Below are 60,948 nucleotides of genomic sequence, written 5' to 3'. Positions count from 1 at the left end.
AATCTATTTTTCTACACTTTGCCAGTATAGCGCAATTTAAATTATTATCAATTAAATAAAGTTTCTGGCGATTCAAAAATATCCCAGACAACACGCATGTCGAAATGACATCTTAAAGACGACATAATGTTGTCTGGGTATAGATATATAAACGTATAATAAACGTATAATAATCGTATAATAAACGTTTAAACGTTTACCCACAAGTAAACGTTTTTCTAGAAATAAGTGTAAACGGATAAACGTTTAACGTTTACACGTATATTCGATAAACAAAATAAAATCAGAGCCCTAGTCCTCATTCAGCTCATATTCTGACAACAGATCTATATAACATACTCAGACAACAGATTGGTGATAGAAGTCGAACAGAGTACGCGCAACAGATTCTGTTAGCAGGTCCTGCGCGGTTTCTGCCGTCTATCTACGCTCAGGTGTTGTGCGCGTCTGTTCGACTTCTATCACCAATCTGTTGTCTGAGTATGTTATATAGATTTTGTTATACTTTTGTTGGCTTTCTGTTAACATTATATGATATATCAAATCCGGCATGCAATCTGTACTACTTCTGCCGACAAACTTTGTAGCAAATACTTGCAGGATCTGCTCTCGACAGATTTGGCTGTTGGGTATGTATATATATACATATACATACATCTTGATTGTTATACATATCATAAAAGTTTAACGATATAAAAGATGACAGTTTACAGATTTTAATATATACAAAGAGCGACAAGTATAACACTTCAACGTTTATTATATATATCTATAGCCGTTAAGAATATAATCGCACTTGTCTTCGTAAACGCAAAGCGTTTTGTGTTCTCGAAAATCATATATCGTGATTGTCAGACACAAAATACTACCATATAGTATTTCGACATACTCATCTTCTAATCACTCTTGCTCAATCCGCGCAAAATTTTATGAACAAACGCGGAAAAGAACACATTTCGAAAAGTACATTTTTTCCGTCCATGCTTCTGTTAAAAGACAGTTACGAACGTGTTTCTATAACACATACATACGTCTAAAAAGTGATCGATCACTGGAAGTAGTACCACCATGAACTTAAAATCAGCTCGAAATTGGTTATGGAAAACCAGTTATATAAGACATTTTGCAGACTTTTTATTCCATTGCAATTATTTTTCTGACCGATTCTGGCTTCCTGAAAACGTAAAAAATCCCAAGAACGTACGACTTGGTAAAAAAGTAATTTGCAAAAATAAAAACTTCCACTAATTAACGCGCTATAAAATATACCGCCGAGCGTGCGGCTCATCGCACACTCATCGAACGCATTATTATGGCTATTAATGCATTGTTAGTACACATCCTCGATTCTCTCACGTCTCTCGAAAAAAACTTTATTCGTCTCTGCTTTTATTAATATTTTTACAAATGTTATTTACGTAAGAAAAGAATTACTTGTAGTATCGTTTCGGCGATAGTATTGTCCGTCACTTAGTTTACGCTTAGTAAGCTACTTATATGCGAATACTAAGCCTACCAAGATATTATGAATTAATGCTTGTGGAAGCACCCTGAATCACTGAATGACAGCCACAGATCTGGATCCTCGATCAGCATTTTTAGCCTTGAACACGATCATATAAATTGACATCTAGTCTACTTACACAAAACAACTCAAATCAACGTAGATGAAAGTTGTACGAACGCATTCAGCGCTAAGAGACGAGGATGCGGATCAGAATTTATTGTCGATTAAGCGTCAACAGACAGCGAATCCCACTGCCCACTGTCATCTCAGGCATACGCTCTGTCTCGTTACCACTAACAATAAGTTTGATCAATGAAAGACGACAAGTGTTCGTCGTTTTTTTTAAGAAAGAATCGCAATGACGCGCTTTAAGACGCTAACAAAATCTTCAATCTTTCTATCATTCGCGATACTACAGCGTTTCGATTTGGACTAGGTTCAGTCGTCGTAGAAAACCCACGACGCGGATATCATAACACGCCGGAATCAATGATAATATGGGGGGGGGGGTCTCTTGACAATCACGAGGCGACCTGGGTCGACTGTTCAGACGTAGCTCTCGTCGTCGATGACAGATCTGTCGAAGCCTAAATGCCTCGTGGTAATGGGGGCGCGGGGTTGCGGTGGCGGTCGGTAGGGCGGCGGCGGCGGCAGAGATCTAGATCTACCCGCGACCTTGTGCCTGTCCTCGAGATTCATGTGCACGCGGTAGATGCCTGAACCTCGGCGGCAGCGGTGGTGGTGTGTCCGGCCACGAGGTCTTCTCCCCCTCGTGCTCGTCCTCGTTGAGATCGACTACCGTGCCCTTGTACGAATCGCTCATGTCCGATCATTCGTATTCGCCCCGCGGCTCTTCGTTCTTGCAGAACTTGAACACTTCCATGTATATGTGCTTGATGCTCTCGTACTCCTCGCACAGCTTCTGATGACGCACTAGACAACGAGCGGCTTTCTGCTCCGGCGTTTCCCGAGTCACGGGATACTGGCGACCGGCACACGAAACCTTGTATTCATTATAAGCCTCTTTCTCTTTCTGGTACTCGCTGTAACCGTCCTTCTTCTTGAACTCGTAGCAATCGCTATCACTGGATCGACACGCGCTGGATCGCCGCCTCGAATATCCTGCTGCGAACTCTTGCTGTCGTAATCCTCCGACAATGCGTCGTAGCTCACGTTCAACTGCCTGCTCCGATAAGTCTTGCAGTTCTCCACGTTCTCCTTCATGTCCTGCCTGAGATATTCCGTCTCGTAGATATCTTTGTCACCGAATCTCTCCTTCCTGTGCTCGTGTTCGTCCAGCTTGTTCGTCCTGGACGTTCTCTTGAGCTGCGCCCGCAGCCAGTCCTGCCGCTGGAAGTTCGGATTGGGGTAACCCGCGTTGCTCTTCTCCTCCCTGAAGCTGTGCTCCGCGCCGTTCGCGTGGGTGTGATTGCCCGACGTGTAGCCGTTCAATCTCTCTTCCCAGCCACATCTGTAAACCGACACGTAGGATTTGCTGCTGATCTTGTCCTCCTTCGCGAGGGGCTTGTCCTCGCGGTAGTTACTGGACGACGAGGCGTTCGGGGCCGAATCCTCGGAGCCTACGGGCGACTCCGGGATGAATAACTGACAGTCCGACAAGGTCAAGCCCGAGTTCCTCGACAAGGACATCGGATCCCTACGTGGCGCCTCCGTCAGATCCAGGCTATCCAAGGATATCCCACACCTGCACCATTAGGAACTTATCAGTGAAAAATAAATGTAATTATTTTAGTTAAATATATATATATATAAATAAACAATACAGGCAAATGTTAAGCGTGGGTGTACAATTAAACGTGTTATAACACGTTGTGATATACTCACAGTGAAGACTGTCGGTGCTCTCTTCGGCTCCGCTGTCGCTACGTGTATCTTCCCCGAGGAGCTGCGTGACGCCGGCTCCGAACAGATCCTCGCAGTGGCGGATCAACATTTCCGTAATTATTGGAATCGCCCTGCTCTGATTCACCGTCGGATTCGAGGACCAAAGTAAACTCGGGCCGCAGCAGACGCCCAGGTTACTGGCGCACATGAGATTACGCTTCGACCGTCTTGCCACGTGATGCAACACGCAGATCACATGCGAGAGTAACGTGTAATTCGCCTTTGGCAGTTTATCTAGAATGCTGAAATTGTTTTCTTTCAGTCATTGTATCATTTTCCGATTAAAGATAATTCGTTCGAAATATATTACGATGAATACCTTTTAATAGTTTGAACGAGATTTGGCGTGTCCAGGCTCTCCATCCAGAGAGGAAACAGGTGAGAGGTCAAGAGGGGATCCGGTAGTGACCTCAAAAAGTCCTTCAGCAGAGACGCCACCGTTACAACCGGCGCGTCCTCCAGACAGCTGAGATCTCCCGTGGACTCGATTTGATCCCGCAACTCGCGGACGTTTCGGAGGTTCGCGGACTTGCGAAAAATTCCCTGCGTGAACGGGCCCTTGGCGAATAGTTGCTGCAGCATCACCAAAACGGGTTTCGGTAAACCATTCTCATCCAGCCGGGACAGATTCACGCCGAAAAGGCTGGGATTCAGCGACAGCGAGCGGTGCAACAGATCGGTTATCTTCGATCGATTATTCTTTTTCACGGGCGACTTCATAACAGGTCGAAGGATAAAGTGGCATGGATCGTGACCGCTCTTGTTGCAGTGCTCCAGATCGAAGCCTTCCTCCGCCGACAGAATGTGTCGCAGGCTCGACATCTTCACGACGAACGGCCGCTCGTGACCTATCAGCGGGTACGGCGCCTCGTCCGGGAACGTTCGGGCCCACAGCTGGAAGGGTCCCTGCAGATCCCACAGCGGCATCGCCATGCTCAGGCAGGTATGCGCCGTCATCTCGGAGCCGACCATGATCGTCTTGCACTGCAAAGTGTAAAATGGCACGTATGTATTCTCCCTTCGCAGCCACGACGTTACAAAGAGTCGAATAATAATGCGCGACGCTATTCGTCGAGGCTTGTTTACCGACGATAGACAGCATTTACCTAACGGAAATTCATTTGCAATCTCGGCGGCTTATATCTATGCGACGTCGATGAATTATCAACGGTGATTTAAGTAATGCCAGCACAATGAGCGCGGCTCGATAGTCGACGCGACGCAGCGATTCTAACTCGACATTGACGTTCGTGACGTATAAAAGACGCCTCTCTCTAGAGGAAGAATATCTCCGGGAAGGCCGAGGAGCTCGATTGAGCTCCGCGGATTCGTGGATACACGAAGAATGAACCGCAGAGGTGTGACCGCAAATGTGTCTGCACGCGTGAAAAGGCAGGTGCACTTACGTATTCGTTGTTCGTGTCGCTGTCGTGATACACGATTTGAATGTTCGTATGCGGCGGCTTCTTCATGCTTTCTTCTCGCACGAGCTCGTTCAGACGTCCCCACCAGAGATCCCGCGCCGCGGCAGTCCTGGGAAAAGTTCATTAAATCGTGACAACGATAAAGTTTTCATTTCATACTTTGCGACGTACATAATTGTCAAGCGCGAAATAGAAAATTCTACTTACATGAAAGTGGCTACGACATTCGTAGTGGGCCAACCGAGGACGAAGCTAGTGTCCGCGAACTTGCTGGTCTCCGCCACATCCTCTATGTGACCCGCCGTGAGCCAGAGCTCGCTCATTCTCACCGACTGCTTTAGCTTGAAGTTCCCGCCGCTACGAGCTTTCGCGATGAGCAGGAGATCAGTAAAGGGAAAGAGGTGCCTCTCCTGAGATTGCATGCCCTACAATTTACAAGTAATTTTACAATTAATAAGTAAAATCGTGATAAAAACAAATTTTAAATAAATGTAATTTTATGTAATCTCTTTATTAATAAAAATTTTAAAAATCGCTTGAACTCGCTCGAGCTTTATTCAAGTAATATAAATTAATTTTATTTTACAAAGTTCAAAGAGATTTAATATTTTTTGATAAATATAATGATGAAAGGAGATTCTTCATACCGTAGTGAACTGAACTGGTGTCTCTAAAAGAAAGGTTCTAGCTGGTGATTTCAAAGATGGAGGGCTATTCGGACTATTCGTAATCCTCTGAGAGATCCCTCTCGTCAGCTTGGCTGTATTACCACTATTTCTTTTGCCTAATAAATTCTTCATCTTCTGGAAACAACGAGCAATCGATTATCTTCGCGACCATAAAATTTTTCTTCCAACAATTTAAACGATCGAAGAATTTCACGAGGTTTCGAAAGCGCTAAATTTAGCTGCCACATCTGATTACGTGTCGCGCACGCCAAACACGGTACGCGCGCAAAGAATTAACGGTTACACTCGAAAAATATCACTACCAAATTTGTCGGTAAGCGATAAGTCTCCAAGGCGTTACAGTACAAGACCCGAATGTGCTCTCACGGCGAATAGAACGGAGCGATTAACATACGTCGGCTTATTAGATTCTTTAACGTGTCCCAACATCACATCTTCTATTCTTCTCTATATTCTCTTTCCCGTTACGAAATCACTTCTGGTGATCCCTCACCGGCGATCATTATATACATATATAAGGTTTTAATTTGGATTTGGGGGGGGGGAGGTATTACATTGTGAGATGGGTTTATTTTATTGTATACGAAAAAAAAATTATATATGTATGAAAAAATTTAATTTTTGTTTGGTAAAGTCTAGTTTATAATTATGATGTGTGGATAAAGTTACCCCAGATAGCAGAGAGAGTTCAAAAAGAATTCATTTGTCATGTCACCAATTTTGAGTTCATTTTCAGTTGCAAAAAGAGTTCTTAGAATTCTTTTGAATTCTTTTTGCATCTGAAAATGAACTCAGAATTGGTGACATACAAGTGAATTCTTTTTGAACTCTCTCTGCTATCTGGGACATTAATTAAAAACATTAAATAAATATTATTGAAGAGTTTAAATAATTTAAAAATAAAATAAGTGGCAATTAGATTAGGCAAACTTATGGGAGTAAGTAACAGTACATTATATTTATATAAATTTAGTGCCAGCAATTGTGGTTAAACTAAATTAAAGAAAACAATATATTGAATTAATTGATAAGATTCGCAGAAAAAATTAGTAAGGAAAAATTATTGGTAATTTTTATATTAAAAATTTTATGGTGAAATATTAAATTTAGTAATTAAATAATTATTATTAGAAGGAATATGAATTTAGCAAATTTGTATGTTAAATTAGGATTTGATACTCTATTATAGTATTTAAAATTGGGTTTGAATATAGTAGTAGGATTTAATATTTGAAATTGAAAGAATTTGGCGGTATTTTATAAGTTCAGGAGGGCTTGTTTATTAATTAATAATCCACAATTAGAGTAACCTAAATTTTTATTTAATGTATTGTTGTATGTGAATTTATTTTTAGAAGATATATGAATATAATATTTATTAAGGAAATAGCAGTTCAAAGCAAAGTGTAGAATGTTAAGGTTTAAATAAATTACATTTTACTTCTTAGATTTTAAAAAATTAAAAATTTAATATTTAAAATTTTCCGATTTGAAAGTAAATTAACTTATAGTAGTTAGTTGAAATTTTTCTAAACGTACATATTGCCCGTTATTCTTATGAAAAGGTTATAGAATTGTAGTAGTGTATACACTATTATATTTATTTTTATTTGTTTTTATTTGGTTATTTTACTAGATTTGTTATTTTGCATTAGTAATATTAAGTTCTTTTTTTTTTAATAAAAAGGGAATATAAACAAGAGAAATCGTAAAAGAGTAAATATATTGGAAACTATATTTAGAAGAAAAAAATTTTAATTAAAAAGTTTAAATTTTAATTAAAATATTTCATTTACAAGATTAATACAAGAAGAGATAATTACTTATATTTATAAGTAAGATTTTAATTTTATATTTATTGTAAGTTATAAATAATATAATTTTTAGAAGAAATGTTATTTTAACTATAAGTTGGTTAAAATTTTTAAACGAAGTTGTGTAAAAATTTAAGTAAGTTTTAGTAATGAAAGTAAAACAATTATGTATAATAAAATATAGTAATGTTAATGATAGATAATAAATTTGAAAAAGAAAAATGTATTTATTGTACTTTGTATCACACAGAATTTTTTAAACTTAAGTTTTTTAAGGAAATTATCTCGAAATTAAAAGAGTTAAAATAAAATAGTAATATGCTAAATATGATAGGTAATGTGTCATTATTATTATGAATATTATTTTAGTAGAGATATTTTAAATCAGTTTAGTGATATCCAATCTTTTTAGTTAAAATGTAATTTTTATATAAAAATTATTAATTAGTAAGTATATTGATAAATATATTAATAGATATATTAATAAATTTTTATATTTTGAATTTAAGGGCTTATCTTTAAATTATTTTTAAAAATTTTGTTTCTATCAATTTTAATATTTATTTATTACTTATTTATTTATTATAGTCCTTGCCTTTTGGCTTAGGACAGACTTTTGGTTCCAATATATACCATATATACATATATAGGGTGGGCCCGAACTTTCCAGCCAAACTTTGAGATCTTATAGGAAATTTAATTCTGTAGAAAAAGAATCCTTGATATTTATAAAAATGTATAAAATAACCATGATTTCAGAAGTGTTTGGGCTTCCTTAACTTTTTAAGGAAGCATTTTTTGGCCCATGTTTATAAGAATCTTTTTGTTTAGAAGTAAATTTCCTATAAGATCTCAAAGTTTGGCCAGAACGTTTGGGCCCACCCTGTATACTTATAAATTCCCTCTATATGTTACTGATGTACAACAAATTGTATAATAAATATGATAAATATAATTGTAATAAATACATGCTTACCTATGAAATTAACTTTGTATTCTCGTTTTTGAAATGATCTAATTGTAAATGTAAAGCATCAGCTTCCAGTTGAGGTTTACTGTTTCTCAATTTTCTCACAACACTTGTTATCATTGTCCAATTCTTTCGTCTCGTTAACGTTCTGTTGAGGAAACTTGTACTCTTCGTTCGTGACAGCTTCATAATAACCATCCACATCATTCATTACTCTTCGTACACTCTCACCCTTTGTTGCCATGATTTTCTCGATATTTATTCCCTTATGTATCTCCGTGAACCATCCTAGATTGTCGGCGATAAGGTGATTGTTCTTGCAGCCATCGCATCTCACTATTATCACTCCTTTGTCATATGCTAACTTCGATATCAGTTTGCTGTTCCTTGTGCTGCATTTTTTGCACGTAAATATCAGTCTCATTTTTCCTTCCAATTTACCTAATTCCTTGCTCTCACTACTACTGTCGTGAAGGAGACGGTTGTGACAGAGTGCCGTGGAACCATTTGGTTTGCAAACGACAGCGTAACGATGGTATGCAGAGTACTGGTTGTATACTGCTCGCCCAGCAAAACGCAACGCTTGTCGAATGGAGAACATATCAAACCTATGTTTCTGATTTTGCTAAATTCAGTTAAACTGTCCTATTATTGCCTGACACAATTTTCAAAATGCAACGCAGTACGAGAATAGTAATAACACTAATAACAGAGAGAAACCTGAGAGCGGCCACCAGCCTCCTAGTATCCCTATAATAAGAGTCTGGACACCGCCTAAGTGATTTCTGATTGGTTCCGCCAATTTATATACAGTAGCTGGCAATAAATTAATATTTGGATACCGTAATACTTGAAAAATAATTAATCTATTTTAATATATAAAAATTGAGAAACTCAAAGAAACTGAGCAGTATCCATGCTATTTATAAAGCAACCCGAATAAGCGTTTCTGGTATATGGCCGCCATAGGGTATGGTCCAGGTCTCGCTACAAATGCTTGGAAGCGTAGTCTATCTTTGTTCTACATTGAATGAGTAATAAAGATAGACTACGCTTCCAAAGCATTTGTAGCGAGACCTGGACCGTACCCATATTCAGTCAAAAATCCTGCCGGTGTCCAGACTCTTATTATAGGGACACTACAGCCTCCTGACGTTTGGCGCCGCCTGACAAAGTGGACGTGAACTAGTTCGTTACACTAGGTGGCCAAAGCACAAACATGGCGTAGCAATGACCAGAGGGTCAATTCTGTATCATTTCACTTGATAAAAAGTACAAAAGTGAGTAAATTTACTACAATATTTAAAATTTTATTGGTTAACACCTAGTGAATTTGCTCACTTTTGTACTTTTCACCAAGTTAAGTAATTACAGAATTGACCCCCAGGCCTAGTTTACACCCAGCCGTTCAATCTCGATTCACTTCGGAGTGAAGTGACATTTTCTGGGTGTAAACACTGTTAATTCAGTTTCATTTCACAAATTAACAGTGTTTACACCCAGAAAATGTTACTTCACTCCGAAGTGAATCGAGATTGGACGGCTGGGTGTAAACTAGGTCTGTGACAGTTTCCACCGAAGCCTTCAATCCGCTCCTGCTTCGGTGCGGATCGCATTTAATGTACTGTTTCCACTGGAAGCGAAGTAGAAGTTTGTTCTTTTCAGCTGCACTGTACTGCACTAGTTCTGAACTAGAACTGGCGAGGATAGCGAAAGTTTTCATAGGTGCAGAATAGTGCAGGAATACAAATAGGAAGGGAAAGAACGCCACAGTGCAGAAATCAACATGGCGCAGTACATAAATATCAAATCAAATCTGATTATCTAACTTATTTATAATATTATTTATTATTTATTTATTTATTTATTTATTTATTTATTAAGGCGATGCTGGAGTGACCAGGGAATTTCTTCGCGATGGTGCTGCCATTTGCACAATAAAATGCTTTTTACAAAAATTTGGCAAGTTGTACGCACAAAATTGCACCCAAGCAGTCTCGGAATAAAATAAACGAATATAATGAAGCTTTTAAAAGTGCCTTTAGAAGCGTAATAAAAGCTTCATTATATTCCTTTATTTTATTCCGAGACTGCATGGGTGCAATTTTGTGCGTACAACTTGCCAAATTTTTATAAAAAGCATTTTAAGTTTAAATTTTATGCAAATGGCAACACTGTTTCACTAGCAACTCCAGCATCCCCTTAATATCAAATCAAATCAAATCTGATATCTAACTTATTTTTGTATACTTGTACCAGAGGATTCTCACTCCGGTTCAATAAATAAATAAATAAATAAATAAATAAAAGATATTCATAGTCGAATCTTATATTTAAGACCGTCTTAAGTCTTATCTGAAGATGCTGTATGGATCATTTCATTGGCTATGGAGTATCTGAAGATACACTTAAGACGGTCTTAAATATAAGATTCGACTATGAATACCGGCCATAGAGTCCAAGAAAAAGTTGCGTATTATCCCGTTAAGAGGCTACGGCGATCACCGGTTTCTCGCTAGAGAAAAATATTTCCCGATCTATATAAGTAGCGACGCCGAGCCGTGGATTAATTGTTGTAATAATAACATGACAGATTCATCACATGCTTGAATCCTGGCCAATATGAATAAAATGTTTATTCGTATGAGTTCACATTCTCTTTAAGAGAAAACTGTTAAATACAGGAACGATTTTGACAAATTCCGCTTGTTCCGCTGCAGTATAAAATATGTAATATGTTTGAAAAATATTCGTTCTAGTTTTCACATTGAACTATAACCTAACTGGAATGAGCGCCAAGCCGCCATTGCCGTTTAGTGAGAAAGAAGGACAGTAATACCCATTCTCGTGTCGTCTTTGTCTAAACGGCAATGGCGGCTACAGGTTGGGAAAGGACAGCTATACCCTGCTTTCACCCTCTCTTTCTAAACGGGTCACGTGACCCGAGAACAATAGCAGTGCTCATTCTAGTTAGGATATAGTTCAATGAGTTTTCACAAATTGTATTTTCGAAATGCGTTTCTTAGCACAATTTGGTATAAGAATTAGTTTTGAAAAGATCTTTCAACGTGTTCAACACGTACGCGGCTCTCACTTGTGTGTGTTACCCCCTCCACTACTCGAACCGCGGACCGCGTCTGCATTAGTCTACATTTTGGCATCTCTGGCCCGAAGCTGCCCGAAGCGCGGTGCGCACACGTACACGGTTGCTCGCTTGTGTACGTATCCCCTCCCTGCTGCCAGCATGTTGCCAGCGTCTCAAAGCTGGCATCTCTGATTGGGGGTGACAAGAGTAGACAAGAATCCTTGATTGCGATCTACTTCAACTGGGAATAACTAGTGTCCCTAGAATAGGAGTTGGACATCTCATAGGGACACAGCCTAGGGATCGGGAACCGTAGAAGGAGAAGAAGAAGGGTGCGTTCCGTTTCACGCAATGCGCGCATAATGTTACATATAATATATATAATGCGCGCATATGCGTGAAACGGAACGCACCCCAAGAAGACAAGTAAACAAGCATCTACCTGGGCAAGGAAGAATCACGTTTACGTGACGCGTTTTACGATTTCATAAAGAACGATGGGAAAAAAAGATAAGAATAAAAATAAGAATAAGATTAGTGGCAGTATAAAAACAGCACTAAAAACCGAGAAGAAGCTTAATGTCAAGCAGAAAAAAGAATTAGCGGCACTTGGTGAGGTTAGTTTGTTTTTTTATCTCCTATTGTTTCTGAAAATATATGTGCGAAATTTCAATTAAAAGTTTATACAGTTTATGCATAAACGTAGATTATTATAGTTTATGGATAAATAAAAAGAACAATAAAAAGTGTTTTGAATTATTTGTAATGCTAAGTAAACAACATCAAACACTGTTTTTGCATGCAGGATGATATAGAAAAGGTTGTTGCCGAAATTGAGAGGGAGGAAGCCCACCGACAACGCGTTAAGGAGGCAGTAATAGATGCGCCGTCCCGACGAGTTAATTTTTCTCTAACGGCGCATCCCTTCAAAAATGAGCTCGTTATGTTCGGCGGCGAGTTTCATGATGGTCGACAGGTAAATGTTGTACTAGTAATGGTTGATGAAATAGTTTTTAAGCTTTTTAAGCAATAAGAATTTGACGATGGGAAGATGAGAGACAAAGTCTCTTTGAATCTATCTTTCTACTAATAATTTGATTTAATTGGATTTATATATTTCTTTCTCCCTTTAGACCTTGGTATATGGTGATTTGTTTTTTTACAATACAAATAAACAAGAATGGACGATAGTGAAGGCACCAGGAGCACCTCCGCCACGGTGCGGTCATCAAGCAGCAGCCACTACGAACCACAGTGGCGAGTTATGGATATTTGGTGGAGAATTTACTAGTCCGAGTGAATCACAGTACTATCATTATCGTGACTTATGGGTGTTTCGTTTTACTGATAAAAAATGGGAGAAGATCACGTAAGTAAAAAAAGAGGAAATGAAAAGAAATATCAGATAATATTCTGTATTTTGAAAACTTATTGACGTTTTTAATATAAACGTTTATATAAAATATTGAGACATTTTTATAATTTATTATAAGAGATTATAATTTATATATATTTATATATAAAAATATAAATAAAATCAGGAATAAATGTTTTCATATTTAATATTGTTTTCTGAAAGAATATTGAATATAAGTCGAAAAAAACTATAAGAAAATATAATTATGCTAAATTATTGCATTATAATATGTTATTGAGACATCAAATAACTAATTTTAATACTACTCTTAATTATAATATAATACCATTGTAATATTATGTTATTCTCAAATTTAAATTAAAAGTTAATGATATAATTTTGACATTTTTGAAATCAGTGATCACAAAGTATCAGACACAATTCAGAAACAAATCTTTGATGCTATTCTTCAATTTTTAATTAAATATATTTTAATAGATATTTGTTTATATTATACATCATTAACGTTATTGTAGTAATTGAAACTTTTTATTATAATTGATTTAACTTCCGGGTTGACGGTGTTTTTTGTCATTCTAGTTCCAACTTTTCAACACACTTTATTAGATAGAAGTAATCTGATTTAATATTTTTATGTTGCTACATATGTACGTAATAATTACAGAGCTCCAAACGGTCCATCGGCTAGGAGTGGACACAGAATGATACACGTAAAGAAGCAGTTGATTGTATTCGGTGGATTCCACGACAATCTACGGAATGACTACAAATACTTCAACGACGTACACATATTTGATCTGGAAACTTACACGTGGCAAAAAATTGAGACTGTCGGTAAGTGGATAAACAAATAATTTTTATTGAGTCCTTTATTGAAAAATATATTTCTATCTCTAAAGTCAAACGAAATGTGTCGAAGTAAACCTTTTTTCTTTTCAAAGGCGTTCCACCCGCTCCTCGATCTGGTTGTATATTATTGCCGACCGCTGATGGTAGCAAGCTCATCGTGTATGGTGGCTACAGCAAGGAGAAAGCGAAAAAGGATGTAGATCGAGGCCAGGTTCACACCGATATGTTTCTCTTAACGCAGGACAAAAATAACGCAGCCAAGTACAAGTGGAGTTGCGCAAAGCAGACCGGAGTCCGGGTATCGCCAAGATGTGGCGCTTCCGCTACATCAGTCCAGTCCGCGGCCAATCAGGCCTTCGTGTTCGGCGGTGTGCACGACGAAGACGATGAGAACGAGGAGAATCTACGAGGAACATTCTATAACGACTTGTTCGCGTTGGATTTAGGGAAATTGCACTGGCGTGTCGTAACGTTATCCGAGAAAACAGAAACAAGCGGCAACGCGGAAGAACGCAGACGAAGAAGAAGAAAAAAACACAAGGAAGAAAATGACGAATTAGAAGAGAGTGGTACTGATTCCGATGAAGAAATATTGGAGAAATGTTCCGAGCAATCCGCAGTTAGCATAGACGACGACGGAATATTCACGGTAAGTGTTTTCATTTTACTTATTACTTTTGTATATATGTATAATCACGTGAGCATGCACATATACACACGTCCAAATATTGGACTCTGTGTGTATCTTTATCCTAGTTAATTGGACATCTATCTATAAATTTTGTCTTAAAATATTCCATAGAATTTGCTCTTAAAATTATTATCGGTGGAAAAAATACCTGTATACTATTTTTTTTTATTCATAAATAAAATGAATACTAATTCTCTAAAATATTTTTCTATAAAAACAAAATAGATGACAGTAGGTCCAGCAGTACCACTTGGAATTTCTTCATTGTCTCTTGATTCTTCTTCGGCGATGAAATGCAGCAAACAAACTAAATTTTTTCCGTCACCACGAATAAATGCCGGAATGGCGATAAAGAATAATATTTTGTACATATATGGCGGCATAGTGGAAGAAGGTAATCGACAATATACCCTTCGTGACTTTTATAGTCTAGGTACGTGTTTTCAAATATTAATCAAGAAATCCTGCAATCATTTGATGTTGTGCTTCCTTCTCTTTTTCCCTTTCTTTCTACTCTTTATTTTCCCATCTTTCTTCAATATCTTGTCGTCTTTTGATCGCTGCCTTAATACGCGCACGCATGCAAATAATGCGCATCATACATGCATACACACTACGCGCGCGCGAATATAATATGTATTTATGTATGTATATCTTTCGATAATCCAGATTATCGAAAATTGGACGAGTGGAAAACCCTGATGGCGGATGATCTATCGTCGCAAACATGGTTCGATTCCTCAGAAGATTCGGAAGATTCGGAAGAAGACAGCGAAGAAGAATGTGATAACGAATTGGTAGATGATAATGGAGAGCTGAGAGAGAAAGAATGAATTAAGGACAAAAGAATAAAAATAATTAATTAAGGACAAATTGTTTGTGTCTCAAATCCTTGAATTGCAGCAACATTTTTGCATGGTATATTTCGATATAGCTTTTCAAAGAACGATGCCTTTACCCACAAGTAAACGTTTTTCTGGAAATAAGTGTAAACAGATAAACGTTTAACGTTTACACGTATATGCGATAAACAAAATAAAATCAGAACCCTAATGTAAATGCACAAAAAATCTGAAAACAATTTATATATATTTTTCAAGATCTAGGTCATTCGTAAAAGGGAATAAAAAACGCAGAAGTTGGAGAAATCCAATAAATAACACACTTAAAATTACTTATATAAATATATATTCATAAATATAACAATTAATGCTTGATTTCTGATTTGTGAATTTTTACAATCGAATGCAACAATAATCTATTAGTTTTAATTTTAGCTTTAATATCACACTTGCACTGTCAAAGCAAAACCTGCGATCAAGAACATGCTGTACATCAAGCATGCTTGATATATATATATATATATATATATATAAATTTATGTGGTAACAACAATAAAGATGTATTAATTTTATGACTAGACCTTTGGAACTTCAAGATGAAAAAGTAGGCGGCAGAGTTTTTCATAACTAGTTCTTCTTGGCCTCCGATGAGCTGTATTTGCGATCCTTCAAATTAATCACGACGACTGTAATGTTATCGGCAGATCCTCTACAAAACATGGGAAGTAATATGAATAAATTGTGCATTACAGGACTACCGTACTTAATATCTAATAAAAAAAATTAAACACAAAAATTATAATAAATCAGAGGTGATAAAGGAAATATTAAAATAATAATTTTCTTCTTTTAATAACTTAGAGTTATGTAAGTTTTCCATTTAACTATTCCATTTAAAATAAAATGTAATAAAAATGTTGTATATATGTATATAATAAAAATCCGTTACTAAATTTGCTAAAGAATATGGTAAGATAATTCTTATATTTATCGCATATGTGATAAATATGTGATAAATATAAATATAAATTTAGTAACTTGTATTACTAAAATTAATTGTAATTATAATAAGATCAATTTCTCAGTGTACATTCACTTTTATATTTATTAATATATTCCTATCCGGCTATTTTTTGTCTAAATAAAAATGAACTTTTAAATCAGTATTTAACTCAGTAAAAGACGTAATTTAATACGAATTATTCTAAAATATTCTGTTTTCAGAATAAAATAAGAGCAGAATACGAAATAATAATCAATGGGTGTGTTTAGTCATAATGTTCAATCAATGTTCAGAAGATACCGACCTGTAAAAACTTTGTAATGTGATACTTTTTGCACCAAAATGTGGCTCGTCCATACGCTCTTTGATGAAAGCTACAGCCTCCTCGTTTGAGAACGTGTCCCACAAACCATCGGATGCCAATATTATAAACATAGGGTTATGATCATTTAGATCAAACGTTAGAATGTCTGGATCGGCGATCACTAGCTTTTTATCCTTCAGAGGATAATCTCCCAGAGCACGAGAAGTAGCCAATATGCCAGCAACTCTCCATACACCATTAAAAGTCACTAAACCACCAGCTTTATTTATTCTCTTTCTTTCTCTTTCCTGAAGATATATCGGACGGTTTAATGCAATTATTTTAATATAATAAATTATTATCAGTTAATGACACAATGAAATGCACGAATAGATTTTTGCACAAAATTTTTCTCACAAACGTGGTCGTTGAAGATTTATAACACTATTGCAGATTATATATATTCGTTATATAATATTTACTGAGTAATGATATCGATTCATGTAATTTTAGATCTATATAATTCATAAACATGCAAAATTAATAAAGTGTCATGTACAATCATTAATCAGAGATTTACTAGATTATTAGATTATATCTGTCAGGCGGACATAACGCAGGTTTTAAACTCAAAATCAATTTGTAACGAATTAATATTATAATGATATAATAATAATATTATATAATCGCATTTATATTTGTGTCAAAATAACATAATTTATGTTAAACTAAAACAGGAATAAATACCTGTTGAGGTTTGTGGTCAAAAGACAAGGGAATCGCATTGCCCTTTCCATCACACATTACTCCTCTAGAATCTCCAACATTTGCCACGATTAACTTATTGTCTTCCAAAAGAGCAATCAAAGCAGTCGTACCTAAAATTGGAAAATCACAGATATAACAACCTTAAACTATATATACATAAATTAAATAATAAAATAACATTCTTTCTCTCAAAATATTTTTTATCTATAAAAATTAAGATTCTTTTCATTTTATAATTAAATGATTAACTGACAAGAATTGTTTGTTCACTTCTAATTTTAGGAGAAATATTCTACTACATTTTGCATCCTTCTTCATGATAAAATGAAGATATAACAGTATTTTTAGACAGATAAGATAAATACCTGCAACATCCATATTTTTTTTAGCTGCTTCCACTAATAATCTATCCACTGCTAAAACTTCATCAGTTAGGAGTCGGCTGTAATTGATTTTGTCTCCTTCTAAGTAGTTTATCATATCTACTTTGGGCGCTTGTTTCTCACCTGGTCTGCATGGCCTAATCTGTAAATAAAGAAGCAATTGTCGTGGCAAATTATAATTCATGAATGGAAAATTGTGAAAAACAAGTTAACACATTTTATTTTATTTTATATTTGGAGAATTTGGAGAAATAATGCGTCATATAATATTCAAGTATCCAAAAACTATCCAGAGATATATCGTAGTTAAAAGAATATTTTGTATATTTTGCATTTATTCCTCAGAAATATTCAGCATTGAAAAACTGTTGAAAAGGTGATCAGAAAGAGTGATCTTAATCATACTAAGAAAGTCATTGAGAAAAACTTCATTTTTGTCCTATGTCGAAGCACACAAAGTTTAGATAATCTAAATAGTCAGCTTTAAACATTTCCCATTAAAAACGATTAGCTCTAACATTTTGGATTTTTATGTCCAAATGAAATTAAGAATTTGCTATTAACTGGTGGCACACAAGATTCGAGATACCCTGTATACATTCCAGCGATACAAAATAGAATGTGAGATATTTTTTAGAAGGATAATTATATTGAAAAGCACGCAACACAATTCTAGTGGAATTTTCTTTAACTGTATAAAAGAAGAGAATAGATCAACGGAGAGATAATTTTTCTAACTTTGAGAAAGAATCCAGGTATCTCACGCGAAGAATAAGTAGTTGTTGAAATGACAATTTGCATTCCAATGTCTTACTGTTCTATCTCTCTTATCTTCTTCTTCTTCTTCTTACAATAGGTTTAAGGCCTATTGTTTTTCGATACCTGAAACTAGTGTTTCCGGTGACCGGGACTTTGAGCCAATTCCATCTGAAAAATAATGGTGAACAAGTGGCTAGCCTAATCTATACCTCTCTTGTAATAGGGGATATGCTGTCCAGCTTATCGAGTAATTCTGGATCAGTTACTTCGACGGCTTTCTTCATGCAATCATCCGTCAGAGAAGCGCTTACGACTTTCCGAAAGGATTTTCTTCTCTCCACAGTTTTTTCATCTGCCTTATTATCACCTTTTTTTCTCACTTCATTTGTGGTTAGCTCGTTCTCATGTGTAGGTGTTTTACCAGCCAGTATATTCTTCAGTTCAATAACTTTTTTGTTGATATTAGAAATAAGTTTGTCTCGAGCGTAGTTGGCTGCAAACTGGAAAGATAAGACATTATTTGAGAAAAAATGCGTTAAACTGTGCTAAAATAATTTATTTCTTTATTTACTAAATTAATACCTCTCCACCATGTCCATCGAATATTGCAAACAAGGAAACTCCCGTATTATTCGTATCTTCATTCACTACGAAGCGGTCTTCCATTCGAGCTCTATGCCCTTGTACAGCATACGCTGCAACATGATCGTGTTTTAACTCCCAGCTAAGTTTTATTCCATTATTCGATGAATCATTGACTAAAAATTGTAACTTAGTCACCTGCACAAACAAATATGATATAGCATAGAAAAATATGTATTGTGTATATAAACATTATTTTCATAGAAATAACTTGACACAAATTGCAAGTATTTTTCGTACTGAACAATTAAACTAGTTTGTAAAAAGAACTAAGTTCTCAATACTCTGTATAAATAAAAAACATGTATAAAGAAGTATTTATAACAATGAAAAAACTAAGATATTGAAGATAAATAGTAACAATATAGTAAAAAGATCAAATTTGACTATTTAAACTAGATAAAAAAATTATAATAAAGCATTTAAGAAATGTTTAATTCATATGAATTTGCATGGTTATTTCTATTAAACTTCATTTGAATTCTTAATGTGTTTTTTTTGTACCTTAGAAGTAGTGCGTCCCAGAGTATATTGAATTCTTCCCAGAAGTGCTCTGCTCCAAACATCTAAGGCTTGTATGTAGAACAAAATAATTGCCAGCATCATACCGCAGATCAACACTTCTGGCTTTAAAGCATAGAGTCGCATAATTTTATAAAGATAGCCTAACGGAGTATTAATCCCAATGTTTAATCCAGTGGAAATTCCCACAGTAAATCTGGACACGAGCTTCATGTGTGACAAATAAGTCTGTAGAAAGAAAGAAATCGAAAGATCTAGCATATAATTTGCTTTGTTCACTTTGTTCTTTAGTTTTCTTTAATTCTACAGTTATTTCAAATTTACATATGATGCTAAAATTGCATTCATTATTTATCATAGATCGAAAATTATATGTATATATAAATATAAGCATAATAAAGCCTAAAGAAGGATTGTGTTTCATTATTATTGCTAGTATACTGACAATACACACTTTTGCTTAATATTTATTTCATTTATTATTATTTAATTATTAGACAGTACATTAATAATTTTGCCAGCTCTGATGATAAATAATTTACTATTTACTATTTACCGTTAAATATGAGACATTAAATCTATTTCTTGACGTTCTCAAAATTTATTATTAAAACAAGATGCAGGAGCGTGCATATAATGCATAATTAGAATGATTACTTTTGTTGGGAAAATTGTATTCAAAACTTCAACAAAAGAAGTTAATATTAAAGCAATAGTGCTCGTATAATATTCTTATAGTATATATAGTATATAATTTGTATAGTATATAATATAAAAAATAAATATACAAAAATATAAGGTTGTAACATTCGTCCCGTTTGTTTAGTGTTTTTAATATTAATAAAAGAAATATTAATATTTGAAGTTTTTAAAGAAGTACTAAAGTATTAGTACATATCACTTTAACATCGAAATTAATTTTTTTAATTTTAATCTAACATTAACTTTTTGACAAAACGTTTTGGAAACATGTTTTATGGGAACTTTCCATTTGACCGAATAAGAAGAACATGACTACATATAAACAGCCTAAACTTTTTGAAACCCTGCAAATATATATTTATTAGGTATGCAAATTAATTCGGTGTAAGACTTTTTTAAGAAATTCAGATTTTATTTACTTTTTTTTCGAGAGGATTCATCAGCTGCTCGATAGATGAAAAAAAGCATTAAAAAATGGCCAATATATGCATAGAATGTCTCAAACATATAATATACTATACTTGCTGACAGCATATTTCTGACACCATTAAAAATTCTAATAACAAATTTCCTCTTGAAGCCATAATAGTTTTTAAATGGAAAGCATTTAAAATTGACCAGTTGCAATAGTGCATTGCATGATAATGAAAGCATCTTTAGATTCAAAAGTTTTTAACAAAGCTTTATTTATATTGGCTCATCTTCATTGATTCATAATCGTGCAATAATATTTTTAATGTACTAACAGATTATATGTGTTAGGCCCTTAGCAGAATGGCTGACTTGATGTTTCAGGACAATGTTTTATGCCCTAAGTCTTTGTCTTTGTCTAACGCACAATACTGTCTTCGTGTCTTGAGACATCAAGTCAGCCATTCTGCTAAGGGCCTTAAGACTTACTAATTGTAAGACTGAGACACTTTACATAACACGTAATCTTGTATTTTATAAATATTATAATAGGAATTAATTTTTTTAAAATTTATATCTCAAATTATCTTGATAATATATTAATAATTATCTTTGTCTTTTTTCTTTACATAATCAACAAATGTTTGTATTGAAACTTTATTTTGTACTTATTTCTATTTCCATACTTAATTTATTCCGTTTATCATATCGACTGATAAAATCAGTAAAAATGCAAGACTGTCAAATTTGGTGCTTGCAAAAGTTACAAATTGAAAGTTCAACAAACACTCGTCCCAAATATTAAAAAAGCTTACATGGCAGTTTGGAGTTAACGAATCAACAGTATCCTGCCATGTGAAAGCAATGGGAAAAATCCAGAAAGAAGATGGCTTTAATATCGTATGAAACTTTTACAAACACCTTATAAACCGAAGATTGAACAAAACTCTAGATGGATCACTAAAGTAGTTACTCTAAATATAAAGAGATATTTCTTAACCTAAAACAATTTGCACATTTATTTTCGTATTACTTTGAGGAACTAAAATTGCAATTTCGATTAAACATTGGATCTTTAATTGTTAAAGTATATCTTTGCACATTTCAATCAAACTAATAAAATACGCTGCAATCTTAAAATGCGAAGTGCTGTATTTACAAAAATGTTTTTCAAGTTCACAGAATTAAACACATTTCTTCACCTGATACAGGACTCGGTCTTCGAGCTCGTCATCCATAATATTTTGGAGAATCTTCAGTATCGTTCTCGTTAGCGGTTACCCGCGTCGAATCGGTTAAAGTCAGCTATCTCAGATTTCTTTTCTACTTGAGACAAATACTCTCACCTTAGATTATAACAATTCGCATTTATTCGCGTACGATTTATTCCTCCTTCGATAATAAGCACAGATAACGTTGTAAGCATAGAACCATGATATAAAAAGAAAGGTGTATCATTTGCGCATAGCAGCGGCCGCAAGATGAGCGCAACCAATGAAATTTGGGTCCAAATGCACCCGCGAAATTTGAACACGAAATAATCACATATATTTAAAATTTTAGTCGTATGTACTTAAAATGCAGTCATTTTTATTGTTATACTTTATTAGATGTTTTTCTATTACATATTTTATAAGTTTTCTTACATTTTTTTAAAATAATTGTTTTCGACAATTTCTTTGTTGAGTTTAAATAAAGTTTACCTAAAGTTTATATTACATTAACGATTTTACGTTAAGGGGATGCTAGAGTGACTAGGGAACTGCTTCGTGATGGTAATCGCAGTTTCGAAAATTCTCTTTATTGCTTGTGCAGAATAAAAAATCCTTTTCCACAAATGAAGTATAGATAGAAAGAAAGTCCTGTAGAGCGGACTCTCTTTCTATCTATACTTCATTTGTGGAAAAGGATTTTTTATTCTGCACAAGCAATAAAGAGAATTTTCGAAACTGCGATTACCATCACGAAGCAGTTCCCTAATCATTCCAGCATCCCCTAGGTGCTGCCATTTGCACAAAAAATGCTTTTTATAAAAATTTCGCAATTTGTACGCACAAAATTGCGGTTGTTTACAATCGGGATAAAATAAAGGAATGTAATGAAGCTTTTCGAAGTGACTTTAGAAGTGTAATAAAAAAGAATAGTATGAATGAAAATCTTGTATATACTTAACATACATGCAAGATTTTCATTCATACTATTCTTTTTTATTACACTTCTAAAGTCACTTCGAAAAGCTTCATTACATTCCTTTATTTTATCCCGATTGTAAACAACCGCAATTTTGTGCGTACAAATTGCGAAATTTTTATAAAAAGCATTTTTTGTGCAAATGGCAGCACCTAGGGGATGCTGGAGTGATTAGGGAACTGCTTCGTGATGGTAATCGCAGTTTCGAAAATTCTCTTTATTGCTTGTGCAGAATAAAAAATCCTTTTCCACAAATGAAGTATAGATAGCAAGAAAGTCCTGTAGAGCGGACCCTCTTTCTATCTATACTTCATTTGTGGAAAAGGATTTTTTATTCTGCACAAGCAATAAAGAGAATTTTCGAAACTGCAATTACCATCGCTATAGTGAAAAAATAGTTCACTAGCAACTCCAGCTTCCCCTTAAAGCTTACTACACCTATTGTAGATCTGGCCTTATGGCTCAAAGCTTACTACACCTAGTCTGCGTTCGAAAACTCTACCCGGGTGCTCTCACTCTCTCTTAATCTCACTCTTCTATCTTTCTCACTCCAACGCGATAAAGGTAACCCCGCTATTCAGAGTAAAGTTTCGAACGCAGCCCTATTGTAGATCCGGCCTTATGTATCTGTTTATGCTAGAGCTCTAGATATTACAAGAGTAGCGCAAGCCCTGCCATGTTGGACCTAACTGCAGGTGCAGTTTTAGGGCCCAGACACAATGAGAGGAATAAGGAACACAGAATAGAACATAAGGAATAAACAAAATTTCGATCAATGAAAAGCCATGCATGCGTGAACTGGTGATGCATGCATGGTTTTCTATTGGTCGAAATTTTGTTTATTCCTTATGTTATATTCTGTGTTCCTTATTCCTCTCATTGTGTCTGGACCTTTATGTTAGGTTACAAATGACTCTGTCTTCTCATTGGATGCCAAGGTGATAGGTCCAACATGGCGGCATCGCGAAGATCAAACGTGTGCGCTACTCTTGGCTGTGTTCCAAAATTCACTGCCAGCACTGAAACTCTATAGTTTATGTCACGTACACTATAGCTTTTCAGCGCTGGCAGTGAATTTTGGAACACAGCCCTTGTAATATCTAGAGCTCTAGTTTATGCGCCTGAGGCTGAGCGGATTTCTGGTTTCGGCCATGACACTTGACAGCATGGCAACGTGCACAACGTGTATGGTAGTGCGCAGTGCGCCGAAGTTAGCAATCTAGTTAGTACAGACATTTGTGTCCGGCACTGAGTGAGGTGAATATCACGGTTAGGTTTTCTAACCTCTTTTCTCTTGTTTCGAGAAATTATATCTAACGTGTTACGGGCATTCAACATATGTTAATATTGTCAGAATGGTTCTGTTGGAGAATGATACGGTAAATTGATAACTCGATATGTTGCTCTCTTATGCATTAAGTGACTAATTAATAAATTTCAATTATTTCAATTTCAATTATAGTTCTTAGCGGAACTAAGCAAACTCTTCGACAAATCACGGCTTTCTGGTTCTGTGACACTCACTTTCAAGAGATGTGAGTATACTGTAATATTGTAATACATTTCGAAAATTTCAGAATAATTCCAATCTTAAAATAATTTATTATTTAATCATTAAAACTTTATGTAATCGGAAGGCATCAGAGTAGTCTTTTAACACAGGTGCGTTTCACTTGACGCTTCCAACGATCGCGAATAGTCATTCTGTCTTTATTGCTCACTGAACATTGAATAAAGATAGAATGACGCTCGCGATCGTTGGGAGCGTCAAGTGGAACGTACCCATTGTCGACGGGAGACGTGAATCGGCGTTTTTCATTTCCCAAACATTGATGACGGGAGACGCGAATCGGCGTTTCTTATTTTCGGTATTTCACATATATACCGAAAATGTGCGGGAACTGAGGCTCGATGCGTTTCGCAGTATACCGTCAACAATGTGTTAATATTATTTTCTTACTTATGCATCGTATATGTGCAGTAAAACAAACTGTTAATGTTTCTGTAAAAGTTTTTCATAAAGTTCTTTCAAATTTTTACATATATAAATAAATTATATAAAATAAACATAAATTATATATATATATATATATATATATATATATATATATAAATCGCAATATAATAATTGCAAAAATTCAAAAGAAATTTGCTCTTACTACTAAAGTAACATAAACATGAAAGTGCAAAGTGGCATGCTTTTTATGTAAAACACGAGGGGTTGGTCACTAGCGGTTACAGTGTACAAAAATTACCCTTGATATGGATTACCTTTAAATTACCTCAGATTCCTTAAGATTACCTAATACTACAACAGTTCGATCAAATAACTTGGCAAAAGTTTCAATTTATTGTCAAAATTCATCAATGCCGTATTTTCCGTATTGATTTCAGCCGGTAGTTTCCTCGATGATTGTTCGGAATGAATATATATCGCTCATACGCGCGAAACAATCGCAGTCCGATCTTGCATCCTTATTGTTAGCACAAGTCGAACGATTGAGAGAGAAAACATTACAAGACGTGGTACTGCTGCTGGTGTCCAATAGCTGTCTCACTCAAATGGAGAGAGTACAAGTGAGATAATTATAGGGCAGTGGTATCACGATTACCTCAGATTACCTCAGATTATCTGAGACTACCCTAAGAATTATCTAGACCTTGTACAAAGATTACCTCAGTGACCAACCCCTTGGTAAAACAATGTAATTATTCATATTTAGATACATAGGAGTACATATATGATGGTATATAATTCCACATGGTTTTTTCTACTACCTTTCACCAATAATTTCAGAAAGAAAGAATGTACTATCAAGAAATGCATTATTCAAAAAATATAGTAGTGTGGTATAGAAAATGAAAAAAATTAACTATGAAAAAGGTGATGAAATTTAACACGTTCCGTGCCACGTAGGTCGCATATGCCCCACGCTGAACTTTCATTTTTCATTAATTATGATACCGTGGGGCGCATACGCCCCACACGGCCTGAACGGAAAGTCACCAAAAATCAGTCCGGCACGGAACGTGTTAAATAAAAATAACTCCACGAAAAAATATTGTGCGAGCATTATTTTTTCAATTTTAAGGGTAAAATGTGTACTTTAAAGTGTCTTGTTGAATTTTTATTTTATACTTTCGCTCCTCTATTCTTTCAAAAGTGAAGACATATTTTTTAAGTAGGAATGGCATATTTTAATGGAATGCATAGAATTGGCAAAATTGTTTTACAAAGTTTGTTTATAGTATCATAAAGTTTAGACTTCCTCTCCAATTAAAAAAAAGAGGTTTGTACGATTTTTTCTCATGTTTCATTATAGTACTCCAAAGTTATTCGCGCGCATAAATTTTTATCAATTACTAGCATATATTATATTGACATTGCTCAATATGTACAAGAGGTTGCCGCTTAGCAGCAATTAGTCAGCAAGTTTGACTTATATAGTCAAAGGTCAGCGTTTATTTGCAGAGCAATCCTCGTTCATGTCACTTGTTTGTATCGCATGTCAAATACAACGGAGTATGTAGACATCCTGTTTTAGGAGTATCTCACTCATTTATATACAAGATTCTCTGTTCTGTAATTAGTTAGGAAACTGCTTAAAGATACAGCATTTAACACTAAACCTATCATGCCGGTCAAATGACCGTTTTTAAATTTTTGATTAAAAATGCTGCGTCCGGCAGAAATTCATAAACAGAAATTTCAATGTGCTGTTTGTTTTCTTCACTCTCATCTTCAGAATCTAACAGCAATCTCATTCCTTTTTGTCCCCTATATATATTGATAATGTTCAGTGGAAATAAGTATATATAAATTGTCGGTAGTTAGTGTTAAAGATAATAAAAAATGTTTATGTAAACATGTAGCTTATTTATTGTTTCCGAGCGAGTTTATCTTATAGCAATCTACAAGGTCTGTTCTTTTTAGCTGCACTGCTGAACTGGTGCAATAAGTTAGAGTGAGAAAAAATATACTTGTCTCACTTTAACGTATTGCACTAGTTCAGCAGTGCAGCTAAAAAGAACAGACCTTTATTTACGTACCTTAACAAGAGGCGTTCAAAATGACCATCTTGCATCTCAGTGTAAGCCAGTAAATGTTTTGTTATTGATTTTATTCTTTCCATACATTCAGATGCTACTGGGTTTGACAGAAACCTTGTTGAACTCTTTCACAAAGTACTTTAATGTCGTTATCGGACATTCTACAGATGGATTTCATGTATCTTGAAAAATGTTTCTTACATAGACGTTTATTGAGAAAATGCTCTGCACACAGTCTTACTTCAAGTGCGAAAATTAATTTGGTACTTCTTTTGGAAGAAATTAAGTTTTCATTTACAAAAACATAATAAACATGTCAATATTCGAAATATTCGTCATTATTTTCTAATACTTTTCTCCATCTATCATCAGCTGATAAATCCCCTCCTGAAAAAAAGAAATACCTAATACATATATTACAGTCGACAAGACACATGTTAAATGGATGTCTGCCATTTCTTAATAGAATAACTTCCCATTTTATCACTTCAAGTACAATGTATTCCAAAGATTTGATATTTAATGTATACTCTTGATATATGCTCTTAAAAAGAACTAAAAGGACTCTGAAGGACTCTTGGAAGGAATGTTATGAGGTAGCATTGTATATAAGACATTGAGCACTGTTCGCATATAAACGGAGAGAACTAAATAGACTAACTTTATGTATCGACAGAATTATTACGACACAAAAATCGCAATAACTTGGAAACGAGTAAAAATTTACATCATTCTGTTTCATTATGTTTAATTGCTAAATTCAATCCAAAATAATTATCACATATTACAGAACATTCTATAGCATTTATTTAAAGAAATATATATTTGAAATATTTTATATAGAAAAAATGTACCATTTTTACAATTCTTTCTTCCTTTTATATTTGTATTTTTATAGTTGCATTCAAAAAGCTTTCTGCTTTTACAGTTAATGGACATAATAAACCAGTACCTAGGAAAGGCAGAGCATCTCTACCGACTCCAACAGAGTACCTCTGCTTAGTCCGAGCATCCTTACGTTCCAGAAAGATTTCCACTGTTGTGAGTATTAACCTATCTTTTGTTGATGTATCATGATCGAGTGTTTAATCATATTTCACTGAAAATTTATTCAATTTTCAGATTCATTCCAAGGATGTAAATAAATTTCAACAGGCATATTGGAATCTGTTGAAGACCAATATAAGCGGATTAAAAAAACTAAAGAAGACCAAGTCGGCGAAGCCAAAAGTTCATTGACTCGACTGTCGGGAACTCACTATGCGGCGAGTTATTTATTTTTCTGTTATTAAGAATTTCATACCACGTTCTCTGTATAGTTATCAATGCTTGTCTATTGTGTAAGACAAATGATGAAGAGGATATGTTTTATACGTCACATTTTGTATAGACTGATGTATAAAGATTAATAATATTGTTATGAAAATATTATGAGAGAAACATATCCCGTTAAATTTTTTTTATAATTCTGTGCAATGATAAGAAGTAAGGGACAATCGCTCGATTAAAATTCAAAGCAACAAGTTGAAATAAAATATTTAACGATTATTGAAGCATTAAATATAAGCGTAACTTTAATTTTTTTAAATTTTACTTTTAATTTTTAATTTTGGAAATTTCATGCCATTTTAAGCTGATTAAGTGCATAAATTAATTCGTGACTTTTCTTTACAAAATCAAATTTTATTTATAGAAAAATATAAATATTATAGTTAACATAGTGTGCAAATGTGTGAATGAGTTTTAGTATTTAATGTTCATATACGCTCTTTGTCATATTTGTTCATATTTTGGTACTATTTCTCATAAAACTTTATTTTTATGAGAATAATGTCAAAATCAAAACATTTTAATAATTTTCCGAACTTTTACTATTATTATGCAAAGATTGTTTTAAGATTAACACAGCTATCATTATCTACAGTCTCAATTGCAACTAATAAGGAAACCCATAGAAGTGTCCTCCGATTTTGATGAAATTTGTTCTTCTATACACAAAAATAGGAAATACGCATTTTTTTATATATATGCCTATGTAGGTAAAACACTCTTTTAAAAAAATTAGGTTTTTTGGAGTGTATATCCTCGACATGAAAAATAGAAACAATTTCTTTAAAAATTCAATGGTTTCAAGAGTATTATACAATGCTGGTTCCAGATTTTTTAAAAATATTTTTAACTTACCCTCATTATTCATAATAATTTACTCGTCACAATTTTAATATAAAAGTTTCGTTTTAACCAAAAAGGCTATTTTATTCCGGTTCTAATTACGTATAACATGTCACATTCCGAAAGACGGATCGAAAACTTCGATGGAAACAGAACCACATGCACGTTATCTATAGTCACCTATTCGCTCGATACGTCGATGCAACACGTTCTTTTTAACTTTCACGTAGTAAGAGATTAATAGAGATATATAGCATATGTGTTATATAACATTGCAATAACAACACAACTATAATATAATATATAACTAATATATAACTATAATATATAACTAATCAAGCGACGCGGTAACGTTGCGACGCGATTACTTGTTACTCACATACATATGATTGTTACATGCATTTACGGTTGCGATGTAATGTAATAATACAATAGGAATACGATATATCAGTCCTTTATTGACTACTCCAGAGATGTGGCTTATACAAGTTACGAACGGGAACTACCTAAGACTAAAAACTACAGCTAAAAGCTGAAGCAGGAAAATCGTCATAAGGGAGGTGCATTCATGTAGAAAGGGAAAGGAATTTACAATGGTTAAACAATTAAACACGGCTTCTAGATTTATCGATGCTGATTTATTCTCAAGCGTGATAAGATTTATTTCAGTTAAACGTTTTCCTTTTATGATTTCGATATTTCCCGGGGTAAGCGTTATGTCCTCTGCTTTATTTTCGTTAGTTACTGTAAGGGTAATTTTAATTTTGGGAGGAGGGTTTATTTCTTTTACCAGTCCTTTTATGTTACCTGAGATTTGTAAGATTTATATTATTGACTTTCCACAATGAGTCATTTACAGGCTATAGCTTGTATCCGGATCCTTACTGCATAACGCTTTTACTTGCAAAGCCAAAACTTGTAGATTTCGAGAGAGCGCATCTGCATTAGTGTTCCATTTTCCTTATATAGAACCTCATAATTGTATTCTTTTCATTTTAATCTCCAACGCATTAAACGTGATGATGGATCCTTGACATTAAAGAGCCAAATTAATAGTTTGTGATCAGTGAAAATTTTAAATGGTTTACCATACAAGTAAGGTCGAAAATGTTTTACTGCCCAAATGATAGCCAAAAGTTCTTTCTCTGTCGTGTCATAGTTTCGTTCTGCTTTATTCAATGTCCTTGAAGCGTATGCAACAGGAAGATCGTTACCTATTTGTCCTTGTGATAAAATTGCATTTATTCCTTCGTCACTAGCATCAGTAGTTAACAGGAATTCTTTATCAAAATCCGGATATTGTAAGATCCGTTTGTTTAATAAAATAATAACAAGTGTTTTAGTTTTTTCGAAATTAATTTACTGTCTTGATTCCCATTTAAATGGTACATTCTTCCTAAGGAGTGAAATAAACGGTTGTGTAAGCTCGCTGAAATTTTTAATAAATCGGCGATAATAACCAACAAGTCCCAAAAATTGCTTAATTTGTTTAACGTTTTTAGGAATGAAATACTCTTCTATGGTTTTTATTTTTTCTTGGTTTAGTTTGACTTCCTCGTCTGATATGTGATCAAAATATGTTAATTCTCGCTTGAAAAATTCGCACTTGTCTGGCTGTAACTTAAGACCAGCGTCTCTAATGCGTTCAAAAATTTAACTTAATTTTTGTTTATGCTCTTCTAAAGTGCGTAAATAACAATATCGTCTAACTAGGCAAAGCAAATGTTTCCTTATAATCCAGTTAGAACGTTATCACTCCTCTCATGTGAATCGTTCGTCCTTTGCTAGGGTGGACTCATCCGATATCCATTTCAAACATACTACGAGCAAGAAGCCCACATCTTTTTTGTATTTAATGATTCAACCAGCGATTCCGCGGCTCCATCTTTATTGACAGTCGTTTGTTACTCTTCTATAAAACTCATTAATTTTTATTTTATTTTCTGTAAGAAAAGTATACAGACATCTTTGGCACTTGTTTTGTATTTCTGTATCGTCTACTTCAATCCAGATCTTGGATGATCCTTCTCTACAAATACATGTATAATGTTCTTTTTTACGTCTGTTCCGTGATAAAATATAGCACTTTGATCTCTATATAATCGACGATTTATTAATATTTTTGTTGTTGGAACAGCACGCAAATTAAACTTTTTTCTTTCTCCTAGTTTTTGGCCTGTTGATGTATATTTTAAGTGAATAATAATTATATCTTTCGTGAATATTAATTCACTCTTCTTTATCATATCATGTCCGGCACATTTATTACAAGATTCCTCGGATACTTGCATCCAATGTTGAAAGTGTTGTAATAAATCCTTAAGATCGTAGCATTTCTTTGGTATATTGTAAATAGGAATGGTAATAATAATATTTGATTCAATAATTGTTTTGATTTCACTACAATTGCGGCATCGTTTCGTGTAATTTACTTGATGCTCTACCTGTTTTAAAATATTACCAAATTTTGTGCCAAGTGCTTTCAAGAATACAAGTGCATCTCGTTTAATTGGAGCCGTAAAATATTCTCCCAAATTTTGCCGTATTGCAAATGTAATGTATTTAAGTTCGACATTCCATTTTGATATTTCAGAGCTAATATACGTAAACTATTTTGTTCATCATAATTTAACATTTGTTTTCTAATAGTTTCGAAATGTAATAAACATTGTAACACTACATTGGCAGTAATCTGAAACTTTATCTTGATTTTGAAAGCCACGTATGATCCAAGTTTCTCTTATTATTTCATGCGGTTCTTGAATACTTGTAATTATTTTGGGACCACGACACATCTTTTCTTTTTCCATATCTCTTCTTTGGGACTGAAATTATTTAGGCATTGGGAAGATATGTTTCTTTTAACCGATTATATTCCCGAATGGGAGCTTCCTCACTTGCTCTAATAATAAGAGATAAAGTTTCATAATTAATTAAATGCAATTCTTGTAGAGATATTACATGCGACAATGCTATGTGCATTTGTCCATAATTAAATATACAATTTCCAATATCCATTATGGCATGATTCAAACTCAGACCTTGGCTTTTATGAATGGTAATTGCATAACTCAAAGACAATAGGAATTGTTTCCTAATTACAAAAGCACGATCCATCACTGAAAATTTAACACTTACTCTTTCAATTAAATAGTTTTGTCCTGATGGTAATTGAAGTTTTAGTTTTTCGACCAAATTAGTAGTTGGATCCAGTATTATTGACAGTACTGTCGCAATTCTTCCGTTAACAAATCCCAAGTTGGCATCTATATTACGTCTTATCATAACTTTAGCTCCAATTTTGATGGTAATCTTTTTAGAAAACCCTGCTGTTCGTGAATTATTTTTGTCATTATTAGTCATGTTACGTCCAGAGTTCCGTGAGCTCGAGGAAAGGGCGTAACACATGCCTCTCGAGTTCTGAGACACTCGGTCTCAAAACTTGAGTCGAGCTGACTGAGAGTTCCGGCTGTAGGGTCAACGACCAAGGTCGATTTTACCCTTAACTTGGAACAAGTCTGCTCGTTGGTCCTTTTTTAGGTAAGAGAACTGAATCTCTTTTACCTGGGATAGGACCTGTACGACCTGTTGTGGGAAGGGGATTGATTGAGGTTTATTAAATTAAAATGATTTTCCTTTTTCCTTAAGGAATTAACGTATTATATTTGTAAAATATTACGCAAATAAAATACATAAGGAAAGAAAGAAATACATTAAATTAAACGCAGATAAAATACATCGAGATAATTTAAAAAATGGTGAAACTATTTACAATTATGACAAATATCTAAATTATGGGTAATCTAAAAAGAAATCTTGTATGAGGGACGCAAGGATTAGGACGGGATACTGGCGGTTCCTGGTAATGAGAGGAACAACGGTGTTAGGCCCGGCATGGACAAGTGCGGCCCTTAAACTAGGAACGTCGATGGAATCAGGTCCGAGGAAAATAGCATTGGGCGGAAGGGGTAACATAAAGGTGGGAAAAAGATTGAGGATGTGTTCTCGAAAGACTTCGAGACCACGCTCGTAAAAATCTCTCAACCCTTCGAGAGAAGGATTGACCTGTGGTTAATGATTCTGGGGATGTTCGTGGAGGAATAGGTTCCAGATATTCCTCAAGATCTGGTGAACCAATAGGTGAGTACCATGGTGAGGAGGGAACGGGAGAAGGGAAAGGGGAAAAACGTGGGGACAATATCTCCGAGGATGAGGAAGAAGAGTGAGAGGGTGGTGATGATTGTGATGGTGAACTAATTGAGGGAAAATCGGAACTAGGGGACCGCGAATAACTTCTTTTGCGCGGTGGTTCGCCCGAAGATAGTCGGTTTCCCTTTACTGCGTGTTCCCGTGGGTTATTTTCTGACGGGGAACTCGAGCTCTCGGATCTACGTTTGGTGGGAGCCACTTAAAAGAAAGGGACAAGTCACGTAAGTTTTTTAAGAATGTCTGTCGGACGGAGGTCTCCGCAAAAGGAATGGAGAACGATAACCGCGGGTGAAGATATTTTTACAGATTGTTAGTAATATAATGAAATTCGTTTACTTCCTTGATGTTCAGCGTTGTGGGTTGCCAGTTCTCCAGACCAAGGAGATAGAAAGAAGGCGAGGCGTTGATTTTTGGCGCACGTCCGTTTATTGAGACGTGTTTCCGCGGATTTTTCGGAACTCCCGCACATGATAATGGTTACTGAGTGAGTCCGTGAGTGAGTCTCTGGGCAGATCGTTGCCTTTTTATATACGTTCAAAGGACCATGGAGAGTGCTATTTCTTTTCCGGGAATTCACAAAAAATTGTTTGCGCGAACCATTGGTTATCGCTTATAATAATTTACTTGGTATCAGCGGATGGGTCTAATACTTGCTTCCGTAAATCAAAGAAATCTCTTAGCGGTATTCTTTGATAATTGTTTTCGCGCGTCATTTGCGATAGTTAACCTTTTTAACCCCTGGATGAATAGTTTTCGAACGTCGCGGTAACGAGACGATTGCTTCATTAGCCCAGATTTAACCATGATTTAAAGACTTGTTTTGATCGGACATGTGCCAAATTTCACGGTTCTGATGAGAGCAATCGCTCAGGAATCAGTTAATTATTTCTTTTCCGGGAACTGCGATATCTCTCATCGTGACCCCGAGACCTCCGCTCACGCGTAATCTTTTTCGCGCGTGGCAACGACGTTCGCTGATTTAATCTTATATAGAATATTATATAAAATCTTTTTAAGAATATTTTACTTTAGCGAGGAACCGTGGAGTCTACTGGACGTAACAGTCAATACTTTCTGGACTTTCTTTTGTACATACTGATTACAGTCATCGTATCTTCAGTAATTAATAATATTTCTAGCGAAGGAATACGATTCAACATTGCATTATTCAATATATCACACATATAAGTAGTCATTAAACAAGCAGTATCCGTTGGTAATTCATTAATTAAATCACACAATTCATTTATTCTATTTTGTAAGGATTTGTTTTTCCACACTATCACACGCTTAAGTAGTATCTCATTATCAGACGTTGTCAATAAATCAATGCGAATTCTCGAAAGCATGTCATGGTAAATGTCGTCTCCTTGTTGACGCATATAATATATAATAGTCAGTTCATAATCAAATAAATTAGTCCACAACTTATAACTCCCCAAAGAGCCAAGATACTTATCTATTTTCGGCTTTGTTAACTGTACAAAAACAGGATCATAGGAGGTAATTATAGCAAATCACCTAACAGAAAGATATGTTTTCCACCAAACCAACTATTACTACAATCAATAGTACCAAATATTTCTGATAACACTGGTCAACACTGATTTTGTCACAAAAGGAATGCCAGGTCATTTCGATAGGATTTTTTCCGTAGATTACGAATCTGAAACCCAAAATGTTCCATCACGTCACGTTTTTGAGAAAAATGAGGTCAAATAGTTAAAAAACCTGTTTTTGGCACTTTTTGAACCTCTATCACAAAGGAACGGGACGTGATAGAATACTCTATGTGGGCTCAAATTAAAGCTTGAACTTTAAACTTTAATGTTATGAAACAAAAAACCATGTGACAATACTGTGAAGTCATGTAGCATAGGTTTTTTGACTGAGCGGTCAGGACGCGCGCCAATTGTGATCTCGCGTTTGATAACAAAATAATCCATTAATACCAAAAGGTGAAAATGTGAACAAAACTTTTCTTTTGGAGATTTCTGGCATCACTGATTCTGAATTTGGTATACAAAGTCAGAATAAAAAATGGCGAATTAATACAAAATAGGGGCAAAAAATTAAACATTTTGTCGAAATACTGTTATCTGTAAAGTACGGGATTGCATTATAAAACAGTTTCTCACTACTTGGAGTGCTTTATTAAGTCCCTTTGCTCCTCACTATTCCAAAGCCATCCGACGTAAGCTCGGTGGTTGAGTAAACTCAGGCTGCATATCAAAAACCTGTGCTACACGACTTCACATTATTGTCACATGGTTTTTTGCTTCATAACATTAAAGTTTAAGGTTCAAGCTTTAATTTGAGCCCACATAGAGTATTCTATCACGTCCCGTTCCTTTGTGACAGAGGTTTAAAAACTGCCAAAAACAGGTTTTTTTAACTATTTGACCTCATTTTTCTCAAAAACGTGACGTGATGGAACATTTTGGGTTTCAGATTTGTAATCTACGGGTAAAATCCTATCGAAATGACCTGTCATTCCTTTTGTGACATAAAAATGGTCGAATATTGTTGACCAATATAATCGTAGATGTATGTACATTAAAGTTAAATTAAAATTAAATAAATTAAAGTTAAATTTAAAATCAACGAAATTTCATCTATTACGAAAAGATGAACGTTTTTCAGTTCTGTTTTTAAAACTTTCAAAACATGATCAGATAATTGTTTATACTTTGGAGTATAACCATGTTCTACTGGTAATTGAAGTATCTGTGAATCGCCAATCCATCAATGTTAAATGCTGCTATAGCAGTATCCTTGTTCATATATTGTTTTATCCAACATTTAATAGCTTTTTGTTGTTATAAATGCGTTAAAGACACCACTCAGCAGAGTTAAATAAACTGAGATATATTCTTCAGGTTACACAGCGTTACAATAACGTAAGAAAATAACTTTGTACTCTTTGCAAAACGAACAAAGGAAACGTGAGCACGCGTGACCATCGAACGCGATTATCCGACTCAAACATATATATAACAAAAAGGCGCGTTTATATAGAGAGTTGGTAACAACCAATAAAAAACGTTTCTCATAAATAAAACTAGTAATAACCCATAAATAGTACTAGCGAAGTCTATTACCAACACTTTTATCAAGAAACTTTTTCTTGTACCACCTTCTCCGCTAACATATAATCGTAATAGTGAATTATCTGTTTTTAAAACATTGATAACTTTATCAAATACTCTTTTTTGATCTATACCCAAGGAGAACAAAAAGTCACGATAATGTCAAAATGATGTCTTCTTGACTCAAAATGGTCAATTTATCATCAAGGCTCCTTGCAGTATTGATGATAAATTGACCATTTTGAGTCAAAAAGACATCATTTTAACATTATTGTGACTTTTTGTTCTCCTTGGGTATTTAAGTTATTAATCAGTTTTGAAACATTGATTTTTTCAATCATTTTATCATTGAGAGTTTTAGAATCTTGCATTGCATGACCTGCTTCTATATTTTACACTCCGGATTTTCGGGATCATCTTGTAATATATGTTGTTTTTCTATTTTTTCATCGAGATATTGTTAAACTAATTGTTTCGCATTTTCGTATGCTTGTTGCAATTTTTGCATTTTTTCATGATATTCCTTAGCTTCTGTAAGATGTAGTTTGTTTTTGTAAAATACTTCACTATAAGTGTTACTTCTGTTTTTAAGATCATCTAGCTTACGCTACGGTTTAAACATAAGTAATAATGAAAAGAAGTAATTCTCTGGTTGTGTATTAACATCATATTTATAATGTAGATATTTACGTTGCCGTTGTTTTATATAATAATCATTATTTATTTTATAACTTTTCATATCCTTATTTCGTGGTTTGTTTCTGCAAATATCGAACCATTGTGCAAACTCATAAAGAGACATGTTCTCCAATTCTTTCGGTCTATGTGGATAATGATTGTCTATTAAAGAATCGCAGAATATATCAGTAGATTCACTTTGCAGAGTTTCTATCTCTTTGTGACTTTTTAACTTTCTATATCGTATTTGATTTGCATCTAACCATCTAATAATTGTATTTTGGTCTGTACCATACAAAGGAATACCTAATAATGTATCAGCAGCTTCCAGAGCACCACATTCTCTGTTATTTGTAAATCGTATGGCAATATTCCAAAGATAACTTGCTAATGATTAATTTTTATTATTTTTGCAATTTAGAAGTGAATCAGACAATTCTGATTTTCCTGCTTTATTCATATATTTTGTGATGTAGCAAGTTAGCAGGGATGATTTTTCTCCAATAAATTGAATATCCATATTTCCTTCCCAAGCAGTAAAAAGCTGGAGACACAATGCGAGGCGATAGCGATAGGAACAGGGAATAACCAATCGCGTTACACGATTTGAGTACGGATGACCAAATCGAGCAACGCGATTGGTTATTCCCTGTTCCTATCGCTATCGCCTCGCATTGTGTCTCCAGCTTAAGAAGAATAAGATTATAATCATTTATATTGACTTCATCATTCATGCGTGGGAGATCGTAAAGTCTACTTCTGTGTTTTAATTGTTTTCGACTTGCTATGGAACTTACAATCCCTTAAGATTGTCACGAATTCGGACTTACAAGGAAAGCTACGGAAGTGTCCCCCTCCGATTTTGATGAGCTTTGAATATGTTGTTTTCCAGCTCAAAATAAGGGACACGTATTTTTTTATACGTGCCCTAACTCACTTTTAGGGGGTTAAACACCCCTTTGAAAAAGTCGGTGTTTATCTTTCGAGGCGAATATCTTGGAAACTATTAAAGATAGAAAAATTGTTTTCGAGTAAAAAATGAATGGCTTTGAGAGTACTTTAAAAGAGAATAAGGAAAAATATTTTTTAGTTTTTTATTTTTCAAAATACCCCCACCACTCATCACTTTTTTCAGAATTTTGAAATTTTTTTATCACCAATAGAAAGCTTATTTTTTTACGAATTCAACCATGTATAATAAAGTTGCGTTCCGAGAAATCATTTTCGAGAATTAATTACAATCGCCTCCGTATATACGCTATTTGTGCCCGTCCATGTGACCGATTTCTTTACGCAACACATTTTGTCCGCATCTTCTCTTAATAACAGATGACTACATCATAACTGGTAAAACATATTTTGTAACGAACAAAAGAGAACTTTAATATGTCAAAAGTCAAGTTGAATGCGTCGTGTAACAGGTTACTATGCGGCCAGACAGACTAATTTTAGATGCTTCCTTCATTAATAACAATAGACGGATAGATGTATACATTACATGTTGCACTTATTTATTACTTATTGTTTTAGGTAGAAATGATATTAATATCTTAAGACATCATAGATCGCAGCTATTTCTATAACTTTAATTTAAAACCTACGGAAAAGATGAAATAGGTGGAAAAATTGAATTGTAATAGAACAATACAAGAACATTGTTTTGTATTGTATTGAAGTGTATACTAAAATTGTAAATTTTACTAATTGTAAAAGGAGTACGGTAATGACGAGGAAGTACAGGCATGTGCTATGGGATCCCTGGTAATGGAAGTCTGCACCTATCTTCTAGTTTGGTCGAGGAATAGTATAAGGGAAAAATAGAAATAAACACACATATATTATATCATATATTTGTTTGTTAAATTATATATATTTTATCAATGTTTTTATTGATGAAAATAAACAATTTTGTTATAATATGTAATATAATGTATTGTGTTACAATATTGAAACAAAATTACAAATAAAACAAATTGTTAATACAATTTGGAATAATGTAAATATTTATGGGCCAAAATTATAACAAAGATGATGGTCACGAAAGAAATGTTGTATACAAAGAGATTTCTTACACCATGCGCAAGTAATTATAGCAATGCCGCCGCAAACATCGCATGTCGGTTTAAAATTTTTTTAAAACAAAAGTCAACTGGCGTTTCAAATTCCGCTGGTCTATGTTCTATATAACCGCTTTTATACCATGCATATTTAAATACATTTCTAAATCTTGGTGGTGAAAATTGAAAATGTGTTAATGATTGTAATTTTAAAATGGCATCTCGCGAATGAAGGTTGATTTCTAAATCTAGAAGTATGACAATATCCGAAAAATGTTTTATAAAATTTTTCCACAAGCGAAAACCATACACATCTAATGGTTGTATTCGACCCGTTGTCCCTGCTGGTATAGTTAGAAAAAATGCATCTTCTGCAGATTCTGGTTTATTTCTTGCAATTACATTTGGACAATGTCCACTCCAAGAATCCAGTAACAAAACCGATTTAGAACCAACATTTGGAAAATAAACTTCTCTTAACCAAATCTCAAAATGATGTGATGTTAATTTTCCAGTTTGAGAAGCCATAACATAAATATTGTTTTCTCTAAACATTACTTCTTGTACTCTCGGACCGAATGATCCAGTGCGTTCTTTTAAAACAATAAAAAGAGGCGATAGTAATTTACCATCAGCTGAAATTGTCGGTTGTATAGTGTAACTATGTGTAGTTGCCGATATCGACCGTGCCGTGCACTCAACCTTTTTTGTACCTTGGATTGCTAAAGAACGACCAGAGTGAAATTCTAATTGAAATCCGCTTTGATCTGAATTATAAACATTTTCAAGTCCATAGCGCGTAATATAACCTTTAACATTGTCAATAAACCTATTGCTTTCGGTTATCAGATTTTCTTTTGATTGCAAAGTCTCTTTTGTAACAAATTTTGTAAGTTTTCGGGAAACAATATTATGTGCTAGCTTAAATCTTTTTACCCATCCAATTGATGCTGTAAATCCTGGTGCATTTATTTCCTGTTGCGCTTTCAGGGCCCATCGAGTAATATCAGTGTCGTGAATAATTACTCCTTTCTCAAGACCTTCTTTGAATTTCTCTAATGTATATGATGCAATTTCTTTCAGCTTCTGCAATCTAGTTCCACCTCTATTCACTTGTTCTTGCCATCTTCGTAATTAGCGTAAGGATGTAACTTTCCGAAATCTATGTTTCACAGACTCGAGAGGTTTTGTCTTAATTGAATTAACAGGTTTCCAAAACTCAACAGCATTTCTTTTATATTCAATTGGAATATCATCATTTACACATATCATTTCCTTTACATATGTTATTTCGTTTTCATTTTCTTCTTTCTCTGCTACTGGTTCTCTTTCAGGTATATCAAATGAATTTTCAAAATCAAGAGAATCTTCTTCTTCAATTTCGTATTTATCCTCGTACATTTTTTGCAGCATGTTTTCTATTTTCTCTTTTACTTCCATTTCCTCATTTGTAACAGGAGTTTGTGGCAAATTAAAAGTAGTAGCAGTAAACAGCAGTATTATGACGTTTCTCGGATTGAATTGCATTTTGCTTTAAAAATTATACACAATAAATTACGTACATACATGCATACATGTTTAAAACATAATTAATAATCGTGCTTAAAGAATAGTAACACATTTTATTGTATTTACATTATAATACGGCATTTACATAAATATTTTATTTTATTCTCATTTTAATAACAAGCATACATAGTATTGCGTACCTTTTTTAAAATATTTGTTTTTCAAGGGAGGTCTGTTTCAATAAAGAAGTTGAATAACGTAATACATAAATGTCTGCGTATTTTCTACATATTTTCTACAAAAGATCCGAAGTACCAAGAAATATCTTTACTATACTGTAAGAAAAACATGACTAATATAAAGTTATATTATATTTGACAAAAAATAATAAAATTGTAAAATTGTAAAAAAAACATATAAAGATTAGTAGACATTTTCAAAATATCGATACATATCTACTACTCGTAGCTATTAATAATTCACACTGATAATAGTACACGATAAGACAGTGTAACGTACTAGAGTGACGCTGGCAAAGTGACGGCATTTTATACTACTGCTCAAATGATATATATGTCTACATTATCTATTTCATATCACTTACAACGTTCTTGTATTGTTCTATTACAATTCAATTTTTCCACCTATTTCATCTTTTCCGTAGATTTTAAATTAAAGTTATAGAAATAGCTGCGATCTATGATGTCTTAAGATATTAATATCATCTCTACCTAAAACAATAAGTAATAAATAAGTGCAACATGTAATGTATACATCTATCCGTCTATTGTTATTAATGAAGGAAGCATCTAAAATTAGTCTGTCTGGCCGCATAGTAACCTGTTACACGACGCATTCAACTTGACTTTTGACATATTAAAGTTCTCTTTTGTTCGTTACAAAATATGTTTTACCAGTTATGATGTAGTCATCTGTTATTAAGAGAAGATGCGGACAAAATGTGTTGCGTAAAGAAATCGGTCACATGGACGGGCACAAGTAGCGTATATACGGAGGCGATTGTAATTAATTCTCGAAAATGATTTCTCGGAACGCAACTTTATTATACATGGTTGAATTCGTAAAAAAATAAGCTTTCTATTGGTGATAAAAAAATTTCAAAATTCTGAAAAAAGTGATGAGTGGTGGGGGTATTTTGAAAAATAAAAAACTAAAAAATATTTTTCCTTATTCTCTTTTAAAGTACTCTCAAAGCCATTCATTTTTTACTCGAAAACAATTTTTCTATCTTTAATAGTTTCCAAGATATTCGCCTCGAAAGATAAACACCGACTTTTTCAAAGGGGTGTTTAACCCCCTAAAAGTGAGTTAGGGCACGTATAAAAAAATACGTGTCCCTTATTTTGAGCTGGAAAACAACATATTCAAAGCTCATCAAAATCGGAGGGGGACACTTCCGTACCTTTCCTAAGTTTGATGATGATTTTGTGAACACTTGAAATGAAATATTGCGACTAGTACGTCAGGCGGTCTTGGAAGAAAACTGTAGAATGCCTCGGGCGGTTCCACTGCCCGAGGCATTCTACAGTTTTCTACCAAGTTTTCTACAGGCCCTTTTTATACTATATGAAAAATCGTGTAGGAGGGGATTCTTCCAGAACATTCGAAGAGGGAAATGCCCTTACTAGGCAATGGGAAAACGCCCAAAGTTAGGTAACGGGAGGACACGTGTATCTGAAATCGAAGGGCCACCTTTGGACCTTGATAAGCGGGCGAGAGCGTGATCATGGTCATGGTGATGAAATGCACGTGTTCACGGCCAAGGTGACCCAACGGTCGTGGTGATAAGGTAGACGATGCGCTAACGTTCAGGGTTGCTGCAAGAGGATGTTTGTTTAACGATCACGCGATGGGCACATGTACTGCGTGCCTTATGGTCCCCGTGAGGTTCCCGCTTGATACCGTGTGTCGAATATACAAAAAAATGAAATTAAATTGAGGTTGTGCAGCAACCGTGAGTGTTTTGGCTCAATAATGCGTGAATGATGAATAGCACGCGGTAATTACTAAAACGAATATAATTCTACTATCTATTTCTTGTGAAAGCAAGGGACCGTGGAGTTTGGACGTAACAATATATACATATAAAAGGAAAGAAACTTCGTCAAATATCCTGTGATTTTAGAAATACTAAATGGTTTATTAAGGATTGGTTACAATGTTTTACCGTTTCTAAATCCGGTTTGATTCTCTGAAGTGATGGTTAGTCGAACAAAATGCGCTACGATATGAAACTGCGTTATGAGAACTGCCCAAAAACTGTACTATTTGGGACCTCGCTGCCTTTTTTATTCTTGGACGAAGAGGGGAGTTTTGGAAATTGTTGTCGTGGGGTTTGACTTGACCAATAAGATTATTAAAAAGAAGGGTATCTTAAATTTTATTGGCCCACGTCTTCGTCGCCTAGGCGTTATCTTAGCTCCATGGTAGGAAGATTCCATGTACGTATTCCTCTGCTCCCACAGAGTTCGATTAAATTTCTAGATTTATGACCTATAAACATTTGAACATTTTTGTTTAACATACGAGCGGCCAGAATCTCCCCTGCCGGAGTTGCTCGCCACTTGGCACATTTCTTAGAGAGGGAAGGTCTTATGTGAAGATAAATAATGCTCATCTGGCCCGGGGCCTGACGCCCGTTGTCTGATATCGCCGAGAACGTTTTCTTTCTGTTTGACTTTATTTATTTGATAAATTTCGAGTTACGGCTTTGGCCCGTAACTCGTACGTGACAAGATCAATGTTTCAGTGATAGTGCGTGGGAATCCAAAACGACATACTCGAACAACTTTGTGTTCCTTTTTTTAGAACGAAGACAATAATCATTATGTTTATGTCATTGATGAGTATTCACCCTTCTAAAAAGAACTGGAGCGAAGTGTGGATTCGGCATTTTTCAACTTATGTATTGTAAGATAAAAGAAACTTGTTCAATAGAAGATACGTCTAGAATCGGTGCATTTTTAATCCAAATTAATAAATGAAAATGTTGTATTCCTCTTCCTTGATATTCTCTACGGCAAAAATAATACCTCTCCAATGGAATCGTCTTCAGAACAAATGAAGTCAAGCATTGCCCGTAATCTATTATCAAGAAATAATCTGGATGTAGATACAAGATCTCTCGCCACAAGTACACTGGTGCATAAAGATGTATCATACCATCCATTTACTTCACGAATTCTCCTAAGTCATCCCACAATCATTCACTCGGACTTAGTGTTACAAAAAATGTGGCAGGGCCATAATGTTGCATCATACAATTTAAATCACTACGCGGTTTACGCCAAAATATACTCGATAGCCAAAAGTTCTTTTTCTGTCGCGTCATAGTTTCGTTCTGCTTTATTCAATGTCCTTGAAGCGTATGCAACAGGAAGATCGTTATCTTTTGTCCTTGTGATTAAATTGCACCTATTATATTCCTTCGTCACTAGCATCAGTAGTTAACAGGAATTCTTTATCAAAATCTGGATATTGTAAGATCGATTTGTTTAATAACAAGTGTTTTAGGTTTTTCGAAATTGATTTGTTGTCTTAATTTCCATTTGGTACATTCTTCCTAAGGAGTGAAGTAAACGGTTGTGTAAGCTCGCTGAAGTTTTTAATAAATCAGCGATAATAACTAACAAATCCCAAAAATTGCTTAATTTGTTTAACGTTTTTAGGAATGGGATCATTTCTAGACGATCCATATCGAGTTTCGCAGGATCCGTAGCTTTGTTTTTGAGAAAATTGTCCTATTCGTTGCGCGTGCAAATTCTCTGTGTGGATAGCTTAGTTTCAACGTACCTAGACGATCCGTATCGAGTTTTGCAGGATCCGTCGCGTTTTTGTAAAATTTCCAAAACATTTGAGAATCTTGTAAATTGCGCGTTCAGATAGCTTAGTTTCGTCATATCTAGACGAACCGTATCGAGTTTTGCAGAATTCTCACAGAGATCTCACTCGACCGTGACAAAACTTACTGAGAACACGTGAGGCTTCCCCCTAGCCGTTGCACCACTGTAGAAACTTACAGCGTTGCCACGTCGGCAGAAACAAATTCAGTGCACGAACTTTTTGTACATACTTCGTATTGTTGTGTCGGGGGCGATATCCGCCGCTACACACATACTCACTTCTGCACAGCACTCGCGCAACTCTCGCGATTCACATATAGAACAGTGGTATTTCTTGTACATCTTTTCCGAAGAAACAAAATTCTACTTGATTTTCAAAATGTGGTGGTCGTTCTTCGATGTAGCCACTTTTAAACTAGGCATATTTAAAAAGATTATGGAATCGCGGAGAGGACAGCTGTATATGCGTTAAGGATTGTAATTTAATGATATTATTTCTCAAGTGTAAATTGATATCATAATTTAACAAAATAACACTGTTACGTCCAGAACTCCGTGAGCTCGAAGGAAGGGCGCAACAGAACGCCTCTCGTACCTTGTTACACTTAGGCCCCAAAGTACGAGTCGGACTGACCACTGTATTCTGGTTTAAAGGTCAACGACCACGGGGGTCAATCTTACCCTAAACCCGGAACGGTCTGCCCGTAGGTCCCTTTTTAGGTCAAGGAACTGAATCCCTTTTTCCTGGGATAGGACCTGTACGACCTGCTGAAAATGGGGATGAGTAGAGGGAATTCAAAATAACTTAGTACACGCTTATTTTGTTAATATAAAACATTATATTTAGAATAAAAGGAAGTTACATCTGCTTGCAAGAAAATATAGTGTTTGTGTTGTTTGGTGTTTAATAAAATGTGTAATTTGTAAATGCAAATTTTATTTGAGTGCTTATTTGGCAGATCGTAATTAACTATTAATCGGAACTAACATATTTAATAACAAAAATGTTTTGCTTTAATTCTAAATTAAACATTAGTAATTATCTAATAATTGAAACTAACATAATGTTTTATTTTAATTCTAAATTAACATTAATCATTGGTTAAGAAATACCGGCGCAAAAGGGTGGCAGGGATCAGGATAGGAAAAAGCCGACCCCTGACTATGAGGGGTATCCCGACGGCTGGGTCCGTGTGCCGAAGGGCGGCCCTGAGACTGGGAATGGGATCGAAATCGGGGTCTAGGGCGAGGGCATCAGGTGGAAGAGGGATAGTGATTTGAGGGAAGATGTAGAGAAACCGTTCACCGAGAGTCACTAGTGAACGGCGGACGAACTCTAAAACTATATCCTCCTCCTCCGAGGGTGACGGAGAAAGAGGAGGGGAATTTGGGATCTCTTCAAAATCACCAAGTTGGACTGGTGAGTAATGACGGGAGGACGGAGCTGGGGAAATAGAGGGAGAGTAACGGGGAGAGCTAGGCGGTGATGCTTGGATGGATGCCCGTGATGAGGTCTCAGAAAGTGAGAAATAACACGAAGGTGGCGGTGTAAGAGAAAGAGGAGGGGATATAGACAGAGACACGCTTGAAGGGGTTGACGGTCGGGAAAAGGAAGAGTTTGAGGAAACAGAAGAAACGGAAGAGGTAGAGGAAAGAGAAAACGGAGTAGGGGATCGGGGTAAAGGTTCCAAAATCTGAACGGAAGAGAATGGCGATGCCCGATGAGAAGGGGAAGAAATGATTTGAACGGAGGAGGCGGAGGAGGGAGGCCAAGGAGGATCTAATACTATAACCGACGAAGACGTTGATGACGCAGAGGGGGGCCGCGTATTGTTCTCAATCGCGTTCCTTTTGCGCGGTGGTTCTCCCGATGGATGGCCCCCAGACCACAACCCTTGATCTGTACGAGACGGTCTCGAAGAGGGAGACGCGCTCCGGGATCTTTTGCTGGGAGACACTTAAAAAGAGGGCAAACGGAATAACTTAAGGAGAAATGCATAGAAAAGGTAGAAGAGACTAGAAGAGGAAAATGAGAATGAAAGTTGTCGGCGATGAATAAACAAAATAAAAGGAAAGAAGGAAAAAGAAAGATGTAACAAACGAAAGGTTCGCTTACTTATTTGCAGGTGTGAAGTCTCTATTGAGTAATGCCGACCGGTGAGAGATTCCCGTGGTCTGCAGGGAATGTTGGTGACCAGAGACCAGAGTGGAACTCACCCAACCGAGCTGGTGGTATTACATTTTAAAAAACTAAGCCGGCACTGAGGTTACGAATCTTCCGCACAAGATAAGCGATCCTTACGTTCGCGGAGGCGGACAGAATGAAAAAGCTATCTTCCGAAGTGGTCGTCGCCTTTTATAAGATAAGAATAGTGTGGAAGAGGGGTAGCTTTTCCGGGAACTTCTTTTCGGGGAACTACCCTTCGGGGAACTACTTTTCGGGACCGTTCGCTAATTAATTGCAGGTATCGACAGTTGGTCTATGAGGCGATAAGCCGTTTGCAGATGGTTCTCTTAAACCGGATAATTCCCTTACCGAAGTCTCGCGCCGACACACGTGCGTCTGGACTCGCGGCTCCTCTGAGGGTATTTACCCGGGGATGATCCGGCGCAGCTGTATCATTTCTCTTCCTGGAAGAGCGATATTCCAAACTGACACCGGAGACTACAGTCACGCGCGACCGAATTTATTGCGATGCGGCTTATTGTCTTTCAATTCAACAATAATCATTAGAGATCAAGGGGTTTAATATCAGGATCTAATATCGCGCCTGCCCGGACACGTGTGTCAAAACCCGCGGCTCCTGTGAGGGTATTTCCCCGGAGACGATCCGACGCAGCTGTATCATTTGTTTTTTTCTAATCCCTCACTGGGCCCTACTGACCACACGCGACCGGATCGACGCGTCGCGCCACATTGTCCAACAATGAAAAAAAAAATGTCGCTATATTTCTTGGAAGCAAGGAACCGTGCAGTCTCTGGATGTAACAACACGATCACCACACAAAATATCCTCACAAAGTTTTTCCATATTCTAAACTCATAAACGTCAAGGGGTTGAATCATTCCCGTTCTTTTTGGTATTGTTAAAATCCGTACATCTTTATCCGTAGATGATATAAATTCTTGTAGATTCGCGGGACAATGTCCACTCTAAGAGTCTAATAATAGCACACTGAAGCTTCCAGTTGCAGGTAAAAATATATTTGTGAACCAAGATTGAAAATGTTGTGCAGTTAATTTTCCTGATTTCGATGCCGCAATAAAAACATTTGCAGGTCTAAACAAAGTTTCTTCTACGCGTGGTCCAAAATTGCCATTTGTTTCTTTCAATACCAAATAAAGAGGTGATTGCAGTTGCCCGCTTCCAGAAATTATAGGCATAATGATATAGCTATGAGTAATTGCTGATTGTGATTGAACTATGGTTTCGACTGTTTTAACACCTTGTGTTGTCAACGTTCTGTCTGAATGTATTTCCAAACTGAATCCACTTTCGTCTGCATTATATATATTGTTTATTTCAAAAAGATCTATATGAGATTTTACAGTACTTATGAATTCTTGGCATGCAATTTGTAATTCTTGATTTATCTTTGATGGACAATTTATAAAGGAGGATGTTAAAAAAGTGCCGATTTCTGCCCAAAAAGGTGTAAGTAAAAGGGATAGTGTTTTTTAATAGATTTTGACCTCCTGAATATGATAAAACAATTGAAAAGTGTGTGAGCGTTAGGGAACATCTTGAAATTTGAGTTTAAACATGGTATATTTAGAAATTCGGATGATATATGGAGCCACAAAATACGTCCGTGTGAGTTTTTTGGGAGGAAGGAGGCAGAGGGAAATAAAAATGTTTTGTGTGCATTTGTGAGCGAAAGCGTAAGTAACTGAGTGCGGGGAAAGAAGGAATAATCTCATTCTCTGCCGAACCCGGAACCGCAAGGAGAATGCGACAAGATGTTGGGTCCATTTTTCTATTTTTTTTGTTTTGTACTTTCACTGATCACTAATTATTACAAACACATCTCCTTTTCCCCCTGTCCCCTTCCCTCAATAAACTCACACGGACGTATTTTGTTGTGACTCCATACATCATCCGAATTTCTGAATATACCATCTTCAAGCTCAATTTTCAAGGTGTTCCCTAACGCCCACACACTTTTCAATTGTTTTATCGTATTCAGGAGGTCAAAATCTATAAAAAACACTATCCCTTTTACTTACACCTTTTTGGGCAGAAATCGGCACTTTTTTAACATCCTCCTTTGTTATTTTTCTTCATACAATCCTGTGTTTGCTTTTAAAATTGAATATCCACGTTACTCCGGCTTTAAAATTAGAAAGATTCATTTCTTCTTTTGCTTCTAGCGCCCATCGTCGCAGGTCTAAATCATGAATAATTCTGTTCTTATCGTTAGCGTCGTTGAATTTGTTCAAGACACATTCAGTAATATATAATATAATTTTTTCTTTGAGTACCACCTTTTTGTAGATAGAGTTCCCATTTATACAGTTGCGGCAAGGATTTTACCTTTTTAAAACGATGTACTGTTGATAAAGCGTAACGTCCTTTCTTTCCGCTGTCTGTCGCGAAGGAAGGAAACACTTTTCTTTATCAAAACTGCATTGCAACTTTATGTGATGAGAAGAATATATGCGCTGAGAATACACGTCCACACGGTACGGGGCCACGTCTAGATCTGTCTATTTATTTGTTGTTTATTCGTCGCCCAGAGACTCCGTCGCATGGAGATTCGCGTTTTCTCTTTCAGCTGACAATCAGCTGCTCCGTTATGCCGGGTCGCCAACCCGGACATAACAGTATATTTAGAAATTTTATTGAATTTGTCTAATCTACTACCTATCACCTTCCCTGAAGTAATCCTCCCATCCATCGTCGTAATTGCCGTATAGATGTAACCTTTTTGAACCTTTGTCTAACTCCTTCAAACGATCTTGATCTTGTTGTTTCTGCTTTTTCAGTATTCCACAACTTGTCTTTTATAGTCATTTAATATTGTTGCTTCAAAAGAACTACAACTAATTTCTTCTGGAAGATATACTGTGTTACGTCCAGAGCTCCGTGAGCTCGAGGAAGGGCACAACCAGACGCCTCTCGAGGTTCGTTGGGACTTAGCCGCAGAACCTTGAGTCGAGCTGACCGATACGCTCGTAGGGTCGTAGGGTCAATGACCAAGGTCGATTCTACCCGAACAATCGAAACGGTCAGCTCGTTGGTCCCTTTTAGGTAAGGGAAATGAATCTCTATTACCAGGGATAGGACCTGTACGATTCGTTGCGAAAGGGAGAGATGGATAGAGGTGAATTGAAATGAAATTACTTCCCCTTTTCTTTAAGAAAAATAAAACATATTTTTTTATTTTTCTTCTGTGTTATAATTACAGATTTGTGTTAGTTTTCATTAGAATACAGATAGATACCAATAAACTAGAACTTAAGTAAAGTATATAGGCGGGTTCTAACCCATGGGGCTCTGAGGGGGGTGAGGGGCGGGTAGTATCTCCGGGGCGCGGGGTATGACGTCACGGAGGGATCTCCGGAGTGCAAGGGTATAGCGTTACGGGGGGGGGGGGGGCCTCTCAAGTGTCCTCCGCGGTCGAGGGTGTTGCCTGTTTATGTAAACAAACCGCGCGTCTAATACATTTGTTTATATCTTAATTTTTCAAACGCCGATACTCGGCTGCTATCAAAGAGCGATTAAGACGGTGCGTGGGATTGTTTTATAGATAAAAATTTATTTACACAATTCTTCGAGCGCCGATACCCGGCTGCTATCAATGAGACAAAGACGTGGGATTGTTTATAGATAAAAATTTATTTTCAAGCGCCGAACCCGGCTGCTATCAATGAGCAATTGAGAAGAGGCGATATACAGATCTAGGAATGGGACTGTTTAGAGAAGTTTATTTCTCAAGGGTGATGACACGCGGTCGGAAAGAGAGGCGTCACGTTTGGAAATAAGCGGTCACTTGTATTAGAGAAGTTTATTTCTCAAGGGTTGATATTCGGCTACAGGGTGGAAGGAGACGGAGATATCATATAATCAAGCGGAAAAACGTTTAGCATCACAGTTGGTTGCAAGTGCTGTAGAAAAGTTTCCCGAAAATCTTCAGTGAAAAGTTCTGTGCAACAACATGAAGCAAAATGTTTGAAGAAATGGCACGAGTTCAATTGAATTACGACGATGATTTTGAAGTTGATGACGACATCGATATGGACGACCGTGACGCCCTCAATCGCCTTTTAATGGACGATAGTGATGAAGAGAAGGAAGAAGAACAGCTCTCAAGCGACAGCGATTATCATAGTGAAGACGGGGCAAGGACACAAATTTACACTAGAATATTTCCAAATCCTCAATTGCTGGCATTAACGCAAGATACTGTGATGTGTATGATTGAATTTTATTATGAACTGCGGGACGACACACGTGTATGCAGCTTCTGCATAATCCGCGTAGTTGGCGTAGATTTGTGGCTGGTAAAATCCGTACGCCTACACACACGGTCCATACCACCTATTATATGGACGTACCTGCATCAATTGTCGGGAACCGATGTACGTTATATTAGCGTGCAACATGTGCCTCCAGTGCACGACGATCTATTCCTCCCCGACAGACGATGAAGAATGAAGAAGTGTTACAGAGTCAACGTGACCCTTTGTATACAATATTCCCGTGCAACATGTGCCTGATATGTACGCATTAGAAAAAACATTGAACATTGAAAGTGTTAATACACGAGCATGGCGAAAGAAAGACTCGAGTTCGCGGGTATGCAACGCATATCAGTGGTACAGTTTCTATGCGATCGAGAACGCGGTATACGCGGAGCGAATGAACGCTTCGTCGGACAAGGAGTTTTCAAACGTTATCCATACAGTGAAGGGTTGCTGTACATTGCGGGTCCTGCAGGTTTGAGGGGGTGGTTTGAACTGTTAGTGAAGGACGAACCTTACAGCACATGCTATAGCCGTTCCTACTGTCATTACAGTCACCGATATATGGACTTTGATTTTTCCGATGATTTGTGGGACTTTGAAAAATACAATATCCCCTGGATGCATTTGGATTTTCAGTTTATGCACTATGACTTTCTACGCGCAGGACGTAAATGTATAAAGTGTGAACAAGAAACGTGTAAGTGCTCCGAAATATAAAAAATATTAAACAATCGAACAAATCACGTGCTTCGAAATATAATAAACTATGGAACAAATATAATGAACTATCGAACACTGGTGAGCAGAAGTGTTTCGTGGGACAACGCAAGCACTCTTCGGCCACGAATACGACCACATTGCGAACGGAAGAGCAGTGAGAAACAGGTATGTAATAGTTAATAAAAAATGTATATTACGAAAAAAGCCGGTCATGTAATCCTCAATTTAAAATATTTATTTATGTTACACAAGAGGTTTGCGCGAAGACCATATTCACGCGGGTCGTCCGCGGTCGAGGTCGAGGGGGTTCCAGAAGGGGTCAGCCGTTTGCGCGAGCGTGGAGCAGGAGGATGGGGAAGAGGAGGAGGCGGAAGAAGAAGGGATTCATTCAGAGCGGCGAATCCTTATGCTATAACGTCACGTAAGTTTCAAACACAGGTAAAATAAAAGAAAAAAAGATCTACTTGTGATGTAAAGCACTAACTAATAAATAACTATATAACCAACTAATATATATATATATTTGTTTTTATTGTTTTAGTATGCGGGAATGTAGGAGGAGTGAAGGAGTAGAAGGAGGAAGAAAATAAAAGAAGAGAAAGTTTATATAATAAGAATATTTAATATACGTTGTTACGTTCCGAGTGTCCGTGATTATAACTGCAGGGATGTTTAAATACGAGGATACTTTCCGAGGATCGCGAAGCTAATTGTTTTCGGAGGCGAGGGAAAGAAATCCCGTCGACTCTTCTCGTGATCGAATTATTGTCGGGTCTGAAAGCTGAAAAATATCCTCTCCGGTTGAATTTAATTGATCGAGCAACTCTAAATATTCGTCGGAGCAGATTTCGCAATTGTAAAACGGCGCGTACCCAGCAAGGTCTCTATCGTAAATTACGCACGTAGGAACGTGCCGTCTCAACCCCACTATTAAATCGTGTTTTGATAGCAAAGTATAGTTTTGTTTTTGTGAAGGAAAAATTCTATTAACGAAGCAAATGGTACAAAATAGAGAACGGTCTATAGGTCGGAGATACGCCGTATATCTCATGCACGCCACCACGCCGGATCGCCGTTGATACTCTAGTACTAAATCGGTACGCCGGGACGGGTTCGATATTCCGCGACACATCACACGTTTGGTTTACGGTTTTATTCCGTTGTGATTAGAACTTGTTTGTACATTAAACTCTTGGATGGGTGGTAACACTGGATATGAACTCGGAATCTCGATTTCTTTACGGTTCAATCCGAACAACTCTCGTAATTTATAAACAACTCGACGAGGATCACCCTTACGGATGTTGCGGTAATCAGGATAATTGTGGTCTAAAGTGAGTTCGCGGGTTACGTACGGAATTTGCTTTGATAATGCTCGGTCGGCTTCTAGGTTCGTTAATTTTTGGATGAGAGGAAACGGGTCCTGATTATTTGAGTAAGCAAGTCGGAGATGATAACGGAGCTTCTTTTCTTGGAATCTGCGCCCCTTTTTAGTAGGCATGGAAATGAATTGAATTATATTTATCCGCGGATTCCTGTAGGATTATGGTCGCAAATTAGGGCCACACTCTTCGGCAGCGCCAGTTGCAAATCCTCCAGGAAATCAGAATGAACAATTTGGACGAAAACAAGAAATATAGAGAAGAAGCTTCATTAATTTTCAGTAACTGTTTCTTTAAAGTAAAGTTATTTATTGATACTATATGAGTGTGATGATCGGGTTCGGAAATGCAGTGTCGCAAATAAATCTACCTTGTCGTGGCTCTGGAGTGAGAGCAGTCGCCACAGACTCGCTAACACTAGATGCTCGGAATTTATTCTTAAACGTAGAGATCAGACTCGACACCCAAGACTACGAAAACGCTTAATGAAATTGATTACTTATTGCTGCACTTATAACTGAGTTCCCTGGCCTTCTGCAGGCCCTTTTATATTGTGGACGAAGAGGCGGGTGGTTGAAAATATCGATGGTGGGACTGATTTTCCACCAATAATGTTTAGGAAAATCGGGCCCGCGTCTTCGTCTCGACGGTTATCTCGGTTCTGTGGAGGGAGGCCCTTCGCGTAAACATCCCTGTACAGAACCTTAATACCTAAGTTAATTAATTACGTAGTTCGCCTTATGATTATAATATTTTCCTCTCGGTATTAATTTCCTGATTGCAAAATGGATCTTCTGGGATTTTGAATGGTTGTTGTATCTGTTTTTAATCCAAAGATATGTGTGTTAAAAGAAATAATGCTTATTTTGAAGGCTGTAATCGTATTAAATTCCGTCTATATGATCATTTGCATTCAGGAAAATAATAATATAAAGTTTCCTAAATTATAAAATCGCTATATATATATATATATATATAATATGATATTATATATATATTTTAAGGTTTTAGAACGTGCTAGAAGGTTCTAGAAAGATGCTGGTATGCGCGGCTGTTTATACTATTTAATTGCCGGGCTCGCGATAACGCTCGCTACGGCTAGCAGGCTTGCCTGCCGGAGCCTTCGAAGATCGTTCGAGAACCTTCCATCCGATGAAGGGTTACTGACGTAACAACGTAAAAGGTAAGAATACATAATATAAAATATTGAGTAAAAATAATGATATAATATAGTAATCATAGGAATAAGAAATAGTAATAAGAAATAGTAAAAAGAAATAGATATAATAATAGTAGTAATAATAGTACTTGTAATAATAAGAAATAGGAAGAGAAATAATAATAATAGTAGTAATAATAAAGAGATATAATAATAGTAGTAATAATAGTATTTGTAATAATAAGAAATAATAATAGAAATAATAATAATACTAGTAGAAAAATTATATTGGTCCCCCTACTCCTCCTTTTCTTCCTCTTCGAATACAATTTCTGAAAAATAATAAAAAGAGTCAGTTATTAGTACTCTCTCGTAACTGAACGCAGTTGAAAAAAGAAAAAAACAAAAAAATACGTATATCATCCTCCTCACTCTCCTCTTCCTCTTCGCTCTCCTGTTCCTCCTCGTCATCCTCCTCCTCCTCCTCTTCGTCCTCTTCCTCCGCGAACCTCACGCGTTTGTGTTCGCATAGGAATACTGAAAAAATAACATCAAAGACGCTCATTAGTTACTTTAAAAATTAAATAAAACTAAAAAGTAAATAAACAAATACTTACCGACATCATCGTTCTCCTCCTCCTCCCTTCGCGCGCGTTTTTTATCATATATAATTTCTGTAACAAGAAAAGAGTCGGTTGTTAAACCTATTCATAATAAAATGCAGTTGAAAAGAAAAAAGTAAAAAATACTCACCTATATCGTCGTCTTTGTCGTCCTCCTTGATCCTCAGCCTCTTCCTGACGCTCTCCACTAGCTCCTCATCCTCCTCGGTCTCCTTCCTCTTTCTCTCGATTATTTCTGTAACAATAGCCGATTATTAATCCCGATTGTATAAAAATATGTAAAAAGGAAAAAAATAAAAAGAATGAATAAATAAATTACTCACCGATGTCATTCCAATCATTCCAATTTTCTTCCGCCCATTCCTCCTCTCCATATAGATTGCGCAGTTGAAATATATCATCGTCCTCTACATCCGGACGCGTCCATAATTCGTCGATACATTCCTGCTCAGTCCTCCTCCCCTGTCGCTCCCATCTCGTCCACTTCATTTCTTCAATGTTTATAAACCCTTTTAGTTGGAGGAATCCTTTGTTATGCTCCATTTTAGAATACACTCTTGCACTTCTCTTATGACAAACTTGCACTACTCGCGACCAAAGATCAACTGACTGAACGGAAAAAAATCTTTCGCATGTAGTCCGTAGAAAAGAAGAAGAGTAGGGCTAGATATGCAATGGTTAACATTAAGATAAGTGTTGAGGTAGTAAAACTGCTAAAATTCAAGAGCTCCATAGCTGGCGTAACGTGACGCTTTCGATTTCGGTTAGATGTGCAATAGTTAACGTTAAGTGTTGAGGTAGTACAACTGCTAAAAGTCTAGAGCTCTAGAGCTGGCGTAACGTGACGCTTTTCGGTTACACAGCACGCACATATACACGTATTTCATCCCTATACAACTATACATTGCCTACGACCACGAAACTAAATACTGCACCAGAAGATGCATCCTTTTCGAGAACGATATAGAGAAAAAAATATTTACGTTTCGATGCGACAAGTTAAGGGCGAAGCGCCTCGTAGAGGATACTCGAGTGCGTGAGGGAAATGAGCGTGAGGAAAAGAATAGTACACTTTATGCCTGGAAAAGTATTTCTTTATTGTATCTGTTTTTTACAATAGTTTACTAAAAACCAGAGCCAACAGCTCACAATCCATAAGGTGATTCTCGTTGAAGCAATCGCTGGCGCGTATGATGTGCGACGGTCGTCGCTAACCTACGGTCCGCCGTACGCGTAGGCGCAGCGTCGCAAATCAGAATTCCCGCGAAATAACCAAAACGATAATTATTCCCGAACAACGGGATCGTGACGACTCAAACTTTCCTCGGTAATTCCCCTCGACACTCTTTCGCTCGGAACTCAGTCTCTCTCTCTCTCTCGACAACTCCTCTCTATTCACCGCGGGTCTGACAAGGAAAGGTACGGAAGTGTCCCCCTCCGATTTTGATGAGCTTTGAATATGTTGTTTTCCAGCTCAAAATAAGGGACACGTATTTTTTTATACGTGCCCTAACTCACTTTTAGGGGGTTAAACACCCCTTTGAAAAAGTCGGTGTTTAATCTTTCGAGGCGAATATCTTGGAAACTATTAAAGATAGAAAAATTGTTTTCGAGTAAAAAATGAATGGCTTTGAGAGTACTTTAAAAGAGAATAAGGAAAAATATTTTTTAGTTTTTATTTTTCAAAATACTCTCACCACTCATCACTTTTTTCAGAATTTTGAAATTTTTTTATCACCAATAGAAAGCTTATTTTTTTACGAATTCAACCATGTATAATAAAGTTGCGTTCCGAGAAATCATTTTCGAGAATTAATTACAATCGCCTCCGTATATACGCTATTTGTGCCCGTCCATGTGACCGATTTCTTTACGCAACACATTTTGTCCGCATCTTCTCTTAATAACAGATGACTACATCATAACTGGTAAAACATATTTCGTAACGAACAAAAGAGAACTTTAATATGTCAAAAGTCAAGTTGAATGCGTCGTGTAACAGGTTACTATGCGGCCAGACAGACTAATTTTAGATGCTTCCTTCATTAATAACAATAGACGGATAGATGTATACATTACATGTTGCACTTATTTATTACTTATTGTTTTAGGTAGAAATGATATTAATATCTTAAGACATCATAGATCGCAGCTATTTCTATAACTTTAATTTAAAATCTACGAAAAAGATGAAATAGGTGGAAAAATTGAATTGTAATAGAACAATACAAGAACTTTGTAAGTGATATGAAATAGATAATGTAGACATATATATCATTTGAGCAGTAGTATAAAATGCCGTCACTTTGCCAGCGTCACTCTAGTACGTTACACTGTCTTATCGTGTACTATTATCAGTGTGAATTATTAATAGCTACGAGTAGTAGATATGTATTGATATTTTGAAAATGTCTACTAATCTTTATATGTTTTTTTACAATTTTACAATTTTATTATTTTTTGTCAAATATGTTGGTAATAGGTATAAGTTTAGTGAAAACAAATCTAGGATGTTTGAGCATGCGCAGTGAGTATGAGAATGCGTCTTCGCGCGCTTGCATGTTTTTTGTTTAACCGTTCGCTCGCTGCCTGCGTAATGCGTGCGTCTGAGAAGTTCAGTTGTAATAAGCGTTTCTATAATAGTCTTATATATATTCACTTATATCCAGCAGTTTCCATCAGGTTATGGGCCCAGCGCGTGTGCAAATATAAGTGCAATATTGAAAGTTGAGCTGAGCGGAAAGTGTGCGGAAAAGCCGACGGGTTAACCTCAAACAAAGGATCGCGCAATCGACATGGAGACCGCGAACGCGAATTACGACATGGAAAAGCTTGTGGGTCGCGAAAATTATGCATCGTGGAAATTTGCGATGCAGGCTTATCTCGAGAGTGAAGATCTCTGGGGTTGTGTGACAGGCGCACAAACGCACGTAGCGGATGTCAAGAAAATGACGAAAGCGAGGGCGAAAATCATATTAAGCGTGGAAAAACAGAATTACAGCCATCTGCAGGACACGGCCACCCCCAAGGAAGCATGGGATAAACTGAGAAGCGTGTTCGAAGATACAGGCCTAACCAGAAAAGTAGGCTTATTCAAGAAACTCACGTCAGTCAAGCTTGCCGATTGTACCACGGTAGAAGAATACGTGAATCAGATCGTTACCACAGCACACAAATTGAGAGAACTGCAATTTGACGTCAAGGACGAAATGGTCGCAGCTCTGTTGCTCTCCGGTTTACCGGAGGAGTACAAACCAATGATTATGGGTTTAGAGAGCTCGGGTGTAACACCCACAGCAGATGCAGTTAAAGTGAAAATTTTGCAAGAAGTATAAGTTGCAAACGAAGCCGGAAGTTCTAATCAGGAAGCGGATTTTTATTTAAAAACCCGTAAAGGACACAACAAAGACACTAAGACAAAGAAATGTTACATTTGTAAGAAGCCAGGACACTTCGCAGCAAAATGTCGATACAGAGACAGGAAAAAGGAAGCTGACAAAGAAGAAGCTGCATTCATGGTGACGAAGCAAGGACCCAAAAGCGCAGATTGGTACTTGGATTCCTGTGCGTCTTCGCATATGACGCATGATCTAGGCGCATTAAAGGAAAAGCGAAAAATGGAATCCACGGTGCTTACGGCCAGCAACGGAAGATTGCAGGTACAATCCGAGGGTGACATGCAAATTAACCTGCAAATAAATTACCAGCGGCGGAAAATAAGCGTCAAGGACGTCTTATACGTACCTGAATTGGCGGTGAACTTGTTATCCATTAGCAAGATTGTCGAGCGAGGCTACAAGGTCGTATTTAACAAAAACAAGTGCGAGGTGAAAGATTCGAATGGTCGTACAACAGCCCAAGCAGACTTACAAGGAGGTGTCTATCGGCTACGGACAGCGCAGGAGCAGGCGTGTGTGGTGCAAGGGCAGACAAAGCAGACCTTTGGCACCGGAGACTCGGCCATCTCAACCGACACGGAATGAACTTGTTAAAAGAGAAGCTAGCTACGGGTATCGAAGATTGTATAATACGTAAGGACAAATGGGAGACTTGTATACTTGGTAAAAGTAGTAAGCTACCGTTCAAAGGAAAAGGTAAGCGAGTTGATGGTTTATTGCATTTAGTCCATTCCGATTTGTGTGGCCCGATGCCAGTAAACTCTATAGGAGGCGCGCGATATATTTTAACGTTTATAGACGACTACAGTAGAAAGAAATTCGTGTATTTTTTGAAAACGAAAAGCGAAACTGTGCGAGTGTTTGAAAAGTTTAAAGCGCGTGTAGAAAACGAGTTAGAATGTAAGATTAAAGTTTTAAGAACAGATAATGGAAAAGAGTATGTCAATCAGCAATTTCGACAGGTTTTGGAGAGATGTGACGTGATACACCAGACTACCGCACCGTATACTCCCGAACAGAACGGGGTAGCAGAAAGGGCTAACCGAACGATCGTCGAAATGGCGAGAACGATGCTTTTGGACGCAGGACTTTCAAAGCGATGTTGGGTGGAGGCAGCATCAACTGCGATGTATATATTAAATAGATGCTCCACGACACCATTGACGGACAAAACGCCAGAAGAATTGTGGACGGGCAAAAGGCCTGACTTGAGGCATTTGCGTGTTTTTGGATGCAAAGCCTTAGTTCATATTTCCAAGGAACACAGGGACAAATGGGATTTCAAAGCGAGGAATTTGCTCTTCATGGGATATGACGAACACAGAAGAAATTATCGTTTAATAGATCCGAAAACGTTTAAAACGACAACGAGCCGGAATGTGGTTTTCTTTGAAAGTGCAGAACAAAAAGTCAAGACGAAGAATGCGATCCACTACGCCCCTTTAGACGAAACAGACGAGAGGGACTTAAAGCATAATGAAGATACGCCCGCAACACAGAAGATTACGGAAGACCCTAATTCTAATGAGTTCGAATCAGCGGAGTCTGAAGATACTATAGAACCGGGAACAGACAAAAATCCCGAAGAACAGGAAACAAAGAAACACACAGACTCGAAATCCCAACCACGCAGAACTCAAAGGATGTAAAAGCCAAAGAAGTGGGATGACTATGTTTCTTATTACACGATTCAAGATACAAATGAACCAGCCACAGTGGAAGAAGCTTTCCAAGGATCTGAAAAGGAACAATGGTCACAGGCAATAAAACGCGAATATGAAGCCTTAAAAATGAATGCTACTTGGATATACGTACCTGCACCCGAACACCGAAACATATTGACGACAAAATGGGTGCTTAAAAGAAAAACAGGTCTCAATGGCGAACCTCAACATAAAGCTAGGTTAGTGGTGAGAGGTTGTACACAACGCGAAGGTATAGATTACCAAGAAACTTACTCACCAGTTGTAAAGTATTCAAGTATTCGATATTTACTCTCGTTAGCCGCGAAGGAAAAATTATATATTACGCACATGGATGTCACAACAGCCTATTTACATAGTGACTTACAAGATGAGATATATGTGGAACCACCTAAGGAAATCCCAGAAAGTCATCAACGAAGAGGCGTATGGAAACTTCAAAAAGCTATGTATGGTTTAAAACAGAGTGGTCGCGTTTGGAACGAGAAGCTGGATTTTACGTTAAAACAACACGGATTGGAAAGGTCTAAAGCAGATCCATGTATTTACTTTCGGAATAAAGGAGGTAAAATATTAATAGTAGCCATTTATGTGGACGACTTATTGATATTGACGAATGATAAGTCGGAAGAACGAAGCTTGAAGAAAACACTTAAGAAGAATTTTGAGATGAAAGATTTAGGAAGACCGAAACAGTTTTTGGGTATGACTGTTGAGCAAAATTCAGATTACGGTGTAGTTCGAATTAATCAGACGGAGTACATTGAACGAATGCTTCATAAATTCCACATGGCGAATTGTAATCCTGTCAGCACTTCGGCGGACCCAAACTCGAGGTTAGTTTCGAGGAACCCGGACGAGAATCTGGAAGAAGGAACGGATGCCAGAAGACCCCCGTATAAGGAGGCGGTCGGTAGTCTGCTGTATGTGAGCCAGATCTCTCGCCCTGATATAACATTTGCTGTTAACCAAGTAAGTCGTTTTTGCGATAATCCCGGTGTACAGCATTGGAATGCGGTGAAGCGTATT

At 36.3% G+C, this 60,948-nt stretch overlaps 6 protein-coding genes across 7 annotated transcripts; 3 read left to right on the top strand and 3 right to left on the bottom strand.

Moving 5' to 3' along the window:
• Positions 1-693: 693 nt before the first annotated feature.
• Positions 694-8,449, bottom strand: LOC105281194 (rho GTPase-activating protein 20). The gene is given in 9 exon segments (XM_011342255.3): positions 694-2,213; positions 2,215-2,600; positions 2,603-3,212; positions 3,349-3,654; positions 3,732-4,396; positions 4,819-4,945; positions 5,044-5,261; positions 5,484-5,639; positions 8,316-8,449. Coding segments are annotated over 8 exon segments (2,625 nt in total). The 5' UTR covers positions 5,637-5,639; positions 8,316-8,449; the 3' UTR covers positions 694-2,053.
• Positions 7,145-9,165, bottom strand: LOC105281200 (DNL-type zinc finger protein). The gene has a single exon (XM_011342266.2). It carries the CDS (start codon positions 8,908-8,910, stop codon positions 8,392-8,394), a length of 519 nt encoding a protein of 172 aa, XP_011340568.1. The 5' UTR covers positions 8,911-9,165; the 3' UTR covers positions 7,145-8,391.
• A 2,540-nt stretch (positions 9,166-11,705) lies between these two features.
• On the top strand, positions 11,706-15,185 carry LOC105281184 (kelch domain-containing protein 4). Of its 2 annotated transcripts, none has more exons than XM_011342243.3 (7): positions 11,706-12,011; positions 12,200-12,370; positions 12,528-12,763; positions 13,437-13,606; positions 13,714-14,270; positions 14,538-14,706; positions 14,982-15,185. In XM_011342243.3, the coding sequence occupies exons 1-7, from the start codon at positions 11,892-11,894 to the stop codon at positions 15,143-15,145; spliced, it is 1,587 nt and encodes a 528-aa protein (XP_011340545.1). In that variant the 5' UTR covers positions 11,706-11,891; the 3' UTR covers positions 15,146-15,185. The 2 variants fall into 2 exon arrangements, with proteins under 2 accessions (XP_011340545.1, XP_011340536.1); XM_011342234.3 differs by having other exon boundaries at positions 11,713-12,011; positions 14,538-14,745.
• Positions 15,186-15,482: 297 nt separating this feature from the next.
• On the bottom strand, positions 15,483-22,073 carry LOC105281175 (protein phosphatase 1L). The gene is made up of 8 exons (XM_026972216.1): positions 21,851-22,073; positions 19,518-19,763; positions 18,954-19,151; positions 18,581-18,871; positions 17,595-17,754; positions 17,209-17,339; positions 16,462-16,769; positions 15,483-15,863 (listed from the first exon to the last, which is right to left on the bottom strand). The coding sequence occupies exons 1-8, from the start codon at positions 21,884-21,886 to the stop codon at positions 15,782-15,784; spliced, it is 1,452 nt and encodes a 483-aa protein (XP_026828017.1). The 5' UTR covers positions 21,887-22,073; the 3' UTR covers positions 15,483-15,781.
• A 1,916-nt stretch (positions 22,074-23,989) lies between these two features.
• LOC105281166 (signal recognition particle 14 kDa protein) lies at positions 23,990-29,501 on the top strand. The gene is made up of 4 exons (XM_011342212.3): positions 23,990-24,217; positions 24,301-24,373; positions 27,817-27,929; positions 28,011-29,501. Exons 1-4 carry the CDS (start codon positions 24,194-24,196, stop codon positions 28,125-28,127), a joined length of 327 nt encoding a protein of 108 aa, XP_011340514.2. The 5' UTR covers positions 23,990-24,193; the 3' UTR covers positions 28,128-29,501.
• A 20,596-nt stretch (positions 29,502-50,097) lies between these two features.
• LOC105276617 lies at positions 50,098-53,285 on the top strand. Its single transcript, XM_011334395.3, has 3 exons — positions 50,098-51,819; positions 51,907-52,075; positions 52,196-53,285. Exons 1-3 carry the CDS (start codon positions 51,715-51,717, stop codon positions 52,225-52,227), a joined length of 306 nt encoding a protein of 101 aa, XP_011332697.2. The 5' UTR covers positions 50,098-51,714; the 3' UTR covers positions 52,228-53,285.
• The last annotated feature ends 7,663 nt before the right edge of the window (positions 53,286-60,948 follow it).

This window comes from Ooceraea biroi, chromosome 9 (genome assembly GCF_003672135.1).
Source record: "Ooceraea biroi isolate clonal line C1 chromosome 9, Obir_v5.4, whole genome shotgun sequence".
Taxonomy (NCBI): domain Eukaryota; kingdom Metazoa; phylum Arthropoda; class Insecta; order Hymenoptera; family Formicidae; genus Ooceraea; species Ooceraea biroi.
Note: the sequence above shows the minus strand (reverse complement) of the source record. Positions and strands in the feature narration are given on the sequence as shown.

What these genes read in the sequence shown, in the direction of transcription:
- LOC105281200 (XM_011342266.2), bottom strand. Translation starts at nt 8,910, where the DNA reads ATGTTCTCCATTCGACAAGCGTTGCGTTTTGCTGGGCGAGCAGTATAC.
- LOC105281184 (XM_011342234.3), top strand. Translation starts at nt 11,892, where the DNA reads ATGGGAAAAAAAGATAAGAATAAAAATAAGAATAAGATTAGTGGCAGT. An exon ending in GCAAAAAATTGAGACTGTCG is followed by an intron (nt 13,607 to 13,713) that starts GTAAGTGGATAA and finishes TTCTTTTCAAAG; the next exon opens with GCGTTCCACCCGCTCCTCGA. An exon ending in ACGACGACGGAATATTCACG is followed by an intron (nt 14,271 to 14,537) that starts GTAAGTGTTTTC and finishes AAAACAAAATAG; the next exon opens with ATGACAGTAGGTCCAGCAGT.
- LOC105281175 (XM_026972216.1), bottom strand. Translation starts at nt 21,886, where the DNA reads ATGGATGACGAGCTCGAAGACCGAGTCCTGTATCAG. An exon ending in TCGATGGACATGGTGGAGAG is followed by an intron (nt 18,872 to 18,953) that starts GTATTAATTTAG and finishes TTATCTTTCCAG; the next exon opens with TTTGCAGCCAACTACGCTCG. An exon ending in TTGACCACAAACCTCAACAG is followed by an intron (nt 16,770 to 17,208) that starts GTATTTATTCCT and finishes ATATATCTTCAG; the next exon opens with GAAAGAGAAAGAAAGAGAAT.
- LOC105281166 (XM_011342212.3), top strand. Translation starts at nt 24,194, where the DNA reads ATGGTTCTGTTGGAGAATGATACG. An exon ending in TTCTGTTGGAGAATGATACG is followed by an intron (nt 24,218 to 24,300) that starts GTAAATTGATAA and finishes TTTCAATTATAG; the next exon opens with TTCTTAGCGGAACTAAGCAA. An exon ending in CCAGAAAGATTTCCACTGTT is followed by an intron (nt 27,930 to 28,010) that starts GTGAGTATTAAC and finishes TTCAATTTTCAG; the next exon opens with ATTCATTCCAAGGATGTAAA.
- LOC105276617 (XM_011334395.3), top strand. Translation starts at nt 51,715, where the DNA reads ATGAACTATCGAACACTGGTGAGCAGAAGTGTTTCGTGGGACAACGCA. An exon ending in GGAAGAGCAGTGAGAAACAG is followed by an intron (nt 51,820 to 51,906) that starts GTATGTAATAGT and finishes ATGTTACACAAG; the next exon opens with AGGTTTGCGCGAAGACCATA. An exon ending in TCCTTATGCTATAACGTCAC is followed by an intron (nt 52,076 to 52,195) that starts GTAAGTTTCAAA and finishes TTATTGTTTTAG; the next exon opens with TATGCGGGAATGTAGGAGGA.